Source organism: Corylus avellana, chromosome 9 (genome assembly GCF_965113065.1).
Source record: "Corylus avellana chromosome 9, dhCorAvel1.hap1.2, whole genome shotgun sequence".
NCBI lineage: Eukaryota > Viridiplantae > Streptophyta > Magnoliopsida > Fagales > Betulaceae > Corylus > Corylus avellana.
Genome location: NC_142498.1, coordinates 15,576,599 through 15,648,405, shown reverse-complemented (window position 1 = coordinate 15,648,405; position 71,807 = coordinate 15,576,599). Strand labels below are relative to the sequence as shown.

The 71,807-nt window shown below is 35.6% G+C and overlaps 4 protein-coding genes and 1 non-coding gene across 8 annotated transcripts; 3 read left to right on the top strand and 2 right to left on the bottom strand.

Annotated features, from left to right (window-relative positions):
• Window positions 1–6,853: 6,853 nt before the first annotated feature.
• Window positions 6,854–6,960, bottom strand: LOC132191200 (small nucleolar RNA R71). The gene has a single exon (XR_009441228.2). It is a non-coding gene; the product is annotated as a small nucleolar RNA R71 (small nucleolar RNA).
• A 21,592-nt stretch (window positions 6,961–28,552) lies between these two features.
• On the top strand, window positions 28,553–38,828 carry VIN3 (Fibronectin type III domain-containing protein). 3 transcript variants are annotated; one of them, XM_088510371.1, is made up of 5 exons: window positions 28,553–28,860; window positions 29,041–29,125; window positions 30,385–31,063; window positions 36,850–37,169; window positions 37,433–38,828. In XM_088510371.1, exons 2-5 carry the CDS (start codon window positions 29,107–29,109, stop codon window positions 38,629–38,631), a joined length of 2,217 nt encoding a protein of 738 aa, XP_088366497.1. In that variant the 5' UTR covers window positions 28,553–28,860; window positions 29,041–29,106; the 3' UTR covers window positions 38,632–38,828. The 3 variants fall into 3 exon arrangements, with proteins under 3 accessions (XP_088366497.1, XP_088366496.1, XP_059459657.2); XM_088510370.1 differs by having other exon boundaries at window positions 29,035–29,125; XM_059603674.2 differs by lacking the exon at window positions 28,553–28,860 and having other exon boundaries at window positions 28,937–29,125.
• Window positions 38,829–40,816: 1,988 nt separating this feature from the next.
• On the top strand, window positions 40,817–42,849 carry LOC132189721 (ribulose bisphosphate carboxylase small subunit, chloroplastic). The gene is made up of 3 exons (XM_059604499.2): window positions 40,817–41,099; window positions 41,182–41,313; window positions 42,310–42,849. Exons 1-3 carry the CDS (start codon window positions 40,956–40,958, stop codon window positions 42,559–42,561), a joined length of 528 nt encoding a protein of 175 aa, XP_059460482.1. The 5' UTR covers window positions 40,817–40,955; the 3' UTR covers window positions 42,562–42,849.
• Window positions 42,850–54,570: 11,721 nt separating this feature from the next.
• On the bottom strand, window positions 54,571–59,921 carry LOC132189846 (U4/U6.U5 small nuclear ribonucleoprotein). Of its 2 annotated transcripts, XR_009441071.2 has the most exons (3): window positions 59,295–59,921; window positions 54,972–55,057; window positions 54,571–54,859 (listed from the first exon to the last, which is right to left on the bottom strand). XR_009441071.2 is itself a non-coding variant. In XM_059604660.2 (2 exons), exon 1 carries the CDS (start codon window positions 59,900–59,902, stop codon window positions 59,303–59,305), a length of 600 nt encoding a protein of 199 aa, XP_059460643.2. In that variant the 5' UTR covers window positions 59,903–59,921; the 3' UTR covers window positions 54,571–55,057; window positions 59,295–59,302. The 2 variants fall into 2 exon arrangements, 1 of the variants encoding a protein (XP_059460643.2); XM_059604660.2 differs by having other exon boundaries at window positions 54,571–55,057.
• A 5,281-nt stretch (window positions 59,922–65,202) lies between these two features.
• Window positions 65,203–68,463, top strand: LOC132189567 (Protein kinase superfamily protein). The gene is made up of 7 exons (XM_059604310.2): window positions 65,203–65,807; window positions 65,897–66,151; window positions 66,242–66,399; window positions 66,481–66,560; window positions 66,638–66,773; window positions 66,986–67,135; window positions 68,118–68,463. Exons 1-7 carry the CDS (start codon window positions 65,603–65,605, stop codon window positions 68,304–68,306), a joined length of 1,173 nt encoding a protein of 390 aa, XP_059460293.2. The 5' UTR covers window positions 65,203–65,602; the 3' UTR covers window positions 68,307–68,463.
• Window positions 68,464–71,807: the final 3,344 nt, after the last annotated feature.

Below are 71,807 nucleotides of genomic sequence, written 5' to 3'. Positions count from 1 at the left end.
TTGGAATTAAGGGAAAATTTGAAATTTTATAAAAAAAAAAAATTAGGGGTATAAATGTCATTATTTTACTTTTAACTTTTAAAATCTGACGGAGAGGTTCAAATTGATTGTAATTGAAAGTTAAAGGGTCTAAATTGATATGTTTTGAAGTTTGGGGGAAGCTTCTCAAATCGCTTGATAATTCACGAGTCTAAAATGAAGTTACCCCTAAAAAATATTATTTGTGTTGAGTTTCACTATTAAAATAAAGTTTAAGTTCACACGTAAGGAGTCTTGAATAAATAAGTAAATGATTAAATTTATTTCTTCTTATTAGTTAGAACATTTTTTTTTTAAAAAAAAAAATGATGATTTAATTGCATTGACATATCCGTCTTTAAACGTATAATGTGTCATTTTTTTTTAATAACATAAATAAATGTACTTTTCACAATTAAGGGACGTACGTAGGTCTAGATGAAGGTCAATTATAGGATGCTAATTACTCAAAATGCATAATGATAGTATGAGCTAAATATTAATTAAATAATTAAAAGTAACTTTTTTCTACGAGTTTTAACTTTTTAAAGTGAGTAGTGCCCCCTATCTGAAGGCAACAATGAATAGCAAAACAAGGCCATCTTCTTAATTAATTAGACAAAATGGCTTATTAGATCTGTTAGTTCTCAACAAGGTTTTTTTACGGCACTTAAGCCAAATTCTGTATACAAAACCCGGAACAAAAGAAAAATCAGCATGGACCTAAAAATTTTAAAATGCTATTCAATTGAAGTATGATTGAATCGAGCTTAAGAGAGCTTCTCATTGTCTAACTCTCGCGGGTCATTGTTTACAAACAGGTTGATAAACACAGGTTGATATTATTTTAATTAATTGCCCCCTCCGACCCTTTGTGAATGGAATAAAAAGAAAGGAGTATGAATCTGGATTTGAGGTTGTGTGAAATTCTCCGGTGCCCCCACACAAAAAGGCATTTTATTAGATATTTAATGGAGAGGGCCATAACCTTGACCAAAAAAGTGAAAAAAATAGACCAACTGGATAATAATATAGAATAGGACAGAAACAAAAACCCACCATGGCAGTATTTTTGTGAGCTTTTACGGACTTGAAAGAGGTTCGATTCAAATACCCTGTCCTTTCTTGTCCCTTCTAGCCCTATTAGATCATGACTGTCCTTCGCAACTTTCGGCGCTTATAAGATCTTCACCCCACCAACGTGCCCTCTTCTTTGACCAGTGTTTTGACAGTTTTATTCCGTCATCGGAATAATGTTTGGAGCCCTAGAATAAGGGTAATACCTCGTTAAATAATGTCAAAAATTATATTTTTATTTTAAAATTGTCTTATAATGTTGATGTTATAGTTTTAATCAACCCTTAGATCATGTTATTGTTAAAAAATAAATAATTCAAGGTTAATTGATTATTCGTGTGACCATTATAAGATAAAAATATGATTTTTAGCATTAAGCTTCTCATACCAACATATTTATACGCCTCCGTCCTCAAAACGGAAACATGGTGAAAAGGAATGTCAGGAAAAAATTTTGGCTCAGCCAAATTTAAAATATTAATTATAGTTTTATTTACTAAGATTATATGGCCCTCTTCTTCGACTATCATATTCTGTTATATTTTAAGTGTATATATATACAGGACAAAAATTTCCTCTAAACTGGTTTGGAGAAAATATATATATATATAATCCAACTTACATTTTCTGAGTTTGAAATGATCAATTTTTATTAAGTTGGATTAACATTATTCTCTACGAGTTCGTTCTTCTCCATTGTGTATGGGCTGCATACTTCTCGATAAGTATGGAATGCCTTCGCATGCAAATTGTTTTGCCTCCCAATCTTGATCAAAGCAACAACTTCACCAAGAATCCAAATTATGTTTTGAATATTTGCATAGTGTTAAAACTTGGGCTAATCAACTTTGTGCCGTAGGAAAACATGTTGATGATGTAGCACTTCGGTCTAAACCAGGGTTAATAAGGAACAAGGTTCGGCCTAAAAATAATAAAAATTGGCTTGATTTGACACTTGAGAGCCAATTTTGGGCCTGAATGAGATATCGATCACCAAGTGCTAGGAAACCATAGTGATTGATTACTCCTCTTTTAGTGATCAATCAAGGTCAACAAGTATGTGATTTGAATACGTCAAAGACTAGTAGACACAGTGGTTAGGCTATAAGGCCAACCGTAGCGACCATTTGGTCTGCTAGGGCGTCCAGAGTGCGAGAGAGAGAGAGAGAGAGAGGTGATAGCTTTGAGGTGGATTTTGGGAGATCAAGGCCCCATGAGGTGAGAACCGTATTTCTAATCTTGTAGTCTCTAGTTATTCTCTGTCTTTCCCGTGGGGCTTTGGAAGTACATTAGAAGGGGGTGGAGGCTTTTTTTCAAGTCATACCAGATTTGATCCAGGTGATGGGTCTAAGATCAGATTTTGGGACGATGTGTGGTGTGGTGAGGTATGTCTCAAGGAAGCATTTTTAGTGTTATATAACATCGCTAGTGCGAAGGATGCACCTATCGCTGTTAACATGGATCACTCGAGTGGCTCCCTTTAGTGGAATGTTAGGTTTATTCGTTTGGCCCACAATTGGGAAGTGGACGTTCTAGCCTCCTTCTATTCCCTCTTGTACTCCTTTAGAGGGAAGAGAGTAAGGGCACACAAACTACGGTGGATCCCGTCTCGCAAAGGTGAATTCAATGTTAGATCCTTTTACCAAATTCTAGTTCACAAAGATAATCCTCATTTCCCTTGGAAGAGTATTTGGCGGACCAAGACCCCTTCGAAGGTGACTTTCTTTGCTTGGTGGGCAACACTAGGTAAGATTCTCACCATGGACAATCTCAGGATTAGACATCTTATCGTGATCAACATGTGATGCATATGTAAACTGAACGGGGAGTTCAATCATCTCTTCCTCCACTATGAGACCGCCAGGGCCCTATGTAACGCCTAATAGCGTAGCAGACTTGCTCACCTTCGGGTGGTTTGGGGGTTGCTCTCGGAACGCGATAGTGTGGAAGATGGTTCTCCTTTGCCTTATGTGGAGCCTTTGGATGGAAAGAAATTACAAAATCTTCAATGACCTATAAAGGACTTTGGAGGAACTCTTATCCTTCCTTTTTTTTTTTTTTTCTCTCCCTTTACTTGGACAACTGCTTATTCAGTTCCTCTAGTTAGACATTCTCTTGTGTTCTAGGATTGCGTCTCTTTGCGCTTTTTGGTATATACAACATTTCTTATCAAAAGAAAAAAATGTGTGAAGAAAGGTTTAGTCATTCTAAAGAAACCCCCTAAATTTAGGTTGTTTGTTGTTTTAATAAAGCGAATAGGTTTTAATTTGAGTGTAGGCTTTATAAGAGGTGGATAATGATTGTTCAGCAGAGCTCTTGAAGGGTTGTTAATGGAAAGTTCATAACCTTCGTATTCTTATGTGTAAATGTTCAAACTTTAGGTGTTTAAAGATGTTAGATGAGTAAAAGAGGTAATTGAGTCTTAGGGCCTCTAAAAGCCTCACCGAAACTAAAAAATGAGTTTTATTTTTTGAAAATGAACACTATCCTAATTGATCGCTATTTGAGCTAGGATCAAGCATTGAGAAGTGCTGATCAATCACCCATGAACTTGCACTCTTGGACTAGAAGTTGTTTTTTTTTTTTTTTTTTTTTTTTTGGCTATTTTGAGAACTAGGGTTAGGTTTTTAGCCTAATAGGCCATTCTAACGTTATGGTATTTAGGTTTTTAGCCTAGTAGGCCATTCTAACGTTATGATATTTCACAAATGACGAAGTTGGTGAATTCGAGGAAGTGTAGCAAGACAGCATGTATGATTAAGTGAGTAAAACTCATGTGAAAACTGTTAGTTATTTTTGTCAAAATAAGTAATTGGCGAATTTTGGTGATCAAAACCTTGTAATTGCATCTCACTTGTATTATGGCATCTTTCAGAGAACGTTGCAGACTTGCAGCAGCTTCAGGGAAGCCCCCTCCGCACTGGAGCAAAGGCAGTCCAGACGGATACAAGGGCTGTCTGGACGTGATGCAAGATGAAGATCTCCAGTACTAAATTCTCGAGAGCTTCGTTCGCTGACCATGCGCAGGCCGTCCAGATGCGATGGTTGAATAAGAAAACCCGAGAGCCTCATCTGCAAGCCATCCAAATGCGTCGTTTCAAAGAACTAGGTTTTAGCTATTTTAACCTAGGACCGTCTGGACACCAGTGTTCTCGCCCAGACAGCTAGTGTATTTCAACTCTACTTTCACGTCGAACTTAGTTCCGCCTGGACGAGCTCACTTCCAATCCGGACGCCCCATAGCTTTTAAGTCTATTTTCAACAGAGCTTGTGCTGGATTAGACTAGGGGTCTATAGACTATATATATGAAACTATACAGAGAGTTATAGGTATGAATTCTGGATCTAGAGTTCGGTAGTTTGTACTAAGAGAGCGTTTAAGATATTGAGCGTTAGGGTTAATCTCTCTTAGAGTAAAAGATTGTGCCTTCATCACAGATCGCATACAATTGAAGTCAACTTGCTACCGTAGGAAAACATGTTGATGATGCAGCACTTCAGTCTAAACAAAGCTTAAGAAATATTTAATTAGGAATAAAGGGTTAATAAAGGAACAACGTTGGGCCTAAGTTATATATCGATCACCAAGTGCCATGAAACCATTGTGATTGATTACCCCTATTTTAGTGATCAATCAAGGCCAACAAGTATGTGATTTGAATACGTCAAAGACTTGCAGACATAGTGGTTAGGCTATAAGGTCAACCCTAGCAATCATTGGGTTTGTTAGGGCTTCTAGTGCTCAAGAGAGAGAGAGAGGTGGTAGCTTTAAGGTGAATTTTGGGAGATTAAGGTCCCACGAGGTGAGAAAAAGGAAGCACTTCTGAAATTATTGGGCTTAAAGGACAAAATTGGAAAAAGCTAGAAGTTTTGGACCAAGAGTAAGTATTCAGGTTCAGCGCTCGAGCGCCCCACACCTAGGCTCAAGCGCATCCGCGCTCGACCACCCAACAACAGAGATCGATCGCAGGTATGCGATCGAGCACACTACGCCTACTATCAAGTGTACTCGTGCGCTGGAGGAAAAACCAAAGGCGGCCAGGACTCCTTTTCCTTTCCAAACTTGGATTTCCAGGTCCTAGTTGTAATAGGATCTAGACCTCCGAATTTCCTAGGATTTCTAGGGTTTCTAGGACTCTCCTAAGCCCTATAAATATATCTCTAAGCCTCACAACTCAAGATACCATTCAATAGACAAATTTTTATATGCTTGCTTGGAGAGGAGAATTTGGAGGCTACTTACAGGAGCGGTTTTCGGTTCTTTCTTTTCCCTTTATTTTAATTATGTGTAACTAAATACTTTAGTAGGGCTAGATTGAAGCCCTAACTATGTTTCTCTAATATTTCAATATTGGCGCCTTTGTGATAATCATATTGTGATGTTTAACATGATTAATATCTATTTTATTGAATTTCTCATATGAATGTGCCTAATCAACATATGTATGTAGTATGTATTAGTTATTTAAGTCAATTTGGATAATCGAGTCTAGGGCTTAATAGAGTGACAAAAGAATCTCCTCACGGGTTCGTTGATTAATCAATTTCGAAAATTGGAAGTAGACACACATGCCTTATGTTCCATGTGTTTGTTGATTTCCACATATTTATGCTTTCTTAAAGAACAACTTAGTAGACATTCATGCTAAATTTTTTAAGAAAGAAAAGAATTAGACCCATGTCTAATTCGTTGCTTAGGGAAATTAATAGCTTAAGGAGTAGACACCCATGCCCTTAGGTTGGCAAACATTAGGTATTCTTGATATGATTGGAACATTGGCAAATTGTCATATTATTAAGCATAATAAGTGGTGGATATCAAAGCCCTACCTTTTCATTTATTTTCATAATATCAATTTCGTGATAATTTTGGTATTTTAATTTAGAAAATTAATTCTAAGCAAAATCAACAATCCTTGTCGGAATGATCTTGTATTTGCCACACTAAATTATCGTTTGATTTTGTGCACTTGTAAGTAAGACGTACCGAATATTGTCTATTAATTTAGGTGGTATTCGGCACAACAAGTTTTTGGCACCGTTTTCAGGGATTGTTTAAATTTGTTTAGAATTTTTTTTTCCTTAGTTCATTTTATTTTTAATTTTCTTGTTACTTGGTTTCTAGAATTTTAATTTCGTCTTGCAATGGTGTGATCGAGCGCACTGTTGCAGGGCAATCAAGCGCAAAGTCAGACTGCTGCGCTGAAGACGCTGTGTTTTCTTTTCTGTTTTGCAGTTTTTTTGAGTGCGATCGAGCGGCCCACCTTGTACGATCGAGCGCACTACCAGACCGTAGCTACTTGCTAGCACTTCGGGCCATTTGTGAGTTCTCACTTTTATTTTTGTTAGTTAATTTTCTTTTTGTTTTTTTCATGTTGAGAGACAATACACCTCCGGTGCAAAGACCTATGAGCAGTTCATTCAATCTCCAGATCCTCGACTAGCCATCATGCATTAATTTCCAGACCATTGTGCAGAGCAGTAACAATTTATCTCCGCAGCTGCTCAATTGGGGTCCACACTATAAGGACACTCCTACAGACAACCCATATTAGCATATTCGAGAATTCTTTGATCTTTGCAGGACCCAGAATGTGCAGGGTTTAACTCGAGAAGAAATCAGTTAATCCTCTTTCCTTTTTCTTTAAAATATAATGCTAAGATATGGTACAATTCTTTGGCCGCATGTTCTATTCATAACTGGGATGTGATGGCCACAAAGTTCTTAAAGAAGTTTTTCCCAACCCAAAAGACAAGGCAATTGAGATGGAAAATTTTTACTTTCCAACAAAAAGACGGAGTCCTTTTCTTCGGGGCATGGGAGTACTTCAATGAGCTACTTCTCAGATGCCCTCATCACAATTTATCTCAAGACGATCAGGTACTAGCATTCTATGAGGGTTTAATAGATCCTAAAAAGAGTCTTGTAGATTTAGCTGGTGGTGGCATGTTGATGGAGAAAAGCAGCAAGGAAGCCATAGAACTCTTTGAGACTATAAGTGAAAACTCCCAACAATTACCATCTAAAGGGAGACAAGGACTCGAAGGAAAAGGCATACATGAAGAAAGCACCAATGGTGGAGTTCAAGCTCGAATGGCTGTCATAGAGAAAAAGCTAGACATGCTCGTGAAGGTGATGACTAATTATAACATTGCTCCTCTTCAACAAGTTACACAAGTCGAGGTATGTGCGATATGTTCCCATATTGACCACACCACTGAGACTTGTCACATGTCTTCAATTGTAGACCAGAAGTCATCTCCCATCAATTTGTTCCAACACTATCATGAAGAAGAGTCATCTCCCATCAATTGGCCTCAACAATACCAAGAGAAGCCATCTCTGCAGTTCTATGGTCAATCATACTCCCTTCTTAGCCACAATGAAGCCAATATGCAACTGCTAGAATACACTGCCAAGTTAGAAGCATAGCAAGAAGAGGAGTCATCTCTCATCAATTGGTCTCAACACTACCAAGAAGAAGAGTCACCTCCCATCTATTGGCATCAACAATACCAAAAAGAAGAGTGTCAAAGTCAGTTTGTTGTCAACCCTAATGGACACTACATGGAGGATGAGTGTACTTACTATCATGAGCAAGAGATCACCACATTGAGGAATGAATAAGTATTTGAAAGTCAAGTGGAAGAGAGGAAGGAGGAGCAAACTGGGGTTCCACAAGAACCACATCGGGAAAAAGAAGAAAGTACTGAGGCTTCTTCAACATCAGCTCCTATTCCCGAATTACCAAGAGTCCAAAAGAGAAGTCTGATGGGGTTATGTGATGAGCAAATTGAGGACATCAAGATAAAAAAGCTCCCTGAGTATTCTTCTTATTTTATTCGAGTTCATCATTCCCTTCCAAATGAGAAACTGTTCGAGAAGACTCAGAATGGTCTACCCCAATCTATAGACATTTGGAATCACACTGCAATAGGAAGAATTCATTTTCTTTAGTGCAAGAGAAGAAAAGACCGGTGCTTCAAGTTTAAAAGGGGACAGCATTCTATCTGAAGACATTAAAATTAGCGTTCATGGGAGGCACCTCATAGCTTATCCTTTTTATGTATTTGTTTGTTTGTTTTATTTTTATATTATTTTTATTTTGTTTTTGTTTTCCATGGTTACTTTAGTGTTTTGTTTTTCAGGGACAAGTGTGTTTGCATTCAAGTTTGTGGGTGTGCTATGACCCATGTGATTTCAGACAGTTTTTCATCTCCTGGGTAAGATCTTTCTATGTTACACACACATTGGGGACAATGTGTAATTTAAGTTTGGGTGTATTGGAGACACTTTACACACACTTTTTGCCCTTTTTGAAAAAATACATGTTCATGTTTATCTTAAAATTTTGGTTGATCTGAAAAAATTGTGATTTGATTTTGCCTTAGTGAGCTTAAAATTTTGAACACATGATCTAATAATAGAATTTTTAAGTTTGGTCACTTACTTTAGGCATCCTGAGAATTCACTTGTATGATTTGATTTGACACAAGAACATTAGCACATAATTTGTGGAGAATGACATGAGAGATTGATGTGTATGTTTTGATGTCTTGGGTGAAACTAGGAGACTTGTTAGATGGATACTTTGGCATAAAATAACTAAATAAATAAATAAAAAATGATGATCATTGATAAACTTCTCACTAAGTAACTCGACCTCTTGCCTCAGTAAGCAATGAATGTTCACGTCAAAAGGTGAAGAATTTTGATTTGGTTAATGTCATAGTTGGTTTGGTTTCATAGCCTTTTTAACTCGAGTTAGTAAGTCCTAAGGGGTGTCTTTACATCTAATGCCCTAAAACCATTTGATTTGGGAGTCATTCGCTTAACACTCTCTACATGGGTAAATTAGAAAGCTTAAGGGAACCAAACATTGCACAGCCTAACCCAAAAAAAAAAAAAAAAAAAAAAAAAAAAAAGAGAAGAAAAAGAAAATTATGCCATAGTTATTCATTCTGATGGAAATTTTAGTGAACTTTGAGACATTGAGACATTGCACATTGGAAATACTTAGAAACTTCATGTTTATGTGTTAGTTCACTTTACACTGTTTTAAACTTGTGATGCCTTAGCCTATCTTTTGTAAGTAGTTAGACTTTAAAATTCTAATTCATTGAGAATATGGAGTTTATCTTTTGAAGCTTGCTAATGAATAAAAATCATGGTTTTGAGTGATACTTCAATTTTTGGATAACATAAACTTTGCATAATGTTTGTGGGTAACATTTCTATTAAACCTTAATGAGGCTTCACTCGTCCTACTAGGAATGCCTAGGGGTTTAAAAGGCTTGTTGCATACGCTAAATGCAATCGTACATCCCACGAAAGATGGATTTATCAATTTCTTTTATGTTTTTCATTTTATTTTTAGTTTCGTATTGCTAAGGGACTAACAATATGTAAGTTTGGGGGTGTGATAAGTGCCAAAATATACATATTTTAGCCCTTAATTTACATGTTGTTAATTTCTTAGTCTTGATATTTTATGCTATTTTATTTCATTTTTGTGTTTTTTGTGTTTTTCTAGGTTTTTGAGGAAAATGAAGCAATTTGGAAGTATCGGGCTTAAATGACAAAATTGGGAAAAGGTAGAAGTTTTGGACCAAGAGCAAGTATTTAGGTTCAGTGCTCGAGCGCACCACACCTAGGTTCAAGCGCAACCGCGCTCGAGCACCCAACAACAGAGATTGATCGCAGGTGTGCGATTGAGCGCACTACGCCTGCAATCGAGCGCACCCGTGTGCTGGAGGAAAAATCAATGGCGGCCAGGACTCCTTTTCCTTTCCAAACTTGGATTTTCATGTCCTAGTTGTAATAGCACCTAGACCTCCGAATTTCCTAGGATTACTAGGACTTCGAGGACTCTTCTAAGCTCTAAAAATAGACCTCTAAGCCTCACAACTCAAGACACCATTCAATAGACAAATGTTTATATGCTTGCTTGGATAGGAGAATTTGGAGGCTACTTCTAGGAGTGGTTTTCGGTTCTTTCTTTTTCCTTTATTTTAATTATGTGTAAGTTTAGTAGGGTTAGATTGAAGCCCTAATTATGTTTCTCTAATATTTCAATATTAGCGCCTTTGTGATAATCATATTGTGATGCTTAACTTAATTAATTCATGTTTTATCGAATTCCACATATGAATGTGTCTGATCAACATATGCATGTGGTATGGATTAGTTATTTAAGTCAATTTGGATGATCGAGTCCAAAGCTTAATAGAGTGATAAAAGAATTTCCTTACAGGTTCGTGGATTAATCAACGTGGAAAACCGGGAGTAGACACATATGCCTTAGGTTCCATGTGTTTGTCGATTTCCACAGATTTATGCTTTCTTAAAGAACAACTTAGTAGACACCCATGCTAAATCCTTTAAAAAAGAAAAGAATTAGAGTAGACACCCATGTCTAATTCGTTGCTTATGAAAATCAATAGCTGAAGGAGTAGACACCCATGCCTTTAGGTTGGCAAACATTAGGTATTCTTGATATGATTGGAACATTGGTATATTATTATATTATTGAGCATGATTAGTAGTGGATATCAAAGCCCTACCTTTTCATTTATTTTCATAATATCAATTTCGTGACAATTTTGGTATTTTAATTTAGAAAATTAATTATAAGCAAAATCAACAATCCTCGTAGGAATGATCTCGTATTTGCCACACTATACTATCGTTTGATCTTGTGCACTTACGAGTAAAACATACCGAATATTGTCTATTAATTTAGGTGGTATTCGGCACTACATCTCCTTTACAACTTCCCAAACATGTTTGGAACACATGGATTCCAACTTTGATTTCATACCCTTGAATCCTTGACCCAACGTCTGTATCCACATTATTAATCGCTTCCTCATAGGTCCTGGGATCTGATTCTAGTCCTTTTGGGATAGTTTCATAAGCTTTTCTCATAAGCATGAATCCTCCTACAACCACTAGATACTAAAGTGCTAGGAGTCTCATGAATAGTAACATGGGGTATATCTAATACAACCACCTTATTCCTAAGTATATCCAAAGAATGTCATATGTGCTTATTTGAAATTTCCTCAAGAAGCACTTTACTCTTTGACTTGAAGTTATTCACATAGTTATTCTTCACGAACTTAACATTTATGCTCACAAACATCTTCTTATCCCCTAGACTATAAAGCAACCCATCCTAATTAGTTCCTATCAAATATCCAACATGCAAACATGCTTCTATCTTTGGTTTCAATGTGTCATACTTCCCTTTTAGAACATGTGCTTGACAACCCTAAATGTGAAGTTATCTCAACCTAGCCCTAACTACAACTCAACAAGTGTCTTGGGAACAGATTTGGAAGGATCCAACAAGTACATTTTTTTTAGGGCATATACCAAAAAATAAATTAAGTAGAGTAGCAAAATCCATCATAACTCTTACCATTTCCAAAAGAGTTCTTTTTACTCTCACTACCACACCATTTCACTAGGGTATCTCTAGTGCAATCAATTGAGATATAATCTTATAAGGACTCTACCCGTGTGACTAGGAATCCAAATCCTAAGTACTATGAGAAATCCTATCATAGGGAGAAGAATAAAAGATAAGGAGAGGTTATTTATCGAGGAGATGTTACCTTAGCCTTTATTTAGGAGATATTATATTATTTTTATCTAGGGCTATATTCATCTCATTAGAGATGTTATTATTCTCTTAAGATGATGGGAGGTTAGTAGGAGTGTTATAACTTATGTTTATCATGTTGTTAGTAGCATGGCTATTTATGTAAGTCAGTAGCTAGGGGAAGAGCATTGAAGTATTTGAACAACACCTTGTGTGTAAACGGTAATTCCTACCTTAAGTGGAATATCTATAATATCATTCACATCCCATTACTACATTCTTCCATCAAATCCATCGATCCCATCAGAAATACCCTATCGCAATCCCGGTAGCCAACAAGTAGTCATTGAAGTACCCAAAGAGGTATTTGCCACCTCGATCTGATTGAATGACCGTATTTACCTTATTGCTTCCCGGCTTCTGTCCAAAACTCTTTAATCTTTTTCAAAGACTTTAGACTTTCGATGCATTAGGTATAAACAACCATAGAGTAATCGTTGGTGAAAGTGATGAAATACTCATAGTCTTCTTGTCTAGATGCTCATAGGACTATACACATTGGCTCTATATTTCTTTGCCAAAGAGAGCCTCTTGGTTATTTTACCCTTCAAGCAAAATTTACATAGCCTCTTCAAATTAAGAGTCAATGCTATAAGCAGTCGTAGGTTTAAGTTATTTAGTTGATAATAGTTTATAAAATAATAACTCATTGTGATCCAATTTAGTGTATTCCAAATACACCAACATATCAATCAAAAGTCTCTACTTCCATGATCAAGATAAATCATCACTATGGATATATTATATATTCTTATAAGATAAATCATCATTGTGGATAAAGCTATATACATTTGACTAAATCTTCGGGACACCGTGCAAAGCGCCTCCTCCACATAGATCACTCGAACTTTCGCCCGCAGTCATGGCCCCATAAAATTGTTTATATTCAAGGAGCTTGTAATGCCCCCAAAAAATTGGCCTTGACCAGCCTGGCAAGGTTACTGGCAATTACCCCAGTTTAACCAACTGGTGGCTAAATAGGGAACCACCTCTCTAAGCATTATTAGAGTTAATGCATAGGAAGATAAAATAAATCTGAAAAATCTATATATCATTACGGTACAAGTATAATCCTCAATAATTAAAGACTTGGAGCAACTATCAATAATATAAGGCAAACCTGATAACAATATGAAGATCTTAAAGCAAAGTTTATAGTGACAACTGCACCACTCTTGAGTTCTAGAAACATGCTCCCTATAAGAATAATAACCGTGTAAGTCTAACGACTTAGTAAGCAAACCTCACAATTGGGTATGACATAATATCATTATTATTAAGCAGAAGTAAATGTGCAGTTTTGATAAACATTGAAAAGAATGTATTTTCTCCGTTAATACACCATAAAAGTGTTGGTGTACTACCGGCGACAATCGCCTAAGTATTTTAATACAACAAAACTAATATTTTATAGGTCGTAACTATTATATATGTTCTACCCGAGATATTATCCCTTCTCAGCAGGGTTGGCGCTGTCCCGAAGGACCTGTAATACAATGCCAGTGCCTCGACCATTGTACGCTACCGTCCATAACACTAGCAGCTCAACCGAGTCCGACCTCGGGTAGCCTATGCTACTAATGATGTACATCTTGTAGTGACCACCCGTTAAGGCTGCCCCAATCACAAAACAATCATTGGATCCAAAGCCCATATAACAACACATAATATTTGACCATCGAATAAAGTCTATATAATAAGCCTAGAGGTGGCAAAACGGGTAGGCGGATCGACCCGTTTACGACTCGTAATGACCCACGACCCGTTTAGCTAAGGGGTCGGCCCCACCAAACTTGAACACGACACGACAATTTCACGGGTCACCCGACACGACCCACTTAACCCGTTTATCAAAATAAACAGGTCATAAATGGGTCAATTGACCCATTTATGACCCAAACCCGTTAAGGGTAAACAAAAAAAAAAAACATGTCGGGTAGGTCACCCGGGTTGACCTGCCAAGAGCAAAATAAAGTGGTCAACTCATTTATGACCGAAACCCGTTAAGGGTAAACCCAAACCCGGTAATTTCGTGTCGTGTTTGTGTTGGGTTCGCGAGTCATGTCAAAATTGCCGACCCTAAGTAAGCCCATGGCCATTATACCGCATGTACCGGTATACCATGTCATACGATGCATCTTATTAATCAGTTATTAAAGTAGTTATAAAGTAGTTATCATGTTATTACAAAAGTGTAAACATGCTCATATCATAGGCATGGTCAGTCAGCTGACATATCTCACGTTTTTAAAGAAATTGTTCGTAAGTGTTTACTTACCTCGTACGCTCGCTTGAGTTCTCCAACATCACGAATTCCTCCTATAACGAAACACGACTTATCAATATAAGCAACACTAGAAAACTCTACGAGGTTCCATCTAACAAAAATAGATTGCTAAAACCTTTTACACACTTACGGGGCTACGGGGCATGTAACCTGCTCAAAATAAACACATATGCCACGATAAAACACAACACGAAGAATAAAAAATGTGTTTAAAAGCCTTTTGAGAGCATTCTTGGTTTTATTAAGAAATAGGTACATCCAAGTGCAAAACATATTATCATGCAACTTTTATAGAGAACAAGGGTGGCTTGAAAACCTTTCGAAATCGTTCTTTGCTTTTATAAGAAATGGATACAAGAACTTGTCATGGTATCTTTAAAACTTGTAACACTAGGAGAATAATCAACAAATAGAAAAGCATGAAGGAAGAGTTAAGAAGTTACCTTAGAAGATAGCTAGAGTTCCACACCTCCTCCTTCTCCAAGAACACTCACAAACCTCACAAACTTTCAAAACCAACCAAGCAGGGTTTCTCTAGGGCAACAGAGGTTAAAATGAGGGTTAAGGGTCGTGTGGGGGGTGGGTTTATTTAGGAGAAAAAGCTGAGAGCACTGCAAAAAAAATACTGAAAAGGTGCGAGTGCTCGTGTACTATGGTGCAAGCGCTCATGTACTGTTCACAACGGGTTAAAAATGCTTTTCAAGCATGCGATTTGAGTATTGTCCAAGGGTCTAAAATTTGGTCAACGAGTGCTTGTGTACTGTAGCAGCGAGCCCTTTTGTACTGTAGCAACGAGCGCTCGTGTACTGTTCACAAAAGGTAAAAAAATGCTTAGAGGTACTATTGGGTATTGCACAAGGGATATTGCACTGTTCATGCGAGCGCTCGTGTGGTCCCCTGGGCGAGCGCTAGCCTAATTAAGGTACTTTGGGTTTTTGCTTGCAAAAAGGCCGTAAGGGCTTGGGTTAATCAAAGAAGGTTTATGCCACGTGTTTTAAGAAATTATCAACCTATTAAGAAACCTATAACTCTTTTAAAAAGTGATAAATTATCGGGGTATTAGTTTACAGGGGTCAATCCTTAAACTTGATGTATTATGAGGCACCAAAACCAATTAACTTATCACTCCAGCCAACTCATTGGGGGTTACAATGTACTCTTATAGTCTTGATTAATTTACAATATAAATAACCCCAATTAATAAAGAAAACGCGGTACGGGAGGAGAATACAAAATGACAATCAAATCTCCATACTTAATTACAAACAAACCTCAATGAAAAAGATTCTTACAAAGACGTCAGCTTGGTGTTAAACTAGTGGAAGTGTTCCAAACACTTTGTACGACCATGTCTACCATTAAAAATTTGTCTTCAAAACAAGGTTACTAGCAATCACATGCCATTTCCTGAAAAGGCTACGTTTTAAAATGCAGCAAGTATGGTCAAATGTATACTGCAAAAGATCATCCCTTTCCCTTTTCTTTATCCCCCTTTAAACCTTGTTGGGGACCCTTCTTTATCTTTTTAGTTTTGTCTCAATCCATGTTTCCCTTTTGTTTTGCCTACAAACAAGTAATGTCGGCCACCCTTCTCTTAGCTTTTTTCACTTGATGTTTTTGCCTTTGACCGAAGCCCTATATAAAAAATAAAAAATAAATTAAAAAAATAAATGGGTATCTTAGCAACAAAACCACTTTATGTTTTTGTTATTTAATGATGAGGGATTTGGGTTTTGCCTTGTTGAATGTAAACAAGAAGTCGTGGATCAGGACATATTCTTACTTATCTTTACCTTGGCCCTTTATTCTATTTTATGCCTTGTTGGTAATTATTATAATCATTGGGGCACATAGTTGCAATTACAATAATCATTTAGTAATGAGGCCACACGTGCTGGCTGACCAGGGCGCTCAGCGACACATGCGGATGAAAGTTGGAGCTTCCTTTGATAGGACTGGTGCTCATTAGTTTTGCCGTAGAGATGATTATCACCTTAATTTAATAGTGCTACTTCTTTAAATAGTAATTTATTTAATAATGCTACTTCTTTCCGGGTTGTAATTTTTTTTTTCTCATACACTTATTAAATGATTGGTCAGTATGTGAATAATTGAAACAAACTTTCACTGAATTACAATCTTTTCTTTTCCCTTTTTTTTTTTAAAAAAAAAAAGAGTACATAGACAACAACAAATACCAAATATCACTCAACCAGAACACCCAAAGTAGAACCATGAATGAATGAAACCATTCTCCATTTGTTTGTATTGTCTTTTTTGTTTGAACTGTAGACCGACAACCAACACCTAATTATACCAAAAAGAAATTAGGTAGGTAAAAGTTGAGTGAAAATACAACTAAGAAAATAAGAGAATCCATGTAACTTAACCCTCTGACCAATTTCCAAGGAAATTAATTATCTCCTCTTCCGGTAAGAGTAACCACGTACAAACCGCCAAAATACAACTTACCCAATTCCACTACTACACCACTTACAAATACAATGCACGTTAGAAACTTTTTTTTTTTTTTTTTTCATAATATTCACTTGACATTTTCAATCAATTAATGATTAATTGAGGCTACCATATCATTGTAAATAATTGTAAGAAAAAAATATAATATATAACATTTTGGGAAAACTTGACATAGGCTCCATCAATTTCTACACGTTTTGAGAAAACTTTCCAAAGTTTAAAAACTCTCAATTTCACGATTCGAACTTTTAATTTGATGCAATCTACCCCATCCGTTAGGATTTGGTGTTAAACAGATATGAAATAGATGAAATGACCTCTATACCCCTGAAACATTTATAAAATTCCAAATTAATTTACTCTTACTGTAGATTAAAAAAAATAAATAAAAAGGAAAAAATTAAGGGTATTTTGGTATTTTTCATAACCTCCGTTAAGAAGGTAGATGATTACATCAAATTAAAAATTTGAATGGTGAAATTGAGAGTTTTTAAACTTTGAAAGAGTTTTTTCAAAACACTTAAAAGTTCAAGAGAGGCATTTGTAAAGTTAAACCTAACATTTTTCATACACGTAAAATGTTGTCACAACTTGGTAGACAACACTATACGATTAAGAGTCTGTTTAGGATTGCGTTAGAAAACTTAAAAAATACTTTTAGTATCTAAAAAGTCAAGCCAAACAAAAACTAACTTGTTTGGTAAAAAAATTCAAAATTACTTGTTAAACTTTTTTACTCTGAAAATGGCTAAAACATACTTTTAACAAAGGTTAAAAAATGAACTGTTGCAAAAAAAAAAAAAAAAAAAAAAATTCTTTTTACTTAAAAGCTCTATTTCTCCAACACAATCACAAATACGCTATAAAACAACCAACAAGTGCCACCTGCAGACGTAGAATTGAAAAACTAACGCCACTTGTTCATCTGCATATCCTTGAGCCACGACACGGTTTGCATGCATCACAAATTAGCTCCATGCTCCACTTGGCCCTTGCGCAAACATCCTCATCTGGAATCCCTTGTGTGTTTCGGTTAGAGCTGCTTGTCTCTCATTCGTGTTGCACGCCCAAAGCTGAGATTTTTATATTTTCTCAATTTCATTACCAAGATTTATAAGTCACAAGGAATTATAACTTTGGATTTTTTTTGTATGATATTTATATTAACTCACATTGGGCTAAAGAAATGCCCATTCTTCTAATAAATCTTAAAAAAAAAAATGAAAACTTTATTAATAAAATGAAAATGCCGTACAAATCAAAATTGAGGGCATTACCCGTCTAACATTTTTTGTCTGCCTTTTATACACATCTCATAAAACAGTGGTGAAGGAGACTAACTATAACTATTTTACTTAAGCGGTGGCAATATAGTAACACCTACCCGTTGAAAACTGTACAAAAGAGACTTAGATGACGGAAACCGCATGCGCTTTTTTAAGTTCGACGGAGCCATAACTTGAAGGTGGTTTACACTGAAACTCCTTAATTTGGACTATTTTGATCTGAAATTTATGCCCAAGCAAATATGAACGCCAAGCTCGGATAGCTTCCATTAATATAGCAAACATTTCTTCGGCATACCCTTAACTGAGGGGCTTAGTGAGAGTCCCATAAATGAGCCCATAAGTTTTTAACAAACTTGCAGTAGTGGCCCGTAAGGCCCAAGAAACCTTTCAATTCAATGGTAGTGTTTTGGGCCTTCGCCCATCCTGCATGGCATCTAACAGAACATCTTGGGTTAAGCTCCGATCTCCCAAAGACCCATTAAGAAAGCTTCGATGTAAAATTTTGAAGGCCTGCTCGATGTGAGAGGGATGGAGTTCCATGTGATGTTTCACTGTAGATTAATATGTCGTCAGGAGATTAAGATTATTTGATTACCGCAAATTAAGAGATTTAATTATCTTAATTTAAAGAATTTGTTTGTAACATCTTAATTTCTCTCTCTTTCAGAACCCGAAAAATTTATGTGTCGTGTGTCTCCTAGAATCACAACCACAAACAGACCTCCTCATCCGTCATGGCCCCTCGAAACTTACCAAATACTAGCAACGTTCCGTCATACCAATGACAACAATAGTCGATGCACATCTGTGTAATTAATGATTATGTCCTTTCTCTTTACAAATAGTATTGGTACTCATAAAAACATACTGGGATTGCTCAGTTTGGTTGGCGCCATCCTATATGATGCCTTAGAATAGTGGTGAGGTGCCCAATATTTATCCAAAATGCTCTCTCGTGTGATAAACATCCTAACAAAGTCTATCACCATTTGTTTTCTTCTCATTTTCTTTGAGAGTATACAGATTGGAGTCGAATCTTTTTATTTCTAATTGTTTTAAAAAACAATTTTCGTTTTTGGTTCCATTATGGGGAGGGAAGGTAGATGTTGGAAGTATGTGCCGCCTGCATGATCGAACGCAATTATTGAGTTGCGTTTTAACAGGTGCCCTATTGAAACTTTTGACAAATTTCTACTATGTATTATATGTTCATTTTATTTCTCATGTTCCAAATCCAGGGGTGGACCCCTCCACCCAAAAAAATATATATATATTAAAAAATTTAATTTTTAAATATGTTTGAAACATATTTAGAGTTTTTCATTTTATTAATGATAGCCTTCTTAAAAAAATAAATGAAAACTTCACTTAAGGTGTATTTGGCATTGCAATTTCATAGATAAAAAGTGTAATCTTAAACCAAATTGCAGAAAATATATCATTTGAGATTGCGCTTTTACACTGCGTTTTTAAAAATCAAGTTTTCAAATCACACATTTTAAAATTGTACCTTTTTAAATCACAAACCCAAATGAATTTTTAACCTCATTAAACTTTCATTATTTTTGCAATTACTTCACAAAATTCAAAATATCTGAATTTGATATATCATACTAAATTTTTTGCAATTTCACTCCCCCTATTAAGGTTTGGGGTTAAATCAAACAATCAAAGCGTAAAATAACCCTTACATCCTTGTAAACTTTTATATGTACATTATCATACAATCAAAACGTAAAAAAACACTAAGGCCTCATTTGGTTCATGGAATGTCTAGTTCATTGGAAAATGACTAGTTATTACTGAGAATAGAAAAGTGTGGAATAAAATAGTTACTCTTATTCTTTAGTTTGGTAACAACACAAATAAAAAAATTGGAATTGAATCAACATTATGAACAACCCAATAATTTTTTTTTTCAAACTCATATTAAAAAAAAAAGGGGTGGGGGGGGGTGGTCGGCCACCCACAAAAGCGGTCGAGAGTGGCTGTGGGACCTCCGGAGGTGGCCGCTACCATCCCAAAATGCGACAGGGTGGTCGCATGTAGTGACCCAAATAATTAACTAAGCTTAGATAGCTTAGTTAGAGGGTTAATTTGGACTTTGAGTTACTAGGGACAGCTAAAAAAGCATTTTCAGACTTTTGGACTTTCTGACCGGATGTATACTTCTGTCGTTAGTAGAGGACATATGAGCGGGGGGGGACCATCGTACGTACGCCTTTGTTTTTAGTGCGGACATACGCATGGGACCACAGAGCGTATGCTGACAATAGTACACCGTACTCTGCAAATAGTACACGGACGTATGCTCCTATAATAAAGGACGTACGCTACTTTTCGAATATCCCTTGGATTAATACCTGGATCGTACACTATAGCCTTTGGACCACTATGTAAACAGTACCAGACGTACGCCCCTATAGTACCGAACGTCCGCTACTTTTTAGAAGAGTTGATAGCGCCTCCAGCTTTTCCTCACCTATAAATACCCCCTACCCTTAAGGTTTCTCATGCTTATTCTCGCCCCCAGCCCCTCTGGAACCCCTGTGTGAGTATTTAATGAGGTTTTGTGTGTCTCGTGGAGAAGGATGAGTGATTCTTAGAGGTTTCGCTTCAAGGAGGTAATATTCTAAGTCTAGCTTTTTCCTTATTGTTATGTTGTTTTTAGTGTTTTCATAGTTAGCTTAGTTGGTAGTTTGTAGCTTTTAGCTATGTTGTTGCCCTTAATCTTAGTTTAAGCTTAGGTTAGCGTTTGATTCTTGTTGGGTCTATTTCCTTTTGTGTGGAGGCCTTATTTGGAGATAGGAGGTCCTAAAAATCCTTTTAATAGCTTTAAAACCAGTTTGGGAGGATATGAGGACGATTAAACCAAATGAAGTTCTACCTGAAACTCTCTGAGCGGGCGTACGACTACGAGATTAGACATACGAGCCTTCTGGGTGGACGTACGACCACGGACTTGGACGTACGATCAAAAGTGTTCCAAGGAATGCCACTTTGGCAAATCGTCCGATAGCCTCTGTTTTTATGTTTTAAGTTCGTTTTAATTGGATTGGAACTAATGGTAGGGCTTTTCTCAGTATTCGAGGTTATGGAACCTCAAGAGAATTTTATAGAGGAGCCTTACGATCAAGGTGAGTACAAACCCACGTGGATGCTTGTTGTTACTTTTCCCGCATTGCATGTCTATTATATATATATATATATATATCAAATATGCATTCTTTGCAACTCTCATGAAATACATTTTGGAACTACTGTGAACTCTCTTTTGTGAAAACGTGTGTTGGTTAGTAAGATAACAATGAGACTTGTAAAACATTACATGTAAAAGACTGATACGACTAATTGTATCGTATGACATAGTACACCGGTACGTGTGGTATAACGGCCATGAGCTTACTATACAGGTTAAATTTATGGTCAAATTTGTGTGTGTGTGGGCTTTGGATTCAATGGTTTCCTGACCAAGGCGCAGCCATTCCCTATACATGGTCACTACAGGACATACATCATTAATGGTGTGGGCCACCCAAGGTCGGACTTGGTTGTGCCCCTAATGTTATATACGGTAGCGTGCAATATCCGGGGCACCGGTGTTGTGTTACAGGTTCCTTGGGATAGCATCAACCATGCTGAGAAGGAGTAATGTATCAGGTAGACCATACGATTGAACTATTACTATTACTCATGATTATAAGCATATATTCTATCTATATCACATCCGGGATAAATTGTCATCTCATAATGTTGCATATGCTTTATAAACAACTGAGTTTACTATTTAATGACGGGTACGTCATGTGCATTTATACTCACTAAGTCGTCGGACTTACCCTTGTATTATTTCCTTTTTTCTCCATATGTACAACTATGCTGTCATAGATAGTTTAGCAAAAGATGGATACCGCGAAACATCCGATTATTGTGGAGGATTCGATCCGGGAGATATTTGAGGTCTTATTGCATGCTTAGGTGGGTACTCATAGTAACTAGTATTTATGGGTTATGCTGTATACTTAGAGCTTTGATGCATGCTTGCATATTGAGGTATAGCGTAGATCCCTTGTAACGATAATGTGTATAGTATAATTTCAGCTATTTGATGTTCTTTGGTAGATGCTTTGGTTGTAATGATTATGTTTATAGAATTTTAATACTTTGCGCTGCTTGATATCCTCTCTTTTCGATGAATAGAGGTCTTTGAGTCTTGTTTGGAGTAGAATAAGGTTGGGAAACGAATGATGAAGTTAATTACCATTTAATTAATTTTCGAGGCATTACATCGCACCAACCCCAGACAGCTCAGGGGTGATCCCTCGAGGCGTTTGGGGATGGTGCAACCACCCCTGACCTCTTTTGTGGGCGGTCGACCACCCCAATAGGTGGTCAAGCCACCCACTTTATTTTTCATTTTTTTTATTTTTTTATATTGCCTTTTGTTTTGGTTTAAGTTTTTTTAAAAAAAAATTATAAAAAAATGTATTTTATTCTTTAATGATTAGCTAATGAGTGGCTTAGCTAATCATGTGTGTATGAGATTGGTATTCCCAAGGGAATAAACTATTCATAGGAATAGTGTGTAACCAAACAAAGGAATAGCTATACCATAGGATTAACTATTCATTTCTAGGGGTCTATTTGCGAATCGAACAAGGCCTGAGAGAGCATCTACCATTTCCCTTATAAATATGATTAGGGAAAATCTTCTATCAAGACCAACTGCAAAACATTATTTTTGCAGCATCCAATAGAATACCTACACGTCAGCTAGAATCACCTAATAGAATATGAACAAAAACATTGGATCTTTAAATCCAAAGACCAAAAAAAAAAAAAAAAAAAAAAACCTTATTTTTTATCTTATTCGTTGCCCCCTGCCCAACACCTATTCGTCGCCAACCACTGCCCAACACGCATTCTCCACCACCCTTTCACAAGGTTTGTTCCTTCAAGCAAAGTAGGTTTTCTCTTTTCTATTTGGAATGGGGGTGGTCGCCGGTTGGGTGATGGGTTTTCTCTTTTTTGTTTGGAATGGGGGTTGTCGTTGGTTGGGTGATGGGTTTTTCAATGGGGGTGAGTTTTTTTGGTCGTGAACAACGTGGGTGCTTGCAATCGGGTTGTCGGTGGTGGCTTGCAACAGGTGTGAGTTTTCTGTTTGGTAGGTTTTCTCTTTTTTGTTTGGAATGGGGGTGGTGGCTGGTTGGTTGATGGGTTTTCCGGTTGGGTTCCAATGGGGGTGGGTTTTCTGGGTTGGTTCGGTTTGGGCTTCAGTGGAGGTGAGTTTTCTTGTGGCTCTCCTCTTCCGAATGCCACCGCTGCCGAAGTTTTCCACCGATAACTGCTTGCGATTTGTTGTCCGATTGGGACCTTTGGGTCGGTTTGCTTTATTTTAGGTGAGATTATTAGGGGTTGGGGGTAGACCTTAGCTCAAATCTCACTGGTATGGAAAAATGTCAAGAAAAAATCTGAAAGAGAGGAAGAATTTGTTTTCCATTGTCATGTTCTTGTTCTTGTTCTTGTTCAGTTCAAAGTTATTCATCCCGTAAACACTTATTTCTAAAATCTGTAGATGATTTTGGTGATGGTTAGACAAACGGTTGAGGTGGGTTTTGGTGGATCGGAAGGTGCTTTTGGAGATTTCCGGCGGTGGCATTCAGTGGGGGTGGAGGTGGTTTAGGTGTTTGTTTGTTAGTTCAAGAGTTGGAATGAAGGAAAAAAGAGATGCGGTGAATTTTGTTAAAAAAATATGGTATTTCGTCCTATTTCATGTAGTGTGTCAAAATTAGATTAAAGGCTGTAAAACTCAGCATGACCGAATAGTAGGGATCCCATATGATTAACCAGGTGAAAGATTTGCTCATTATTAAAATAATATGAATAATTCAGGCTGTGCATGATAGGAAGGCACGTGGCAAGAGAACAATAATGCCACTTCCTCCACTATTTATCCATTGATGTGATGTGAAACCTTTCCCACAAAATTATTTGTCGGCGCCCAATTAGCGCACCCCCTTATCTTTAGATAATCACTTTTCGGCCTGTTAGGCATTTGTCATTTTCAAACCATATTTGAAAATTCCACTAATTTTGCGGACACCAATTAGGCTGTTCCACGTGGTTTTGCTTCAAGGTCATATGGCATGAAATATGTGTCACGTAAGCTCTAAAAGTTTGGGAAATTTGCACTTATTCCGTGAATTTTGACTTTAATTGTAATATTTTCTTAAATTAAAAATCAAAGTTGGAATTTGACTCTCCAAATTACTAAAATTAATCATTTCGATTTTGATTAACGTGATTTAAAATAACAATAATACTCTCCGTGTCATGTTTTTTCGGAAACTTTATTTATTGGAAAACTTTAGAAAACCTCAATCAACTTTCATCGGTTTGAAATTACTCATCTGAAGTTCAAAAACTTTTAATTAAAGGTATCGAGTTTTCAATTTTTTTCAATTACCCCACCTGTTGGAATTTTTCATTAAATTTTGTCAAAATTATATAATTGAAAAATAAAATAGAAAATTGTAAAGATTCATGTGCTTATTTTGTTATATAAAAAAATATTTTTGCAACATCTTTACAATATTTTATATTTTTTTTATAATAAAAAATAATGGTATTTGGAAAATTTTGACTAAATTTAATAAAAAATCGTAGCAGAATGGGGGTAATTAAAATAAATTGCAAATTCGTACCCATAATTGAGAATTTTTAAACATTTAAGTGTAATATTAAAATGAATAAAAATTCGTGAGAGGTTTATGAAGTTTTCCCTTATTTATTCTTATAAACTAATATGGATTTTGCAATGTCATCCAAAGAGTTGCAAAATATATATATATATATATATATATATATTTTTTAATCAAATGCGAGAAAAGGTCAAAGAGTTGCAATATGAATGTTAGCTCCTTTCAATTCCTTTACCATTAAGATTTTTAGTTAATTTTCACGGAGCCAAAGTTATGAATCTTAGGGGGGTGGAAAATTAAAAATATAAAAAATAAAAGAAAAGAAGAAAAGTGAAAAGCCATTTCACCCACAAAAGTTGAAATATATATACACGTGTCAAGCATCAATTTGGCACAAGAAACGACGAGAGGAGCTTATCCATAGTTGTTGAATGTCTCCAAAAAGAGGAGGCTCTCGTTACCTGTAATGTCTTGGAAACATTCATAACGCGAAAATCCCGTGTCCACGTCGTGCACATTCATATCAAAGCCTTGAGCACATGAGACACCCAAGGCACCATCCTTTTTATTTATTTATTTTAATAGGAATTTCTTATAGATCCTACCACCCAGATATTTTTTAATAATATGCTTTTAAAATAATTCTAAATACTTTTTTTTTTTTATCTCACTCCTATATTACATTGTGGCAGTATTTATCCGTCTTTAATATATATATTTTTTTTAAAGACTGATATTGTTAGACTAGTTGTCACTCATGGCGAGGCTAGAGTTAGAATTACCTTGATTCTTCCTTTCTGTGTGAGAGGGTAACTACTTTTCAATCAGGGGTGGAACCACCCCTTGGCTGGTTAGGGTGGTCCCCAAATTTTTTTTTTTTTTGCCCCATCAAGAAAACTAAACATTCTAGTTCCATCTCTATTTTCAAATATCATTTATGAGAGTTTGTTAGGTAGAAATGATAAACGTCCCTTACTCAGCTGGATTTTCCATTTTGAGTGAGAGGTTTGACATATATCTTTAAAAGATCCTGTAACTACTTTTCAAATATTATCTATCTAGAGAGTTCGTTAGCTAGGAATGATACTCATCCCTTACTTTGCAGGATTTTTAAGCCGGGAGGGATATGATGATTGTTCTTCACTATGCAGGCCTGGGTCAACTAGGGCCGGTTCGTATGGCCTTGGGCCTCTTCCTTACAGGTTAGACACCGTTTGTTGGAGTTTCTTAAGTGGGTCTTTCTACGGGCCCACTTCAGTAGCCCGTCATTTCCTTTTTGTGGCCCAATGAGAATTAGGTTCGGTGGGCCTTTCCAACGGCTCACTTCATATATAAAAGGTTTATAGATACTACTACATCAACTCAACAGCATGAGAGTGAAATAGAAGACGAATATGTAGTACTACTTGCTTTTTTAATAGCATTAATAAGAAATCATATGTTTCTCACATGCTTAAAAAATACATGTCATTTGTTAAAGACCTAAGTTGTAAAAATTCCAAACTAAGAATTTTTTTTTGTTTTTTTTTTCCCTCTTGCTTGCTTGGAAGAACATGTAATTGCTGAAATTGTCCTTTGTTTTTTTTTTTGGTCACTCTTGTCATGCTTCATTTCTTCATATTTTCTTTTTCTTTTTTGGCCTGGTTGAAGAATAAAATACTTTGCATAATTCCAAGGCCATTATCTTTAACGTGGGGATCTCTTTCCCAATTGGGAATCCAAGAAAGAAAGGAGAAAAATGCCATCTTTTACACCATAATGCTACCCCGATCACATTATGCTAATGTGGTATGGATTATCAATTTTTGGATCAACTTTTATTAAAAAAAAAAAAAAATTATAAAAGCTACTAGTTTTTGTGTGAAATAGAACATTATTCAAAAAAAAGAAAGGACATGTTTTTTTTTTTTTTTTGCTAATAAGACAAGAAAACTACCCAAAGCCGCAACCATAATTAATATAGGTCCAATAATATAACATACTTATAAGGCAATGGTTGGCGTGGGGGAACACTATCATTCTTCAAAAACAAAAAAAATTCAAGTTGTTTTTTTTTTTTTTTTTTTTTTTTTTTTTTAAATAATAATAAATAAATAAAAGTCAAGTTTTTGCATTTAGAAGGAAGACAAAAGGTCAACTTTTTCTTTTTTGTAATATATATATATATATATATATATTTCCTAAGGTCACTTTTTGCCGTCTGACAGTTAATATATAGGAGTCATAGGACAGTTATTTGCGGGGCGCAGAACGTCCTCCTTTTTTGGTGTCATTGCCTCGTTGGTGCATGCAACAAAATTACCCTGAATAATTTGAGTGCTGCTTGGGAAAAGACATATAGATCCTTCTTTCCGTTGATGTCATTGGTGCATCGAAACTATGTGCCTTTTAATTATGAGGGCCTTCCATCTAGCACATGAGCTAGCTGCCCATTTAATTATATAAAAATAGGAAAAGAGCACAGCATTTTGCTGGTTTTTTTTTTTGGGAGCAAATGAAACAAAAAAAGAAAAAGCTGAAGCAAACAAAGACAAATAGAAAGAAAAACAAATAGTCTCCGAGAGGTCGCTTAATTGACGGGAAATCACACCTTATAAAACGAAAGTCACTAGTTCAAATTTCTCCTCCCCCTCTTGTGCGGACATGTAAAAAAAAGAAAAAAAAAAAAAAAACAAATACAACAAAGGATGAACTGAGCCCTAAGGTGGGTTAAGATCACAAATAGCCTAAATAGGGATAACCACAATTGAGGACAGGGACTTTTGTTAGTAGAAGAGGTCCATCTAATGAGATAATACACATGTCAATTTGTACTACAATCAACTTTGCAAAAGAACGAGACTGGCATAAGATCTACAAATTGACGAGCTTATAAGATAAATTAGAGGGCTGAACTATTGATAGTCCCTTTAAGAAGGGTTACCCACAGAAAATCGGTAGAAAAACTAGCGTCTCACGATTAGAATCTGAAGGATTTATAGGATTACATCCCGAACGACCCAGCAAAGAACACGAGCCTATTGTTTTCCAAATGCAGCTCCCAGCCATTGATCAAAAAGCCCTGCAAGCTTAACTAACGACCCCCCTAGTGACACATGTGCCCGTCTAACAAATATAGGAGAGAATCTCCATGTCAATAACTTAGGAGAAAGGATGAGAGACAATGGCTTATAAAAGGAGTCAATGGAGTATTTACCCATGTATATCTTCTTATCTTTACATTATGCTTAAGTTTTTTCTTGTCATCGGAGGGGTTTCGTCGAGTCCGCTTGCCACCCTCTAACGTTTCTTTCTTTCTTGTAGCTTCTCCCTAAATTGGCGGCAAGCAATCATCGCGTGGACATAAACAAATCTAATTTCCAATCAATTGGAATAATTTGATTAGTGAAAGAAGAAATAAGTTGAAGTGAATCACTCAAAGAAAATGATGGCATTAAGTTTGGGTACAACACTTAAGTTTGTATTTTTTTTCTTCTCTAAAAATAAAAAATTTGAAATTATATTTAAACCATTAAAAACCCAAAACATGGGTGCCTTATTATTATTATTATTATTATTATTGCACTACCAAAGGCAAATTCATTTTACGAGGATCATTACACTAATTTAATATTTAAAAAACATGACGTGCACAAACACTCAAGGATTAGGATAAGACTAGAAACAAAAGGCCTTCATTATAGACCCCCTCTATTTTCTAAATCTAAAATATATTTGCATTTGGAAGGACGAATTAACCATTCACACGTCGAAACTCTTTGAGTAGTCTTCACCAACCATCATCAACAAAAATAACGTGCAGGAAGGTGAGGTTAGTAATTTAACACGCTGGACGATTAGCATACGGACAGAAAATAAAAAGGAAAAAGTAGCGTAAAGTCAGAAGTGGAAATAAAGAAATAAAAGAAACAATAATAATAAAAAATTGACATGCAGCCACTTTTGCATTTCCTCATTCGCAGGGCTCAAAAATAAATAAATAAATAGATAAATAAAGAAAAAGCCTCATTCATAGGTAGATAGGGTAGTAAAAGTTGTTAGTAAGCATTGATTTTGGAACCTCTCCTTCTCTCTCTCTCTCTGAAAAAGTGGGCGTTAAGAGAAGCTCTCTCTCTCTCTCTCTCTCTCTCCATACTGCTCCCATTTATCAAAGGGGGGAAGGAAGGAAGGAAGGAAGGAAGGAGTCGTCCTCGAATCTCTCTACCTTTCACGACTGCTTAGGGTCCTGAAATCCAAAGGAAAAAAACGCACCAAGAGGACCCAGAAGAAAGAGGGAGGGAGACAGTTGGTGTCACAAGTCATGGATTCCTTGGTTTTGCCAGAATTTCAACTATCCTTTCTTGGTTATGTTATTCCATTCTCTTTCTTCCTTTTATATGGGTCAATTTCCTTTTTTTTTTTTTTTTTTTTAATTGTTTTTTTTGTTTCTATATATATATATGCTTTTTTCTTTACCATATTTGGTTCTGGTTCTCTGTGGTTGTGTCCTGAGGAGGCTTTCCATCTCTCCTTTTCAGGTACAGATAAGTCGGGTTGGGGTTGGTAATGTGCTGTGCTGATTGGTTTCTTCATTTTTAACACCGTTGGCCATGGATTCTTCTTTCGAGGGTAAAATCCCTTTTTCTCTTTTATTCTCTGTTTCTAATCGTTATTTTGTTTCTGTTTCTATGCAGAAAACTTTTTTTGCAATCACTTCTGGGTTCTGATTATTGTGGATTGGTTTTTAGATTGGTCTTTTGGAAGTTATAATGTCTGGGTTCATCTTTTGCTTATTGAGGTGCTAAGAGAAAATCCTTGGAAGGGTTTCTAATCTGCATGGCATTCAGGTTGCAGAACATTGTGCTGTTTGCGATTTTTAATGTTCTGGGTGTTGATTGGAGTTTGTGGGGTTTCCATGGTTATCGGTAAATTTGGTCAAGTTTTTTTTTTTTGGGGAGATTTTGGTGTTTCTGGATCACCTTCTACAGGATGGGTTATGACTTTGTGTAATTTCTTTGGAAACTGTTTTGTGGTGGTTGAATTTTTGAGTTGGTTAGCTGTATCTTATCTGGCGATATAATGCCACTGGTGTCTTTATCTATTTATGTTATTATATCTATGCTTTATATGAGAGGCATGTCTTTATATCAAAGAAGCAAGCTTATATATTATGCTTGGGTTGGTATAAAACTAGCAAGCTACCGTATCAAAACACCCATGTGGCAGCCCCGAGGGAAGTGTAGAACCTGATGCATTTCAAAGTCAAATGAAGTTTGACTTAATCCCACAACCACTCCCGGCTTTATGGGCTCTTTACCCAATTACATGGGAGTGACCAATAAAATTCCTAGTATATTTGATGTAGTTGGGGTGTCTTTGTTAATGCGAGTCAACCATTTGTTAAATTATTGTGGCATAACTAGTAGCTGGATTTCTTTTTATTTTTAAGTTTTCAGGAGAACCAAAAGATGATTCACATTTAGCTTTTCAAGTTATTCTTGTAATTATCTAGCAATAGATTTTAGTTGACTGCAATTTGGGTGCATATGAGATTGTTGATTATGTATTCTTGCTCGTGATCTCATGATCTTTTTGGTTTCCTCTTGTGACATGTCAATTGTTTGGGTTCAAGCTCCATCAAAGGCACCATCCTAGCTAAGAGAAGGCATAGTGGGAATATTAATAATTTCGGGGTTCTGATGCAATTTTCTTCTGACTCAGATTGACTTTTCTTGTTTTACAAATAGGCTCTCTCTTTTTTCTAAGAGTGTTTTACTCTTGAATTTTTTCATTTTAGGACCTTGTTCAAGTACCTACCTTTTTTGATTTGTTTGACTCTTCTTTCTATTTGCTATACTGATATATGTTTTCCTTTTCCTCAATGCTAGGAGTTACACTTGATCCATCGAAATGCAGTAAGTTGAGTATGGAGGAAAAGAGAGAACTAGTCTATGAAATATCAAAGTGGTCACATGGTGCCTCCGAGATGCTTCAGTCATGGAGCCGTCAGGAGATTTTACAAATCCTGTGTGCAGAGATGGGAAAAGAAAGGAAATATACTGGCTTGACGAAGTTGAAAATTATAGAGAATCTTTTGAAAATTGTATCTGAAAAGAAATCAGGGGGGCATGAGGCCGTAATTGACCTTGAACAACCGTCTTCCCCTGCACTTGCCCAAAGAGCTACCAAAAGGCAGAGGAAAACTGATCACCCATCTCGACTAACTGCTCCAACAAACAATCTTTCAAACAGTAATGGTGGCAGTGAATTAGGTAACACTATATACTGCAAAAACTCAGCTTGCAGAGCTATCTTAACTCGAGTAGATGCATTTTGCAAAAGATGTTCATGTTGCATCTGTTATCGGTATGATGACAACAAGGATCCTAGCCTGTGGTTGATTTGCAGCTCGGAGCCTCCATATCAAGGTAATTCATGTGGCATGTCCTGCCATCTGGAGTGTGCTCTAAAACATGAAACTTCTGGAATTTCCAAAGATGGACGATGTGCTGGACTTGATGGGAGCTTTAATTGTGTATCTTGTGGGAAACTGAATGATTTGCTTGGGTAAATATTCCCACTTGATATTTCTATTCTTATACTCATGTTTGTTGAGCTATATAAAGTTGTGCCTTAGTATAGGACGTTCGTTTTTATTTGTTCAAGTTTCCCCTATGCAGATTAAGTCCATCTTTAACAATATTTACTTATCAAAAAAAATAAAAAAAAGTCCATCTTTAACAATATTGACCATGGACATGGTAAAAAATTTCTAAGCATAGTTATTAGCAAGTGATACAACCAAAGTTAAAAGTTTTACTGTGAGTAACTTGGTATATAGGTGTTGTTGTGGTCTTATGAACATTTAGTGGCTGAAAATGTACAAGTAAATTTTGTTGGTCCAGGTCCTATTTGTTATGGTCTTTATGTAGTGGGATATAGACACTGTTTTTGTTGTTGTAATTTACGCAGTTTGTTGAGTTAACTGCATAACATTGTGCTTTAGTTCTGTTCTGCTCTTTGTACCCTCCATTGTCAAGGAATGATTTTTTAATAATCTTTTTGTTTTGTTTTGTTTTTGTTTTTTTTTTCCTGAGCTCTCAATATAACTCTTTTGGTTATAACGTAGACTTTGATTTGTTATTGATTAGAGGATTGCATTGTCTCTGTGTGCACCATCGTCAAATTATTTTAGATTATGTGATTGGATGATAGGCTTAAGAATCATTTGGTTAAGTGAGATCATGTTAGATTACCATTGGCAGAAAAGGAGAGTGTTTAAATTGGGGATGTTTAATTGGGTGTTGAAGGATAAATGGTTGTGGATGTTTGCGGATGAGAGAGACAATCTTTGGAGGAAGGTGATTGGGATGAAGTATGGGCAGGGGAGAGGGGAGGATTGGGTGCAGTACTAACTTCTTGAGTGGGTTTGCAGAAAGTTATTAGAAGTGGATGGGTTTGGTCTCATACTGTTATCAAGGTGGGTGATGGGAGGAAGGTACTCTTCTGGAGGGACATTTCATACGGCAAGGAGCCTGTGGAGAATCTATTTCTGGATCTATTTTGCATAGCTATGAATAAGAGAGCTACTGTGGCAGATTATATGGATTGTCAGTGGGGATGTTACATTGGATTCAAAGATTTAGGAGGCTAATTAATGTTAGAAATTGGATTCAATCAATGGTTTATTTTCAATGCTTTAATCAATAAAGGTGTAGGAGTGGGTGATAATGCACTGTGTTGGCAGGCAAGTAGGTTCAGTCGTACTTTAAGGTGTTGAGGGAGATTTCAAGGGAACCATTCCTCCATAACAGCGTGTGGAAAGTGGGTTTTCTTTCTTCTTCTTTTTATTTTTTGGGGTTAAGTCTAGTTAAGGTTACCTTTTCTGTGTGCACTGCTGCCTTAAGTCATATCCTATATTTGGAGAACCTTCATGAGAGTAAGCATTTTGTTGTTAGCAGCTGTTATATGTCAAAGCATGACGCTGAAACTGTCGACCACTTGCTTTGGCATTGACCTATATAGCATGAAATTGATGGTCCTTTGTTTTCTTTTCTCATTTGTTTTTGGGGTCACTGGGGTTAGGGATTATTTCCTAGTCTATTTACACCTATTTCTGTAGTGTGGTTATCAGCTTTTGATGAATAAACAATGAATTGACGCCTATTCTCCTCTACCTTCTTCCTCCTTGTCTTCTTCTCTCTCTTCCCTCGTTTGCTCTTATTATATTTCTTCTCTTTCTCTCTCGTCTCTTCTTCTTCCTCTTACTTTCTGCTCAGCCTGTCACTGTTGTGCTGCATCAAATTTGGTATGAGAGCGTTTGCAATTGTTTTCTACCAACAGTCGTGTGATCCTATACACCACCCTGCACATGCCCCTCACACCACCGAAGCCCATTGTTTCTATCTCCCGTTTCAATATTCGATCCATAATCTGTTTCTATCCCAGTGTCTCCATCAGTCCTAAACAACCCATATCAATATTCTATTTTGCCGCCCAAACAGCCAACCACACAAACACCCCACCGTAAGCGTACTGCATTTCCTTCTCACGGCATATCTGCACTGTTACCCACAACCAAACGCCACCGCACCATCAGGGATGGAGGAGTTCAATGCTTCCTAGTTTGTTGGAGGGGCTGACCAGACTTAGAATGCAACGGATAACCAGGTACACGTTGCAACAGCTTGATTCTGATCTGTTGGAGTACTACCAAAGCTGCCAGGAGCTACACTTGATGGGGTTGAGTTCTTCTCACCCCAGGAGAGCCGGTGCAGACACCAGATACAGGCTAGTGGTTACACGTGAGTTTTGATGCTGACAATGGAGGATGACCCAACCTAAGACTTTGTGGCTGGGTGATTTGAGAGCTGGAGACACTTTTGTTATTGGTATTTTTTTCCTTTCTATTGTTATGCTGTTTATTTATTAGACTTGGGGTTTATGTTATTTTTAGTGGGCTGTCAGTCCAAGTGTCACTAGGGTTAGGGTTTATTTCCTACTCTAGTTAAATCTAATTTTATATTGTGGTTGTCAACTATTGATGAATAAACAATGAATTGACACCTATTCTCCTCTTTGGCTTCTCCTCTCTCTCTCGCCCGTTTCTTCTTCCTCCTCCTTTCTTCTCGGTCTTTTACTGTTGTGCTGCATCACATGGTGTTCACAAGGGTGGAGAAACAGATCTCCAAGCTTGTTTTATTGGATTTTCATCTTCTTTCTTTTGCTTGGTTGAATTTGTGAGCTTCACTGATTTTATATATCTACAGACATAAGTTTTGGTGTTTTTTCTTTGTTTTGATGTCCGTTCTTGTGTGCTTCTTGTACTTGGGTGGTGCCGCTTTCTGTCTAGAGTCTCTGATAAACTCCTTTTACTTTCTAGAAAAGGAATAGAACTTAAAAGTGCATAAATCATTGCCATAAAATGCCATCTGATAGCAATAATTATGAGAACAACAATGAGGCCATTCAAGGATTGCATGTAGAGCCAAAAATGAGCTCCTTCTAGGGCACTGGGTTTTACTGATAACCAGATTTTGACAGCGGATTGCTCTGGAATTTTCTAATGCTCAAGTAGTTTTACAATATTCATGTGATAAGACAGGGCATCCACATGGCTCAGATTTGGTTTCAAATGGGTTTATAGTTCTCTTCTTGACCCCCAATGCTGAGTTCTCTTCAATGCCAATTCCTAATCAGCTAAATGTCTTTTTATCTATTTTTCTTTCTTGCCTGACTCGTGGTCGTAGTTCTGAAGTTTTCGATGAATTAGACAGCTTGGTATAATTAATGGGAACCTACACTGTTTAGGTTCTTCTCTCTTTACATTGTTTGGGCCCCTTTGAAAGGGAAGAATTTTGAGGATTTTTGAAGTAGAGAGTGATATAGACACTGTTAGATTGTCCATCTAGTGGCTTTTAGGCTTTCATGCACATACATCTCATTCTGTACTTTTGTGAACTATGGTCTTATGTTCTTTTGTAAGTCTTGGCACTTTTTAGGCCTCTAAGTTGTTGTTTTGTATACCTTGTTCTAATGAATCCGCATATACTAATTTCCTATTAACCTTGAAATTTAATTTAGTTTGGATGTTTTCTCACGTGATCCCATCTATCCTTTGGGTTGGAGTGATTGAGGTTCATTTCTTCAATAGGATTATAATGGGAGATTTTTAGTTTAGATGTTTGATAGCAAATATCAGTGTCTAGACGTGAATGACTGAATGGTGCATCCCTAACATAAAACATTAATCCTCTTGAATGGTCCATAAGACCAGCTTTACTGGATGGATTGTTATTGAAGAATGAATGAATTGTAATATGTGTATGTAAAAAAGTGGAAACACTAAGGAAATGGATAATTGTGTGGTAGACAAGTCATTGGATTTCTTTTATGCCCATTGAGATAATATGAAATCAGAAATTTATGAGTGGGAACCTTTCATTAGGTGGACCTTCCTTTGGATCTTAAATGGCTCAAGAGTCAGGACCTACTAGATTTAAAGTGCAGGGATATGGGATAGGATTGTAGTGCAACTTGATGAGAAATGCTATACTTCCCAATTTTTTCCCTAAGTGATGTGTTACTATCCCATGAGATTTTGACACATTTTCCAAAATAATAGATCTCATTTATGATGACACATCATTTGTAAACTAACTTTTGAGGGAAAAATTTAGTAAGTGTAGCACTTCTCCAACTTGATTAGTTTTAGTTTATTTAGTTTTTCATATACGAGGTTTCCTTTAATTAAATATCTCCTTGTTTAAGAGTTCAACAGTATTTCTAAGAAACTTCAGGGGATGGTCAACAATCAAATCTTTTATGCAACTTACCTTACTAAATGACTTATTATCACCGATGGAATCTTTTCGTGCAATATTAAAGCCATTGAGCCTTCCTTCAATCTTCTTCTCAAGTGATTCTTATTTCTTGCATGTGATTGAGTAGCATTTGCACGCTATTTTATCAAAAGTTTTCAACAGAAAGTTATATTAATCTCTGCCTGCAACTCCAAATTGTAGTGTCTGCACTTTTATGTGTTTTTTTTTTCTTAAATGCAATACTTCTGGAACTTGGCTAATAAAGATAGAACTCAGATGGCTATATATTGATAATGTAGATTTGCTGCATTGTTGGGCATATGCTTTAATGTGACATTCCATATTGGTTGCACCATATGTTTACTCTCTCTCTGCCTCTCTCTCATGATAAAACTGATCATTATATAATGATGAGTAGTTTAAGTACTTGAGTCTGTTTTCCAGTTTTGTTTATTTGTTCATCGACTTGAGGGTCAAGCATATGTTGTTGGGTTCTTATTTTCTTTCTCTTTTTTTCTTTTTTGGAGGGACATATTATATATTGGAATAATGGGATAGTCTATGATGCGGAAATGTTCTATCAATCTTGATGGTCTCACCCATTCTTACCCATATTTTATAATAATTCAATATATTCAGTAAGGGTTCTCATACAAGAGATAACAGAGAAAAAATTTAATGATTTTTTTTAAAAAAATAAAAATAAAAGGTAGATGCTTTATTTTTCCCTCATCCAAATTCTGGTAAAAATGTATATCATTTGGCTCCAATAATTCAAACCAAAATTAGAACAAGTCTACCTTTATGGTTTATGGATTTATTTGAATTATTCAATCTATAAGTAATCTAACTAATGTCGGGTGAGGCCATATACATGTTGAATTATACCCCTTTCTTATTTTTGTTCTTTTCTCCTTTCTTTCTTCTTCTTCCTCTCTTTCTTTCTTTTATTTTTTATTTTTTATTTAAAATTTTTTTTTTGGACTTTCTTACCCTGTCTTGGGAAGTAAAAATGCACTTTTAGGTTAGAAATGTATTCCTGCAGCCCTTAGCTACAATAGGCTAATTTTTAATGAGAAATGTTGCACACTCTCACTCCCTTACTCTCTGACATGGCTTTGAAAATCACTATTTGATTAAAATTCAATGGTAATTCATTCCAAATCTAATGGTGATTTTAAAAGCCATGTCTGGGAGCATGAGAGTGGGAGTGTGTTTAGCATTACTCATTTTTAATAGCCGTATTTGTTTTCATTCTGAATTGGAGTTGAGCCATTCACTGTTTCCTGAACTGGGTTTATGGAAAGTAACTGTCTAATGTCATATTAACATATGATGATAATAACCTTTCCTATATAAATTCAATATGGATTTCTCACCTTGTGCCTGGATTAAACATTTAAAAGTAAGCATATTATTTGAAATTACACTAATCTTCAATATTGATTGTGTGACCTGATACTTTTATTCAAAAAATAAAGCAGACTTAAAATATTGTCTGATTGAGATTGATTTTGCAAATGTATGTAGATGCTGGAGAAAACAACTGATGACCGCAAAGGATACCAGACGAGTTGACATACTGTGCTATCGCGTGTCCTTGAGCCAAAAGCTCTTAAATGGGACTGAGAAGTATCAAAAGCTTTATGAGATCATTGTTGAAGCTGTTAAGAAGCTTGAAGCTGAAGTGGGTCCTTTAACTGGTTTACCTGTAAAGATGGGTAGGGGTATAGTGAACAGGCTTTCTTCAGGACCAGAGGTTCAGAGACTCTGTGCCTTGGCTGTGGAGTCACTGGACTCGATGCATTCCAATACGTTTTTGCATCCATTGCCTGATCTTGTGATTCAAGGTAGTCTTTTGTTACAAGTTGGTTTTTGTGATCTAGCAACATGCGGATAATTACATTGTCCTAGTAAATTAAATTTGAGTTTATCTAGTTTTTTATTTATTGAAAATTTGAGTTAAGGTTGTTTAGTTTCCTTGTTGCACGCGTTGCAACTTCACTACCTGAAATATTATTATCTTTTATGATGTGTTTTGGGGTCTTGAATTATCGAGAATTGGGAAAAAGTAATAACGGTTCTTCTGTTTTTTGCCCTTCAACATTTACAGATTCAAACATGATTGCTCCCAATATTGTCAGATTTGTAGATGTCCATGCAACATCTGTCACTGTGATTTTGGGTTCAGAAGATTCTTCACCGGAAGATACTGTTGGTTATACCTTATGGCATCGTAAGGCTCATGATATGGATTATCCAGCAGAACCTACTTGTAAACTTGTTGCGCCAAATACAAGGTTTGTTGTTACTGGACTAACTCCAGCTACAGAGTATAGATTTAAAGTCGTTTCGGTTAATGGTACAAGAGATTTGGGCATGTGTGAAGTTTGTCTCTCAACAGGCAGTGCTGATGATGAAGTCTTAAACAGCTTCATAACTGAAAGAAGTGAAAGCCCAGCTACCAACTGTAGTAGCCTTTCTAATCCTTCCTCAGTGGAGGATGAAACTAATAACATTACTCCATACAATGACCAAGCTTATAACCGAGCAGACAATTATCTTAATTATAGCAAGGACACTGATAAATTTAAATCTGCGAAATTATGTGCTGATGATACTTTGAACTGCCCTGAGGGTGAAGAGGGAACCGCATGTGCAGCAGATGTTATTTCATTGTTGGATGAGGAACGTGCCATGGGGACAGTTGGTGCTGAGCCCAATTCTGATGTCATAAAGCTCAAGAACAAGAGCTCTCAAGATGGGCAAATTATTGAGGACATGAGCACTGATGATGGGTCAAATTCCCCGGTTCGGACAGGAATGGAATGTGTGCCGTTTGTCAGTAATTCTGAAGCTGGCTTGCCCATCACTCCATGCAAGTTGGAAGTAAAGGATGGGTTAGGAAGGAACGTGAGATCCAAATCATGCAGCCAGGATCTGGAAAATGGGATTGGGAAAGGAGAGGAACCCCAAGATGGCAGCACATCGAAAAAGAGAATGCTAGAAAGGCGGGACGAGGGAGGTGCGGCAAACGGTACTTCAGATAGGGATTTTGAGTATTATGTGAAGATAATCAGATGGTTAGAGTGTGAGGGACATATAGAGAAGAATTTCAGGCAGAAATTCCTGACTTGGTATAGCTTGAGGGCGACCCCACAAGAAGTAAGGATTGTGAAGGTTTTTGTGGATACTTTTATTGAAGATCCAGCATGTCTTGCTGAGCAGCTTGTGGACACCTTTTCAGAAAGTATTTCAAGCAAGAGATCATCTGTGGTGCCTGCTGGATTTTGCATGAAGCTTTGGCATTGATCATCTTGTAAGCTTTTGAATGCAGTTGATTTTTAAACCCCCTTTTTAACATTATTCGTCTAGTAGACTCATGATTCATATTTATCATCCACCATTATGCCAATTCTTATTATCATGTACAAGAAGAATCTTAGAGCTCATTTCATTTTATAGTACGGTTTCTCTTATGTATCCATGTATTCCCATTTTGTCATTTATTTGGCTAATTGCTTAATTATTCATGTGGAGTTTCTTCCTAATCCTACATGTTTTGTTGGTTGAATGACTTGGACAACAATAGAGTGGGAAACTAAATCATGTGTAAAAGAATTATTCTGACCCTGGATCTATCTATCTGTGTCATATGTGAAACAATTCAGCGGTTCGATCGGTTCATCATCTTCAACTTCACTGTTCCACTCTCTTTTCATTTATTTTTTATTTTTATTTTTATTTTTTATAAATAAATGAAAAAAGTATAGTAGAGCGACCAAAAAGTAATTTTGCATTTAATATTTATTTTTTTTATATTATCATTTTGCCATCCCACTTCACTTTTTCCGTCCCAAGCCTCCTTTGTACTTGGGCATTTTTTTATTTATGGTCCTATCTCTCCTTTTCTTTCTAAGCAAACCGTGAGCTACCTCACCCAAGCTCCCGATCCCGGTCATCGGTGGCAAACTCGGCCGTAACCTTCGATGCCCACGTTGAAGGATTCAAATTGGCTTTTGGGAAAAATGAAGAAGATGCAGATTTTGTTGTCTGGTGAGGCACGCGGGTCCCCATCCGCCCATTATTATATTTTGAAGCATCAAGCAACCCCAAAAGCCATTACTAGTGGCTACGTTTTTGTTTTATTCAAACGTTTATGCTGACGTCTACAACTTTATACTAGAAAACTCTTCAAACTTTATTACAACCAAAAAAAAAAAAAAAAAACTCTTCATTGTCATCATGGATCGGAGATATAAATTTCATACAAATTATTGCAATCTAGCTTGTGTCATATATTTCTTGAGCATCTAAGAGCGGATTGCGTTTGAGGGTCTTAAAAGTACTTTTAACATTCAAAAAATCCGTTTGAAGGAAAAAGTACTCGTTTGGTAAAAAAATTAAAAGCGCTTTTAAGGGTCCAAAAAGCCTAAAAATGGCAAAAACACACTTTTGACAAAAGCTTAAAAATAAAGCTTTTACCCAAAAACTCTTTGACTTAAAAGCTTTATTTCTCAAACAGGCTCTAAGAAGCAAATTATTATTATTATTTTTTATAAATAAAAATTTTCTACAAATTGGGTTGAGTATTTAGAAGTGTCATGTGTCTTTTAGCATGTGAAAAACACATGTTTTTAATATATTATGTACTTCTTACACTTTTTATTAATAGCATCAATAACAACCACATGCTTAGCACTTTTAGAGTATGGGTTGGAAGAATTCTTATAGCCTAATTTGTAGGAAATTTATATTATTATTTTTTATCAATGTTATTTAAAAAGTTATGTGCTTCTCACCTAACATTTTTTAAAACTTAATTGAAAGACATTTTCTACAATCCAATTTGTAAGAAATTGGAAAAAATACACGTACTTCTCAAACTATGACTTTATGATCTCTTTTTTTTTTTTCTTCGAAGAATATGACTTTATGATCAATGTCTCCCTAAACTACCAAAAAAAAAAAAAAAAAAGTTTCAATGACAAAAATATCCTTCATAAAATAAAATGACAAATTCTTTAAATTATATAGAAAAATACTTTTTTTAATTTTTTTTTATTATTCTAGTTTTTATTTTTTTGAATTATGCTCGTGCCATATTTTTATTCCATAATTAGCACAGAATAATTACGTAACAATCTCAACCAACTCTAGGATTTTTTTTTTTTAACAAATGACATATTCATGAGTTGGTTGGATTTGCCACGTCAACATTGTGTAATAATTATAAGATAAAAATATAGTAATAATTCTTATACGCTAAAAAACACATTACATTTTTAGATATCGGAATAAAAAGAATTTTTTTTTTTTTAAATCCAATTGGTAAAGAAAGTTATTTTCTGAAGTAGAATTGTGGGGTCTCTCAGCCCTAGTTTCGCGTGCCACATGCAGCGCAAGCTGATCTGGTAATTAATAAATAAAAAATATATTTAAAAAAGAAAAAAAAGGAGGAGTTGGTGATACACTCCACTCTATGCTTAGTAAAACTCTCCACCACATCGATCGTACCCCCCGTCTTTCTAACAAAAACCCCCCAAAGCCGACTCTTTGTCCTTTACTCCAACCAATTCCACCTCCAAACGACACACTTTCACTCACCGCTCTCTCTGCTTTTCATTTCTTTCAATATGTCCGCAGGAATCTTCTCCGCTCCGGTTGCCGGATCGCCCTTTGTCGGCCTGAAACCCAACTCCAAGAAGCTTCCGCTAAAAGACTCTGTTGGATGGAGACACAAAACTGTCTCCAATGGCTCCAAAACCTTCTGTATGAAGGTAATTAACCTTCTTCTATATATATATATAGTATTACTCATGATGACATGATCACTCTTTTTTGTGTTGATTTAATTAACAGACATGGAATCCCATTAACAACAAGAAGTATGAGGCACTCTCATACCTCCCTCCTCTCTCGGATGATTCAATTGCAAAGGAGATTGATTACATGATCAAGAAGGGATGGATCCCTTGCCTTGAGTTTGACGAGGTAATACTGAATAGTCATACTCAAAATGCAAATTTAGTCCTTATAGTTTACCTTATTTGCAATTAATTCACCGTGGTATCAAAATGAACTCAAAGATTCCTGACATATGCCAAAAAAAAAAAAAAAATATAATCCCTATAGTCAAATTTTCATAATTCATATAGCTCAATTCAATATATATGTCAAAATAACAGCTATATTGAGGATTTTGGCCTTTGATTAATACGTTTTACTTTCCAAGAAATATTTAATAAACGTCATTTTTTAGCTTGCTTCATTCGCTGGCTAAATTATGTTTAAGCAGAAAATATATTTAGCCCCCTCAATTGCACCCTATTTGCATCTTACATCCCAAAATACTAGGGGTATCAACCCGGTTCGGTTCCGATTTTTGGCCAAAACCGGAGACTGGAACCGGGGTACCCCAGTTCTTGGTTTCGGGCAACCGGAACCCGGTTCCGGTTCCAATTAACTGGGGTCCGGGTTACCAGCCGGCTTCAGTTTGTACCAGGTCCGGTAACCCCTTTTTTTAAGAAAATTGTTTTTTTTTTTTTTTTAAAAAAAAAAAACCGGTTTATATATATATATACACCCGGTTCCTGTTTCCCGGTTATAACCAAGTGCAAAAAATTGAGACCGGAACCGGAGTCTCCAGTTTTTAGTTTTTTGCAACCGGAACCGAACCGGCTCCCAGTTTCCTAGTTTTCCGGTTTCGGTTCTGGTTCCCCGATAATTTTTAACACCCCTACAAAATACCATCATTTGAATGCAAAGAGCCCTAGGTGATTGAAGAGAACCCCAAGTATAATTTCCCGAAGTTTTAATGAACATCATTTTTGTGAGCAATTTAGCCCGTCTTCTCATATTATATAGAATTTACATCCTCTCATAGCATACATGAAATCTTAATTTGTTTCATCTTTCTAGAGCGTTGATCCCTGAATCCCTTATATAATTTTGAATTCATATAATTTGATCCTTTTATTTTCTGCGAAGTTGGGGAGTGTTCGTAGAGAGAACAGCAGAATGCCAGGATATTATGATGGGAGGTATTGGACGCTGTGGAAGCTGCCAATGTTTGGCTGCAATGACTCCTCTCAAGTCATCCGCGAAATCGACGAGTGCAAAAAGACGTACCCAAATGCTTATATCCGTTGCTTAGGATTTGACAACAAGCAGCAGGTGCAGTGCATGGCCTTTGTCATCCAGAAACCTACCGCCGACGCCGGCGGGAGCACCGCCGCTTAAGGTGGTGTGTCGGTTTTTTTGTTTATGTCTCTTCAACGAGTTTCAAAGGTTTTCTCCTACCTAAAGTTTGTTGTTGTTCCCTTTCTGCGGTGTACCAATAAGAAATCTGGGGGCTTGTGAGGAGGATTTCCTCTGCATGTTGTCCTCTTACCAGTAAGATGGCTGGTATAACTTGTAATGTGTATTAGGATCTTTGGGGAAGATGCTTAATAAGCTTTTAATTAGTTGAAATTATATATACTCTCTTCTATAATCTGTTTAATGCAATTAGCTCATGGTTTTGGCATCTTTCTGATAATTCCCTTTTTTATAATCTGTGTGACATAAATTAGCACATAATTTTTGGCTTCTTTTTGGTTGGGGGAGGGGGGGGGGGGGGGGGGGGGGGGTGGGGCATGCTGGTATAAATCCCATTAGGGCGCCGTGGCACACCCTTTGTTTTCAACATGTGGTGGGCACCAGAACAATTATGAGTTTGGGATGTTTGGGAAGACACTTAATAATAGGTTGGTAATTTTTGATACGATATTTGAAGTCAATATGAACCATGAAATTAACAGGTTAAGATTAAGAGGTCTGAATGAGTAGGTTAAGATTGATCTGACATGCGACATTTAGAGCTGACAATTTTGATACAATTCACAAACCTCGCAAACCTTACACAAGACCACTACAAAATTAGGGTTGAGAAGTGATAGATGGGTGGGGGGTCCTTGGCAACCACAAGGTTGTATAAAAAATCCAAAACAGCAGTGTAAAAATCTTTTTAAGAAGCACTGGACCCCCCAAACATAACATCTTTCCTCCTCATGTCAAATCCTTCTTGAAATTGGCTTTTTTCTTCTCAAAAGTAGCATGTAAAGACGATTTTGTTCCTCCCCTTATAAATCTAATACTATTAAAAAGTGGACTACATATGTAATTTTGCTCACTTTTACTGTTTTAACACTGCACAAATTCATACTTGCAACTTACCATCTTCTTTACGCAATCTCACCATTGGCTAAGCTTGCTATTTTCCTTGGTTGCTTTTTCCTTTCTTTAGCAATCATATCTCATCCAAAACTCTAGAACTAGAAGAAATCTCTCAGATATGATGAGTGATGGACGATGGTCCTTGTGAATCCTCATGGATTAAAAGTGTAGTATATAGATAAAAGCCAACGGCCTAGCTGGGTGCTACTCAAGAAGCTTCATGTCAGTTGCATTTAAATGGATTCTTAAAGATTTTTTTTTCTCTGGATATTTTGATTTTTTTTGAGTTTTGGTTTTGTTTTGGATTGGATTTTGATTTATGTCAAGTATCTGTAATCTGTGTATGGGGGCCTTGTATGCATAATGTATTGGTTTGTATTTTGTTTTTTCATTCATTTTTTCTGAGGTTAAAGTTGAAACTCTGTGTGATTGTGAGTGGTTTTGTTGGGTGGTGTTGGGTGACAAGGTGCTTGGTGGGCTCACTTTTTGGTGTGAAGGCGGGACATGGCCAGTAAAACCCATAAGCTTACATTATAAATAAAGTCATGAATTTTAGTACATTATGCTAAATAAACATGGACTTAAGAAGGACATTGAAATCTCAAGTTACACCTTTTATATATATATATATATATATATATATATATATATATGGGAAATGCTAGGTATTTTTCTAGTATTTTCCTGATGTCCTTCCAACTGTAATGTGACTTTTAAAATTACCAATAGATTGAAAGTCAATAATGATAATTTCAAATTCAACGATAATTTTAAAAGCCATATTACAGTTGGGAGGACACTAGGAGAACATTAGAAGAACACCTATCATTTTCCTATGTATATATAGAAATTATGGTCTTATAAAAAGAGCATCCAAAGGCAGACTGGTCTATTTTTATTTTACATAAATGCTTGTTTACACATACATAAAAGAATTATATGTATTTATGTGTTTATTTATTTAAGTAGATTCAAACCTCTTATCAAAAATTCTAATTCCATTCCTGTCTAAATCTAATATGTGAACAGGAATTATCACCTTTCGTACTTAATAAGCTTTTTGTTAAAATACTCTCTTCTATAATCTGTGCGATGAAATTAGCTCATAGTTTCACCTATTAAAAAAAAAAAAAAAAAATTAGCTCAAAGTTTCTGGCATATTTTTGATAATCCTTTTGATAATCTGTTTGACATAAACTAGCCCATAGTTTTCGGCTCCTTTTTGGTGGGGCAAGGTGTTCCAAATTCCATTACAGCGTGGCACGCCCCTTGTTTCCAAGATGTGGTGGGCCGTGGGCCGCAGAATAACTATAAGTTAAGCACCCCCCGGCCCTTTTTAAGTATACAGACAGTTAATTTCTTGACGAGGTATGTTACAGTGCAATAAAATGCTTACATTTGACCCATATTTAGTGAGAGTGAGATAATTGAAATTGAAATTTTAAATTTCAATCGTCCCTTTCATATGATTGTTCATCTGTCACGTCACTAAAAATAGGCTAAATGTAGGCATTATATTGCACTGAAGCATTTCTCCTTTTTGACAGAAGTTGCCGACATGAAGATGACATGGCTCAACTCAACTGTTTAGGTAGCTGCCGTTCGGTCAGTGCAGATTAGACTAACTCCAAAATGGTTGAACAAAAATGTAAAACACACCGTCGTTCGAACCAAACACAGCAGTGAATGCTTCCAGTTCTAAAAGCCTCTTTTCGTGTCTAACATTGAAAGTTACCGAAATCGAAAATATCTATGCTACATCTTCTTTTCAATTATGTTATATCACATCACTTTATGAGAGATTTTTTTTGTAAATAATTTTTTAAGCCTAACATTCTTCTTTCTTTAATAGGTCTGATGGTAATGGCGTGTTTAGTAGGTGTGAGTTTTGTAATTGAGTTGTATGTGTTGTAAATGGGCCGATATGAGTAGTGGGTTGTAACCTATCTTAGTTGTTAGACTAATTGTAGGATCGGCCCATATGTGTATTTGTGGGACCGGTTGTACCTTTCTTGGAGGTTAAGCTTTCCTCGAAATTCTAACCCAATTTTTCATCAATACAATTCACTAAAGTTTTCATCCAATTTCCCATTACAATTTACATCTCAAGAATCATTTCCATTCAATTAGAGTATAGAAACCTAAAACACTGTTATAATTGGTATCGATGCCCTTCAATCCTTCGATGGATGGCAACGAGAGTTATTTCTAAAAATGAATGAAATGGTAAAAACCAAGGCCGGCTCAATGTATTTTGAGGTTTTAGGCAAAATTTAAAACTGAGCCTAACTTTTTTTTTTTTAAAGTAATATATATATATTCTTGCTTTTTGAGATGCAAAATTTTTGATTAAGTTTTTATATTCAATATTTTTTTAACATCTTTTTTTTTCAATTGATAATAAGCTAATCCATTTAATATCTCTTGTGACATTGTTGATCTTAGGTAGGATTTTATCAATTTTAATTTTGAAAAACTTTTTTTCTGCACAAGCAAATGTAACAGGTATTGTCAATAAAATTCTATAAGCGATACATGCATTTGGAAAAGAATCAAATCTTTTCATATAATTTAATATGTCAATTGGAGCACTTTCTTCTATTTGTAAAATTTATTTTAAAACTTTTAGTTCTAAAAATAAATCTAAACCATCAAGATCATGTTTTAGGAAACCTTCTAGATTAAGACATTTATTTTGCAAACCATCATCATCTAGTGATTTTAATTTCTTAAAATTAAATAAAAAACCAAAAATATTATCATATATTTGAAATTGTTCAAACCTACTTTGAATTGAAGAAATAGCTTGATCTACTATATATAAGAAGTAATCAATTCTAAAAGATTCTTCAGCAGATGGTATTGTCTCGTCATTAACATTCTCATCAAACTGTTTCTTTCCACGAATTACACGTTTTTCACGAAAAACATATTCTATTTCTATTATGGTTGCAATTTCTTTAAATGAAATCATAGCCGATGTAAATCCAGTTTCTCGATAAGTTTTAAAATAGGAAATAAGACCTTCTAATTGATCTATAGCAACATCAATATGTATATCTTTCGATTGTAAATTTTCACTAACAGTATTAACAGCAAATAAAATATCATACCAAATAGTCATACTCAATAAGAATTCAAAACTTTCAATCCCATAGGTTTTTAAACAATTAGCTTCACTTTTTGTTTTAGGATCTTCACTTAATTTTGCTAATTGTAGCAGAGCCTCTCTCATTTGTGGAGTTTGAAATTTTATTGCTTTTATACTTTCAATCCAATTTTCCCAACGTGTTTGTGATAATGGCTTAAGAGTTAAAAGCTTGGCACATTATCTAGTAATATTTTCCATCGTTTTGTAGATGACGAAAACAAAGTATATATATGTTGTACAATTCCAAAAAAAGATATAGCTTTAAGACATGAATTAGCAATATCACATAGTACAAGATTAAGACTCACATAGTACAAGGTATGTAAAATGCTTTAGAATTTATATCTAGTAGTCTTTTCTGCACCCCTCGTTCTTTTCCCTTCATATTAGATCCATTATCATAGCTTTGTCCTCGTATATCACTAGTGTTAAGTTCAATTTTTTGATTAACCCAATCATTTCAATAAAAAGACCTTCTCCAATAGTATCATTTACTGTTATAAATTCTACAAAATGTTCTTCTACTTTTATTGGATTTTCTGAAATATTAACACATCTTAGAATGAGAGACATTTGTTCTTGATGACTTGCATATCAAATATAATTGAAAAATATTTTGCTTCTCTAACTTTTTTCAATATTACTCCCTTTTACTTCTGTTGCTAACAAATGTATCAATTCATTTTGTATATTATGTCAAAGATAATGATTATGAATTTCCCTCTCTTTAATACGACGAATATGCTCTTGCATTACTAGGTCAAATTCTGCAATCATTTCAATTAGACTTAAAAAAATTTCCATTATTTTCTTGGTAAATCTTTTCATTTTGTCCTCTAAATGCCAAATTATTCTTACCAAGATTCTTTACTACAGCAATAATTCTCAATAATACTCTTGTCCAATGATCTTTCTCTTTGTTAATTTGTTCTTAGACATTTTTATCAATTGTTTTATTTTTTAACAATCTCTTTTCTAAATCAATCCAGTCATTCATGTTAGTAATATGTTCATTGGTTGTTTCATGACTTTCTAGTTTAGCACTATTTTTTCCAGTTATTAGTTCCTTCATTAGCTAGCTGCATTATATTAGGTTTTGAATTAAACAACTTGTAACTTGCAACAAAATACTATATCTATATCTTTTGAATAGACTAGCCATTTTCTATTATGTTGCTCCCCATTTGATAATTTTTGTATATAATATGTATTAGAAAAATGCCTAGAGTTCTCATCTTTAGGAAAATCTATAGTATTGTATCTTATTGGACCATTTTCTACTAACAAATCCCTTAATTTTGCATCAATATTTTTTCATTGGCTTGGGTTATAAATATTTCTAGCAATAGAGTTAAATACATCAATAATATTTTCATTATCTTTTAATTCTTTTTGATGAGTTTCTTGTTCATTTATGAGTTTTTCAGCTAAATTATCCTCAATATTTTGTTTATTGCTAATAACAAATTTATTTAGAGCTCCTCTTTGAAATTCAATCAATTTGTCTACTTTTCTCTCTCTCTCTCTCTCTCTCTTTCTCTCTCTCGTTTTTTTTCAAGTTTTTCAAATCCATATGCATATTTTATAGTAGACATTTAATTAAAAATACTAACAAATTAAACAAACATGATTTATCCAAAAAAAATTATGACTATAATAAAATAAATCACAAAAATAGAACAATAAAACCTAATTTGGCAAAGAAATTATGAAGCAGTTCTTGGAGACAGGATATGAGACTCGGAGAGGAAGAAAAAATTAGCACTTAGCAGATGAGATAAACAGAGAAGAGAAACTCAGAAAAGGGCAAGCAAAGAGGAGAGATAAAGTGGCAGATAGAGAGACTCTGGTATTTAAAATACCCATGGTAGACTTACTAGGCTGGCAGCTAGCATTATACTCGAGTCTATATTTTTTGCTGTTGGCTTTCCCTAGATAATAAATAGGAAATAAATCAATAATATTTTATTTGTAATGATTAGATTTTTCTCACAAAAAACAGAGAAATTCCAGAAAGTGCATGATGTAAGCGTGTAAGGCTTTAGGCATGTAAGGCCTTTAAGGCTTTGTCCCTTTTTTTTTTTTCTTGAATTATTTTTAGAATTTATAATGGGCTTTTTAATTGGGCCTTATTAAATTGAGGTCTTAAATTTTGATGAAAATTTTTTTTGGGCCTTCAATTTTTTTTTTGGGTCCAAAATAAAAATTTTTTTTTCCAAATTTTTTTGGCTCAATTTTTTTTTTTTTTTTTTTTTTAAATTTTTTTATTTTGGGCCTTATTAAATTGGGTGCCCTAAGCGAGGGCCTATCTCGCCTAGGGCTTGAGCCAGCCCTGACCAGAAAGTATACAGGTTTTAATAGATCATTAAAGAGGGAATTTGAGGAAATAAGGAGAAATTTTGACCCAATTGCACAAAAAAATTATAGAAATTGAGAGCCAAGAATGTGTAGATATGATAGAAGAACTAGAGCCAGTGCAACAACAAACGGAAGCAATTGAAGAGTTAAGAGACAGTTTTTGCATCAGGATAAAAAAAAAAAAAAAAAATAACAAAACAAAAGACAAGCAAATCCATATTGTCTTTTGTTTATTTATTTATTTTAACTTATAAATAAGCCCCTATACAGAGCCGGCTCAAGCCCTAGGCAAGTTAGGCCCTCGCTTAGGGTCCTCAATTTAATAAGGCCCAAAAAAAAAAAAAAATTTGAGCCCAAAAAAAAAAAATTTTTTTAGCCTGAATGCCCAATTTTTTTTTAATAGGGCCCAAAAAAAATTTTCATTAAAATTTAAGGCCTCAATTAATAAGCTCATTATAAATTCTAAAAATAATTCAAGAAAAAAATAATAATAAATAGAAAAGGGACAAAGCCTTAAAGGCTTACATGCCTAAAGCCTTAGGCACCTAACGCCCACACGCCTACATTATGCTCTTTATGGAATTTCTTTGTTTTTGGTGAGAAAATCTAATCATTACAAATAAAATATTATTGATTTATTTCCTATTTATTATCTAGGGAAAGCCAACAACCAAAAATATAGACTCGAGTATAATGCTGGCTGCCAGCCTAGTAAGCGTACCATAGGCATTTTAAATACCAGAATTTCTCTATCTGCTACTCTACCTCTCATTTTTGCTTGCCCTTTCTTGAGTTTCTCTTCCCTGCCTATCTCATCTGCTAAGTGCTAATTTTCTCTTCTTCTCCGAGTCGCTTGTCCTGTCTCCAAGAACTGCTTCATAATTCCTTTGCCAAATCAGGTTTTATTGTTTTATTTTTGTGATTTATTTTATTATAGTCATAATTTTTTTTTTTGATAAATCATATTTGTTTAATTTGTTAGTATTTTTAATTAAACATGTCTACTAGAAAATATGCATTTGGATATGAAAAACTTAAAAAATTAAAAAAATAAATAAAGATGAGAAAAGTAGACAAATTGACTGAATCACAAATAGGAGCTCTAAATAAATTTGTTATTAGCAATAAACAAAATATTGAGGATAATTTAGGTGAAAAACTCATAAATGAAAGAAACTCATCAAAAAGAATTAGAAGATAATGAAAATATTATTGATGTATCTAACTCTATTGCTACAAATATTTATGACCCAAGCCAATGGAAAAATATTGATGCAAAATTAAGGGATTTGTTAGTAAAAAAATGGTCCAATAAGATACAATACTATAGATTTTCCTAAAGATGAGAACTCTAGGCATTTTTCTAATACATATTATAAACAAAAATTATCAAATGGAGAGCAACATAATAGAAAATGGCTAGTCTATTCAAAAGATGTAGATAGAGTATTTTGTTTTTGTTGCAAGTTGTTTAATTCAAAACCTAATAGAATGCAACTAGCTAATGAATGAATTAATGACTGGAAAAATCTTAGTGCTAAACTAAAAAGTCATTAAACAACCAATGAACATATTACTAACATGAATGACTGGATTGATTTAGAAATGAGATTGCTAAAAAATAAAACAATTGATAAAAATGTCCAAGAACAACTTAACAAAGAAAAAGATCATTGGAAAAGAGTATTATTGAGAATTATTGCTGTAGTAAAGAATCTTGGTAAGAATAATTTGGCATTTTAGAGGACAAAATGAAAAGATTTACCAAGCAAATAATGGAAATTTTTTAAGTTTAATTGAAATGATTGCAAAATTTGACACAGTAATGCAAAAGCATATTCGTCGTATTAAAGATGGAAAAATTCATAATCATTATCTTGGACATAATATACGAAATGAATTGATACATTTGTTAGCAACATAAGTAAAAGGGAGTATTATTAAAAAAGTAAGAGAAGCAAAATATTTTTCAATTATACTTTATTGTACCCCGGATGCAAGTCATCAAGAACAAATGTTTCTCATTCTAAGATGTGTTAATATTTTAGAAAATCCAATAAAAATAGAAGAACATTTTGTAGAATTTATAACAATAGATGATACTACTGGAGAAGGTCTTTTTATTGAAATGATTGGGTTAATCAAAAAATTGATCTTAACATTAGTGATATACGAGGACAAGGCTATGATAATCGATCTAATATGAAGGGAAAAGAACGATGGGTGCAAAAAAGACTATTATATATAAATCCTAAAGCATTTTACATACCTTGTGGTTGTCATAGTCTTAATCTTGTACTATGTGATATTGCTAATTCATGTCCTAAAGTTATACTTTTTTTGGAATTGCAAAACGTATATATACTTTGTTTTCATCATCTACAAAACGATGGAAAATATTACTAAATAATGTGTCAAGTTTAACTCTTAAGCCATTATCACAAACACGTTGAGAAAGTCGGATTGAAAGTATAAAAGCAATAAAATTTCAAACTCCACAAATAAGAGAGGCTCTACTACAATTAGCAAAAACAAGTGAAGATCCTAAAACAAAAAGTGAAGCTAATTGTTTAACAACCTATGAGATTAAAAGTTTTTAATTCTTATTGAGTATGACTATTTGGTATGATATTTTATTTGCTGTTAATACTGTTAGTAAAACTTTACAATTGAAAGATATGCATATTGATGTTGCTATAGATCAATAAAATCTTATTTCCTATTTTAAAACTTATAGAGAAACTGGATTTGCATCGGCTATGATTTCATCTAAAGAAATTGCAACCATAATGGAAATAGAAACTGTTTTTTTGTGAAAAACGTGTAATTCGTAGAAAGAAACAGTTTGATGAGAATACTAATGACGAGACAACACAAGCTGCTGAAGAATTTTTTTAGAATTGATTACTTCTTATATATAGTAGATCAAGCTATTTTTTCGATTCAAAGTAGCTTTTAAAAATTTCAAATATACGAAAATATTTTTGATTTTTGATTTAATTTTAAGAAATTAAAATCACTAGATGATGATGGTTTGCAAAATAAATGTCTTAATCTAGAAGGTTTCCTAAAACATGATCTTGATGGTTTAGATTTATTTTCAGAACTAAAAGTTTTAAAAGAAATTTTACAAATAGAAGAAAGTGCTCAAATTGACATTAAATTATATAAAAAGACTTGATTTTTTTCCAAATGCATGTATTACTTATAGAATTTTATTGACAATACCTGCTATAGTTGCTTGTGCAGAAAGAAGTTTTTCAAAATTAAAATTGATAAAATCCTACCTAAGATCAACAATGTCACAAGAGAGATTGAATGGATTAGCCATATTATCAATTTAAAAAAAGATGTTAGAAAATCTTGAATATAAAAACTTAATCAGAAATTTTGCATCTCAAAAAGCGAGAAGAAGAATTTTTAACTATATATATATACTTTTTTTAAAAAAAAAAAAAAAATTGACCCAAAAAAATCAAAAAATTTGTTACTTTAAAAAAAAAGAAAAAATAAATAAATTTAGGCCCAATTTCAAAGTTTTGTCTAAGGCCCCAAAATACATTGAGCCAGCCTTGCCCCTATTCCTGGTATAAACCCTAGACTGAAATATTGTGCAATGAGCATGCTCTTCTTGAAAGACTGACTTAGACATCGGAGTGAAACCGGCCGATGAATTCTCTTAATTGGTTATTGTCTTGTAGTAGCGCAAAGATTAAAAATCAAGGACGTTTCAAAGAACACTAAGCATGTGCAAATCACACCAATCGAAAACTGTTAAACTGAAAAATGTCCTAACATAATGAAACTTTTCAAACCAAAATTCACATTTCTTAGCTTTGCCTATAAGCTCTTCTCCTAGAGCACTTACAACACCATTCACACTAGGTTGTCATTGATGAACACCACCACAAACCAATACAAATAATTTTGGAACACTTTGTTCATATGTCCATAAAGATAGTAGGTGCATTGGCCAACCTAAAAGGCATGACTAGGAGGGAAAAGGCGGTTAGTAAAATTTACTAATCGCCTCCATTAACCGCCTGGTTAGCGGTTAATTAAACTGGTTAAAGGTTAACCGGTTTTTTTTTTTTTTAAAAAAAAAAAAAAAAAATTGGGCTTCGCTAAACTCATCAAGGGAAGTTCCTTGTGCAAGCATGAACTCACAAGTAGCCAGCTAGCTTGCACATGGGCCAAAAAGCTTGCTTAGATAAATTTTAAACTTTAATAAACTAACACATCTAAAAAGCCAGCTAGATTGGACATGAGCTTGCACCAAGTTGTGTGTTTGCTTCTGGCTAACCCATCCTATTTATAGATAATAAATGTTGAGAGTTTGCTTTAACTGAGCAATGTGCGACAACTAGTTTTGTAGAAAAACTAGGGAGAATTCTACTCTGCAGATTGCAGAGAGGACGAGCCACTGGCTTAAACAAATTCTTGATTCTTTCCACCTAAATGAACAAGCTTTTTTTCCCAAACAAATCAAATGCTTTGTTTAAAACCTCCACAGTTCTCGCTAGTAGCCACCACCAAGAACTCTGTACTGTAAACTTCCATACTTCCTTCTAAGATGTTCTTGCTAAATGGAGACCCAAACGATCGTAAGTTCTTTTCTTCCAAAGAGAAGCATAACAATCTTCTCTTTCAAAAATCACGTAGGAAATGGAGTGTAGATTATGCAAATATTCTATGCGCTCTCACCCCTTTCTGTCTCGCCCAGCCCCTCCCTCTCGTCAATCACTCACGCTCTCCCTCAATCTCTCGAAATCCCCCCCTCTTTCTCCCTGCCTCTCTCTTTCTCACTCTGTTTTTGTCTCTGTAAAGGGGATTAAATAGAGAAAGAGAAGAAGATGGAAGAAGGAGAAGAAAAGGGGAGTGGGTAGCATCAGCAGGGGAGGGGAAAAAGAAGGAAGAAAAGAAGTGGGCAATGGGCTGGCGGTTGCTTCCCCAGATTCTATGCGCCCCCCCAAAAAAGAAGTACCAAATTTGTACTTTTTTTTTTTAAAAAAAAAAAAAAAAAAAAAAAAGCATCATTCGCGGGGATCAAACCCGGGTCACAGAATACTTCCTTTTTTTAATTTTTTTTTTTTTTTTTTATAAATTCTTTACTTTATTTTTTTATTTATTTATTTTTAATTTTTAATTTTGGAAATTTTCCTTTATTTATTTTTAAACTCTAAGAGTATTCAAGTAAATTTAGTTTTTGAACTTAGGAATGATAATTTAAAGCGGTTGAGTGTGATATGTAGTAACTCGTTTAGACCATGTGTAAATGAGTGGTAATAGTTGAGGAGGAGAAAAGGTAATTAACCCAATAACATAAATAAACAAACATATGGCTCTGGAACATTCCCACATGCATGGTAAGTAACCAACCCCACCATCGGTGTACCACAACCACCTCAATCCCACTCTGCTATGTCTGAACTGTAAAGCAAGTCGGCTCCCTCTTCTATCAAACATCAAAATTAATGCCCAAAAGAAACACACGCAAAAATGCATACTTGACCGGAGAACAGAAATACAAGCAAAACAAACACATTTACACATGATATCCATCTGTGTGTGTTCTCATCCATTTGTGATAAAAGAAAGCATAGCTGTCTTGACAAAAAAAAACATATTGGGTCCTCGAAACATTGCACTCTCACAAGATATGGCCAAGTAGCCAAGGACTTGAATAAATTGACTAGTCAAGAAGTCCACAGATTAGATGCTAGGATCATCTCATTGCATACAGCACACGACATCTCAGAGGGACCATACGAGTAATCCCCGATATAATAATATATGAGGCCAGCCATTTAATCACTACCAACAATATATAGAAAAATAAAATACAATAATCAGAGTCTCAAGAAAGCAGTCACCAGATGCTCAATACCAAAAAAAAAAAAAAAAAAAAAAAAATGAAAAGTCTTACATGGCCTCAGTCGCTTCAGTCCTAACCGTGGGCTCCAAGAATCCAAGTTGGCACCTGATCAATTCTTGCAAGACTAAACTACCCATCTGGAAAGAGAACAAAAGTGATGTTTAATTGAAGACCCATAAATGTTTCTCAGCTTGTCTCAATTCCAGAAACAAGAATTTTGAAGAACACAAATCAACCTAAAAACTTTTTAGAAACACAGTAAACATACACCCCACACCAAAGCTTCTACAAACATATGACATAAAAAAAATTGTATGAACAGCAGAAGATACACAGCATCGCTTTTGAAGAGTCTACCCACTTCCAAAGATACTCGATTTTACTAATTTTAGCTCGACCATGATAACATTCCACACTTTCATGCCCTTAATGACTCCACATCCTTAACATGTAATACCAAAATATACTAAAAACGGAAATAGGCAAAGTCATTACATGTCAAATTTGGGCAAACACCACACTCTTCCATACTCGGTGACTTTTTACAGATTTGATAACCTACTCATGCATTCCTAAATGTTGGGCTAAGGTCAGGAAATCTGGCGGTTAAAGGGCCTGGAGTTCTATAAGAATGTATATTATGGTTTCTAGACCGCAGCCTATTTGAAGGGTTTCAGGTTAGATTTAATGGGTTACTTGCTGGCTACAGGTTAAGGAAAGTTTTAAGGGTTTTAAAGATCTAGGAAGAGGGTTGTGGAATTTAGGTCTAGGATTAATAAAAAGACATCTTGGAAGATGTGTATAGCGCAGAGAATAGTGATATACAGCCAGAAAAGAAGAAGAAAGAGAAGGGGGAGGAAGAGAGAGAAAGATAGAATCAAACAAGAGAGAGCATGCCTTCGATAATAAAGTACTTGATATTAATGAATCATCTTCACTTTCCTGTGGGTTCAATGGTACATATAATGACATATATATCAAGACTTGTTTTAACTCTACCTTGTCCCACTAGGATAGCCTCCACTGAAAACCAAAGGAATAATACAATCATCCAGAATATACCAAGCCTCTAGTCTTGAGATTCACAAAGGAAACAGCAAGAGAATAATGAAACATCAAGAACCAAGCCAAACTTCTAGTCCAGCGATTGACAAATAGAACAAATAGGTTGGTGAACAAGAAGCACCAATAGGGTTAATTTTCCATAGCTCCACCTTGAGCAAGGCCTGAGATATAGGAGTCAATGCATAGCAGGGCATAGTTCCCTCCCATCTGCAAATTAGCGAGTTCAAAGTGAATTCTTTGCAAAAGTTGGCCTTCATACACAAGATTTCTGATGCCTGGAAACCAAGTGGATTTTACCGTCGGTCAATCTTTCCTTTTGTTCTATTACCATACTTGAATATTTGTGATACGAACAAGATTATGGTGATATCTATAATGACTAGAAATGCAGGTAGCACACCACTTGATGACAATTGCAACAGGGAAGATTATGGTGATATCTATATATTAAGGTTGCTAAGTGAGATGTGTTGAAATTCTTGAAGCTAAGAACGAGGTAATTATATAAGATAGTGCATTACTTTCTTCACAATGTCGATGCAATGTTTTTCTTAAAATTGTCTTCAAGCTATACGATATAATGTTGGCTTCTTTTTTTTTTTTTTTTGGTAACCCCTATTATGCATCCAATACTATATGTTAATAAAGGGTTTAAATGCAAATGATTCTATGCGCATGCTTCCGCTATGTTATGATACTTGATAAAAAGTGAATGAAAGGAAAGAAAAAAGAAAACAATTGTATGAATACATGAAAGGTTTTAAATTGTTTTTCGGCTATATGAAATGATGTGCGATGTTATCAAAGCAAATGGGCATGGACAACCATCTCACATGGTCTACCGAGAAAGGCTCACTCGAGTGCCTCGTTTATCGAGTTATGTCCATATATTAGGCGTGGCTTCACTTGTGGCCACGAGAGTGGAGTTGAGATCTTTGTCATCGCCAACCCTTATACACAAGACATAATTGTGTGTCGGCCATTCAAGAAATTAAAGAAAAATAATGTTTATAATATGTGTGAATGTTTTACTTGTGCCTTATGATGTTTTCATAATGAAAAATGTTTCCAACTTCAATTACTATATAATGTATCTACTTATTGAGTATTCGACTCGCCCTTTGTTTTTTATGTTTTAAAAACAACTCAGATGATGGCTGGGGAATCTAGAGTCAGAAGCTTTCACCTAGAAGAGGATTAATAAGTGCTTGTAGCATATTAGTTCTTTTATGTTTCAGAACGCTTTCTTATGTTAAGGCTAATGTTAATTGTTTAAGTTTTAATGGGATGAGATGTAGTAATAGTGATACAATGGTTTAAGTTTTGATTTTTTTTCTTTTTTTTAATGAATAGTAATTTTATTGAAAGAAAAGGGCAAAACCCTCGTACACGAAAAGTATACAAAAGAGACAATCGCCTTATATATCTAAAAATTAAACAAATCTCCAGGATCCAATAAGGAGAAGTTAGGAACATATACTACAGCCTAACTAGATCGAAGAAAAAGCAATAGTGAAGTTGTCAGGACTCGGTGCTTTGTCGCCATCCATACTAACTGATGCCTGAAGAACTTCCTCCTCTTGAAATGGTCTCTCCAACCAATCCGCTTTTGCAGAATCTAAACAAGGGAACTCCAAGCCATCTAATTTGGCGCCAAGTAGCTGCTTTGGTAAAAAGATTCTTGAAGTATTGAGTGATTGTATCTTTGATCGCTTCTTGATCGAAAGTAACACTACCGTCAATGCAAAGACTAGAGATAAAGTTGTTTTAGCTGTGAGAATTGGCAAGACAATGGAAAAATCTAGTGTTATGATCCCCTTCTTTTAATCAGGTCGCCCTAGACTTCTACCTCCAGCTGACCTTGCATAAAGCAACATTCTCCAAATTTGTTTTTACCTTAGCCCTCCTGACTCTCACCTCTTCTACCATAAATCTCTCTTCTAAACAATCAAGAACCTAGATCTCCTCTAATAAGGACTTCTTACTCTCCTCTATATTTTTAAAGACTTCCTTATTCCAGTGTATCAAGTCAAACTTCAGTTGTTTTACTTTATTAGCAAAAACAAAACAGGGAGTGCCAAAGAACTGATATTAATCCCACCATTGTTTCACCATATCTACAAAAGCTTTAGCCATATGTTCTCAAATTTAAATGAGCATGATCCTCTGGACATACCTCCACTATCAAGCAATATGGGAAAATGATCTGATAAGGGGCAAAGAAGACAGCGCTAGATCAAGTATGGGAAATGCTATTCCAATGTGGAGAGACAAGGAATCTATCAATCCTGGACGTAGAAGAGGAGGGGGGGGGGGGGGGGGGGGATGTGGGGTTTGGTCTTGATTATGAGACCATGTGAAAGAACCTCCAGCCAACAGAATATCCATCAACCCCTACTCTGAAATGAAATTTAAGAATTCCCACATTTGTAGAGGTTAATGGAGACACCCCAACCCTTTCGTTTGGGAAAAAGGTAACATTGAAATCTCCTCCGATGCACTAAGGAACTTCCCACATTCTGAAGACCCCTGACAACTCCTCCCACAAATAATGCCTATCAGAATCATCATTGGAGCCATAGACTCTTGAGAAAGCCCAAACTCCTCCAACGGAACTGAGGAGATATGGACTGGACTCACACGGGGGTTGAGTTGAAAGCGGAACTCATAGAGGCGACACAGAGAGCACCCTCTTTGCTTTCAGAAGAAACCACAATCACTGGACTGATGGGCTCAGGGATGACTGTGATGCTTCCCTCAAAAAAACTTGCACACTACTCTACCAAAGCCATTCACAGAACCTTCCAGAACATCTGGTAGGCATAGACTCTCGGGTTCACAAGGGACCCCTCCAGAAATGGAAAAAGGCATGTTGTTGACATTCAAAAAATCTTAGCCAAAACTACAATGTTATGCTAATTCCAACATCATACTGCAATGTAAATGCTAAACCTAGTATATACCCTTATAAAATTACAATTTACATGTAAATTTAAACATTAGTGCGTTTGTTTGTACTGATCAATTATCTCTTAAAAACGCATGTACATTTGAAATCATACATCACAATTTATTCAAGGAGTCGAGCAATGCTTTTAAAAAGAACCAACCACTACCTCAGTCAAAGCAGCTCAAAGGAAAAAAAAAGAAGCTCAAGCTCTAATAATCACTCAATTGCGTAGGAATTCAAATAGTTACGAAACTATTAAACCCTAGGGCACAAAGTCCCACATACTCGAAAATCCAACGTACAGCAAATAAAACAAAAACAAAAAAAGAGCAAGAAATTGAAGAGTAAAAGAGGCATACTCCCAATATCAGCGGTTGCGCTCGGCCGGCAACGGACGATTAAAGCCGCCGCGGCGGTTCATATACTGCCTGGGCTGGCGCTTTGTGACGGCTCTGATGCCGCTCACGTCGGCTCCGAGCACCGGCTTGCCCTTGGTGGAATCGAATCCGGTGGGGATCCCAAACTTCTTCATCATCTCAAGCTCGTCCTCGTCCACACCCTCCTCCACCTGTCCCTCTTCTCCTCCTGCACCATTAACCCCGTCCTTGCTCTTATGCTTTTGTTGTTGCTGCTGTTGTTCTTTTGCGATTCCGTCCACAAAGTCGGCGACGGCCTTCTGGTGCTCCTTGTCGTCGGTGGAGTGGCTGCGTCGGCGGCTGCGCTTGGGCGAAGGGGAACGGTGGTGGATGTGGCGGTGGCTGCGCCTATTGGAGCGGTCGTCCGGGGTGCGTGAGCGGTACCGATCGGGGGAGCGCGTGCGGGAACGGGTGTGCCGGGAGGGTCGGCTGCGCTCGGGCGTACGAGATCTCTTGACGCGGCTGCGCTCTCGGTCCCGCTCCTCCTTGTCTCGTCGTTTCTCTCTGTCTCTGTCTCTGTCGCGGTCGCGGTCGCGGTCGCGTTCGCTCATGGTGCGTGGTGGTGGTAGGGGTTTTTGATTCCATCTTTTATAATTTAAATTTTGTTTTGTATAGATGTGTAATGTGTTTTATCAAATAAAATTAATACACCTCTAAAATTAAAATACTGTTTCGTATCTAGAAAACCCAGGATTTTTTTAAGGATGAAAGTACTTATCTTATTCTATAAATTTAATATATTAACCATTAAATTTATGGACTCTATATAAATTCAATGGTTATGAAAATGATTAAAAATAAAATAAATTTCATCATTTATCTTTTCATAATTAAAAAATTATGAAATAAGAGGCAGTTTTGTTGCCGATTTGGTCCTGAGGAGGTGTAACCCTCTCGTGTATGGATGGGCAAAAACACGCTCATCCCGCAAACCTGCTCCGATCTGCCTCGATCTAGCCTGCCCGCCTAGATTTAGATTGTTTTTTGTGGATATGGGTTGAATTGCTTTCAATCCGTGCAGGACGGAACGTATTTCGAGTAGAAAAAATTTTGGGGCGCGAGTACCTGCTCCGCCCCGCTTATCAGCAAATAAAAGAAAAAAAACCCTAGTTCTAGTTTTCTTCTCTTCTTTGAGCCGCCTCCACCCTCTCTTTTCTCTCTCTCGCCTCTTGCTCTCTCTCTCACTACTCTGCTCTGTCTTGCTCTCTCTATGTCTCTGTCTCGCACTCTCTCTTTGTCGTTGTTTCGCTCTCTCTCTTCATCTTCGGATCTCTCTCTCTCTCTCGCTCTCAAATGAAAAAAAAAAAAAAAAAAAATGAATTTTTTTAAAAAAAAACCAAGAAAAATAAGCCATGCCCAGAAATACCCGCCTCGCAAAACCCGAAACCCAGCAGATAGGATTAATTGTCTCTGGATTACAGGTAGGCTTTTTAAACTCGTAAGGCACAAATTGGGTAGCAAAAACGGTCGATATCCGACCCAATCCGATCCGTACCCACCCCTACTCTCGTGGGTCATGGGTTCACGAACTGCAACATACTACGTCTCTATATTTAAGATTTTGTATTTACTTGAAAAAGAAAAAAAGACTCCATTACTCACTATTATAAATGTGTCTAATTTTCTTTGTTTTTTATTTTCACGATAAAAAAAGCATCTAGAGAAATAAGCTCCACAAATATATCCTATTGTCTCCTTAATTACAAAAAGAAGAAGAAGTTGGCAAAATGCCAAAATGTAAGATTCGTGTGCGCGGGCCGCACCCACATAGATCTACATATTTATTTATTTACATAATTTTGGACCCTCGCACAAAATTTTTTATTCCGCCCTTAATTTGTAGTTCCATCCGGACCATCCCTACTCTCAAGTATAATTTTTCCTGTATTATTTCATCATCTTCTAATATTTGAATATCAACCTCCTCACGTTTTTCCCCTCCCCTCTCTGCTAGGGTTTCATCTCTAGTATAGAGTGTCGTCAGAGAGAAAGAACCTTTGTTCTCCCCCTCCAACCCCCCTCCCCTCCCATCACCCTCTTTCTCCTGGTGAGTTAACCTATTTATCTGATGTCCCAACCTCTTTGGGCAATTTTTTTCCTTTGCCTTCTTCTCTGCCGCTTCCCCCTCCTTTGATCCCCTTTTTTTGCTCTAGGCTTTTGGATTGGCCATTCTTTGCCGGATCTTTTGCCCTTGCCAAACCCACTTCGTCACTCACCCTTCCGCCTGTACTCTTCGGCTCCATCCGAGTTCTTCACGTTCTGGCCATTTTTCCTTGGCAACCTTCCTCCTCGACGTGGTTTCTGTTTTGTGTTTCTTGTTTCTTTGTTTTATTTTCTTGTATTCTCTCATTTTCTTGGTTTTTTTTTAGAGTTTGTGTTTGTTTCTTTCTGTTTTTGCTTTTGTTGTTTATACTTGTTTAGGTACTCTTTGTGGATGTTGCTCACGGGGTTTCACTCAAACTTCTCCCTCCGTTTGAGTGTGCCGCCGATCTCCTCCACGCCTGCATTGCCGCCCATAGTCCTTTGCTGGGCCTTTTTCTCGCGCCCCCCACCGCGATGAGCTTCCAATGCCCCTTCTGGTTTTGGTTTCTGGCGAGCGCGTGATCGACTCTTCTTTCCAATTGCTGTCATCCTCGTAGTGTGCTTTTTTTTTGTTGGTTATTTCCCTATAATTTTGTTTGACTTTCCTTTTTTTTTTTTTTTTTGTTCTTTCTGTTTTGTTTTGTTTCTTTGTATCGGTTTTGTTTTTTGCTTGTAATAATGATCGATCCTCTCTCTCGATCTGCCCACCTGATACCCTTCAAGGTAATTGATTTGTTCTAGACCTTTGGGTTGTAGATGTGAACGTTATCTTGGCTTTCGGGTCGAGGAGGATGAGTTTTGGCTTGAGATTTTCTACCCTCAATGCCGAAGAATAAGAGCTATCTATAAATTGGTTTGAGTCTATTTGACGCAGATATGTTGTTTAATTTGAAATTAGTCATAGGTTAGCAGATTTTGTATGAGTCTAGAATGTAATACGTCACCTTTAACGCTTGTAACATCATAGCTTTGGCTATGGTTGTTTTAGAGCTTTGTTCTGTGTTGTTTGAGCTTCATGCTCGTTTATCAATGAATGCGATTGAACTATTTTTTTTAAAAAAAAAAAGTATAATTTTTCCTTTGTAACTATTATAATTTTTTTTTTTAAAAAAAGCACTATCTCTAAAAAATTAAAAGGTAAAATATGCTAATTAGCCCTTTGGAGAGAACCTTGTCATTTGCTTTGTTTGAGCACCAGCAACATTTTTTCTTACTTTTTCTTTAAATTCAAGCAATTAAATTACTTTTTGTTTCTCTATTCAAATATACGTTACAATAGCTTTTCTTAATCTTTCCCTATATCATTAAAATATTAATTTTACTTATATATATAATCTCTTTAGAAATGCCAAGAGTCAATAAATTCTTCATATTTTGTCTATATTCTCCTACAAATTTAATAGATCAACCATTAGATTTGAGAGATCTACCGTTGACTTATGTGTGGTCCACATAAGTTTACAAATCTAATGGTTGATTTGTAAGGTGAGATAACCGAGATGGGCCAAATATAGGAAAAATATTAATCCAATAGCATTTCTCTTTTCATTTATGATCAACTCTCATACACTCTTTTGTCATTGTCTTTGTGCACTAAGCTCATGTTTAGGGCAGTGTTTTTCTGAATGTAATCGAGCCCGTGCGCCAAATCCATGGCGATTTGCATTATGGAGATCCATGAGGAGAGCACTGAGTAGTTGGGGTTTCTAGGTTCCGCAAACAAGCTACGAGGTTTGTGACATCAATGAACTTGTAGATGAGGAAAATGTGGTCGCCGGAGATGGGAGCACTGAGGAGCTTGACGACATTGAGGTGGTTGCCACGACAGATAATACCAAGGCATTGCTTGAGCTGAGGCCTCTGGATCTTGTGGTGGAACTTACTCTGGAAAACAATGGCTTTTTTACCTTATAGAGTGCACCACCAGAAGTGGGTGGAGGGGGTGGAGGTGTAGGTTCTGGGATGGAAGCCGTTGGTGGCAGAGCAAAGCTTGAAGTAGTTGTAGATGTGAGACTTCTCAGGGAGCGAGTGGCAGAGGTTGGAGAGTGAGGTGCAACTTGAGATTGTGCAAGCTAAGTGCACCCTCACTTTCAGCACAACAGAAAAAGGTGTGTCACTTAATAATCAAATGAGTTTCTACAGTCACAAACGGGTTTTTCATTCATGAATCAAGTTTAAACGAGCAGGTATCGAGCAAGTTGTCAAATAAACTAGTTTTCATCACCACAGATCACTTGGCTCGTGGTATTGATGTGCAACAGGTCTCCCTATTCTTAAAATTTGATTTGCTGACTCAACCAGAAAATTACCTTCATCGTATAGGACAGTTTGGGAGAAAGGGTGTAGCTATTTATTTTGTTACTAGAGATGTTGAGAGAATGCTGAATGATCCAGAGGCCCTACGATGTGGTCATCGAGGTGATACCAAATAATATTGCCGATTTCCACTCCCCCCCGCCCCCCACACACACACACACACACACATATATATATATATATATATATATATAATGTTAGGTGTTCTTCTAATGTTCTTTTGGTATCTTCTCAACTGTGATATAGCTTTTAAAATCACAAATAGATTAAAAGTTAATAATGATAATATCAAATTTAACGATAATTTTAAAAGTCACATCATAGTTGGGAGAACACCAGAAAAACACTAGAAGAACACCTAGCATTTTCCTATATATATATATATTGAAAGGTAGCCAAATTACCCTCAAGGGTTATGGAGTGGTTCTGCCACTCTCGGCTGGGCAGATGGGGTCTATAACGACCCAAGAAAAAGCGCTAGCCACATTTGTGCTATTACCCCAAAATGATGAATCAATTTGGAACTTTCTTAGAATTCATTATATAGCTCAGTTTCACCTAGTAACTAGGCAATGTGAGACTTAGCACCTATAACTATCTTTATAAACCAGACACTTTATGTGGGTTTCTTCTCATCTTTCCAATATGGGATCGGGGTGTTATAGGGTCCCTCATAGCTTTGGAGGTGGTCAAGCTACCCTTGGTCTTTTTATTTTAGAAAAACTTCACTTTAGACTCATGAACTATCGTGCATTTTGAGAAGACCTCACAAAATTTAAAAACTCTCAATTTGCACAATTGTACTTTAAACTTCAATCAATTTACCCACTTCGTCAGATTTTAAACATTAAAAATGATAAAATGACGTTTATATCCTTGACTTTTTTTTTTTTTTTTTTAATAAAATTTCAAATTTATCCATAATTTCAAATTAAAAATTTTTAAAAAATAAAGTTATTAAAAAAATTTTTGACCCACGGTAGGGTCACCTTGGACCCATTTTTTTCGTCTTTTTTGTTTTTGTTTTTTTTAAACGAAAATCAAAGGGTAATTTAATCTTTTTAGGCATTTCTGTTAGAAGTTAACGGTTAAAACTAATGGAGGGGGTAAATTCATTGAAATTGAAAGCTTTTGAATTTTGAGAGTCTTTCTTAAAATGCACGGCATTTCAAAAGTATAAAATGAAGTTTTTCCTTTTATTTTTAAAATTTTTTATTTCAAATATTTTCGTTTATTAAAAGGATATTGACAAATTTTTTTTGTTAGTTTAAAAAAAGACATTATTGGTAATTTGAGGGTGTTAGGTCAACTTTTCTTCCTAAGTTTTTAGAATTGTTCGAACTGTTGAAGTGAAGCTCCTATGGCTGAGTTCAGCCTCAGCCTTTATCATTTATGTAATCATTAGAATTGCAAAAATGTTCTCTCTCATATAACAGCCAAAGCATACCCATTTTCATTTGTTCTTTTTTTTATCACCCAAATGTATGGGACCGTTCTATTGATTGGAGAGTAGATGAATTGACCCACATTATAGACCCACCTTTTACCCCACCAGAACGCTCCCAATCTTTTCCCTCCGCTGATCTGTTTGCTCCCATGTTAATCTTTGGTTCCCTTTTTAATGAAAATCCGTGACTATATCGGAGATCTCTTTTTAGCCCCTCTATAACGGATCCGTGTGTGCAATTACAATCCCCCACTTCATTTCTCTCCGACAACATTTTACAACAAACCTTTGACTCTGCCTCTCCAGTCTCTGTGTCAGTCCGTTTCAGTTTCTGTTCTGTTTCAGATGCAGGGATCTTCGTGCTCCGCATGAAGCAGATTTTGCAGTCCAAGATTTTGTTAGTACAATGAAATATATCCGGACCGACAGCTTCAAGCGGCTCTTCTCATTGAAACGACGCAGTTTTGAAGGAGAAATTCGAAACCCAGATGGCCCTACCGTAGAAGACAACAAAAATACCTTCAAGAATGCTGCAGAGCCTGCTCAGAGACCCACTTGGAAATGCTTCTCCTATGCAGAAATTTTTGATGCCACCAATGGTTTTAGTTCAGGTTTTTCTTCATAATCTTTTAAAATTTTTGTAAAAAATTAAATTTTTGGTTCTTGTCTTGAAAATTATACTCTGTTATGTCGGCGTCAGAAAATTTGGTTGGCAGAGGAGGCTATGCAGAGGTATACAAGGGAACTCTGGGAAATGGTGAAGAAATTGCTGTGAAGAGGATGTCAAAATCTTCTGCAGATGAGAGGAAGGAGAAGGAATTCCTGACAGAAATAGGAACAATTGGTCATGTCTGCCACCCGAATGTTTTATCCCTCTTAGGTTGCTGTGTTGACAATGGCCTTTACCTCATTTTTCACTTCTTCTCAAAAGGCTCAGTGGCTTCTCTTCTACATGGTATATCGATTATTGGGTCAAGAAAAGTTTTTCTTCAATTTTTTTTTTCCTTGTTAATCTTATATTATAGTCTGGAAATCCCTGCTGTAGACGAGAATTTGCCACCGTTGGATTGGAAAACAAGGCACAAGATAGCCATTGGGACGGCTAGAGGCCTCCATTACTTGCACAGCAGCTGCCAAAGAAGGATAATTCACAGGGACATCAAGGCCTCCAACGTTTTATTGACTGCAGATTTTGAGCCACAGGTAAGAATTTAGTATTATTCTTTTCCTTGATCAAATTATGGGTTATAAAAAAGTTTTACCCTCCCTTCTTTCCTTTTACAGATATCTGATTTTGGACTTGCAAAATGGCTTCCATCTCAATGGACTCATCATTCAATAGCTCCGATTGAAGGGACATTTGGGTACTTAACCATACAAAAAAACTCCTCCAATCTAAGCTTTGATTCAGTATTTGTAAGGAATTATTTTTTACACGCAGGCACTTAGCTCCTGAGTATTATTTGCATGGGATTGTGGATGAGAAGACAGATGTGTTTGCTTTTGGAGTTTTTCTTTTGGAGATAATCTCTGGCAGGAAACCGGTGGATGGTTCTTACCAAAGCTTACACAGCTGGGTAAGCTAACTCTTACACAATTTGTCCCTACATTTTGTTTATTCACAAAATTGCCATCTTTCTTAGGGAACTCCCGGGTTTTCTTTAAAAGATAATGTTAGTTAGTAAATTGCTAAACGTTATTATTATTATTTTTTTGGAGTTGGGTAACTTAGACCAAGTACAGAGATTCATTGTTTACTTTTATTGATTGTTAATTTTGCATTGAATAGGCCAAACCAATATTGAAGCAAGGAGAGACAGAGGAGTTGATAGATCCAAGGCTGGGAGGGGCCTATGATATAACGCAGCTGAAAAGACTTGCCTTTGCAGCCTCTCTTTGCATCCGCTCATCTTCAATGTGGCGCCCATCAATGAGTGAGGTAGCTAAAAACCTTCATGCTTGTTTTTTCTGAGACATCTACAACACATAAGAGTTTTGGAACTTTCCCTTAATTTTTCTGACACATTGTGAGACTGCTGTGGGGGTCCAATACTTTGTCTATAAATTCATCAAATCCCCACTGAATAATTTCTTAATATAGAATTTATGTTACACTTCATGAGCCTAATAGTGACCTTTTAGTTGACTGGCCAAGGGGCTTATCCCTTAATTATATATTAAAAATCCTAAAATCACTCCATGTAATATCATATCCAGCTTTCATTTGTCAAATTGTGTGGCGGCTTTCCTGTCATCACCTTGCACATCCTTTTCACCAGCAGCAGTACTGCATAGTGGAAGTTAGATATGGTATTTATTTTTATTTAAAATTAATTTCTTTTCTAATTTTTATTTTGGTGTTGGTGGCTCTGCATGCAATGGATGTTTTTTTTTTTTTTTTTTACTAATTATTAATCCGATGTTGTATCGTACCTAACCTAAATTTTTATGCTAAAACCTAAAAGAAACAGTATATATTGTCCCACTCCCATGTGATTAGTGGTCTAAGATAAATTGTTATAAAAAATGACTGTGAAGGGGGTCCTATTTTGACTCATTATTGGGATAAAATGTTTTAAGATTTATAAAATATGTCGACTCAAAGGTCTTTTTCATATATAATTGTCCCAATGATTTAGTTGGAAGTGCAATGAGCCACGACAATTTCTCCATCTTCCAGCTAAAACACATTCATCCGACGACAATTGCTGAAAGAAACATAAATAGCAATAAGACAAGAAACACATTCATCATGAAAAATAGCAATAAAACCAGGAACAGAACACGTGCTGTTGCATCCGTTTTATCTTCAACGGTCCAGATTTAATTCTAATTTTTTTTTAATGAGAAAGGGTAAAATTAAGTATATATCCCTGTAATATACTGAATTCCATGCTTATGATTTTGACTCCAATTGACAGGTACTGGAGGTAATGGAGGGAGAGGTGGAGAAGGAAAGGTGGAAGATGCTAGAGGAAGAAGACCAGGAGGAGTGTTGGGGATTTGAGGATCTAGAATATGAATGTGACAGTCCCTGCTCTTCCCCGCACGACTCGATCTCGACAGGAAGTTCATGGAACTCGAGATTTAGGAATTTGATGAACGTATAGTTGTCACTTCCATTGACATGAAAACATATTTCTCATACATAAAAAGTATGAGGAAGATTTGTGGATCGATGTTGTACATATCATTACAAGACTTTGATGCAAGTAACTGCTGAATCATTTCCAACAGGGAAAGTTCAAGCAATTTGAAAAGTCAAAATTATTGTGAAAATGGTTCTCTCCATGTAGTTCACTCAAGTAACTTTTACAATTTTTTTTTTCTTCCCAATATTCAGTTTATATTCACCCAAGCAAATTCCTCCATAAAGTGGTAAAATAGTAATATTTTATTTTACCTATAGTGTGCTAGCAAAAATTGTATTTTACTTATTCCGGACGGCCTATTACGAAGGGTTAAACTAATCTGTGGAAGATTCTCTGAGGGGAAAGAAATGTTACGAGTAATTCTAGAATGACTACTTGTGTCATGCTAAGAATGTTGTGGCTATTAAAATCATAATTTGATCAAAATTCAATAATGATCAATCATAAGTTCAATGGTGATTTTAATAGCCACATCATTTTTTTTTTTTTTTTTAATTGAATAAGGGAAAAAGGCTACAAGGGAGGGTCTTTTCCAGCTCTAATCCCAATGGAAGAGAGAATGAGAGACCTTATGAGAATGCTTCCAAAAACAAGATGGGAAGCGGCCCACTTAGCTAGAGCATGTGCACGAAAGTTGGCACATCTAGACACTTTCGAAGCATTCCAACTAGGAAAGGAGGATAAAGTAACACTAATGTCAAAAATACAATTTGCAAAAGACCAAGAAGAGAAAAGGGAAGGATTATTAATAGCTCTTAGTAGGACACAAATAGGTCTCCTAGAATTATTCAAATGTTACAGAACAAGTTAAGAATTGGGATTAAAAATTGTTTTAGATTTGGATTTTAATTAATAAGGGTTAGGTAATTTTTAAAATTAAAAGTATGATTGATTTTTATCATTATTAATGAAGTTCTAATCAATTTGGGTGTTATCTCATTATCTTATTTTAGTCTATTTAAGGGCTATTTGGTGTTAAAAAAAAAATATAAGAGAAATTTATTTTCAAACATGAGTTTGAAAGAGGTTCGGGTTCTACCTAATTTATCCTGTTACCAATTAATTTCCATAACGTGACCAGTACTTTTTTAATATCAAATGGAGGGATTACCATACTATTTTGAAGTACAACCCTAATGACTTTATATATTATGCTTTAAAAGGCAGTGGCCATTTAGGATTCGTAGCTGTCTTAGGTGAAACCCACGCCATATATATGTGATTCGTGAAAATCAAACTATATATATGTATATGTATGCCATCATCATGAGTTAATTTATTTCGGGCATATAATTGGGGTCGGCAACAATATTCATGCATGCTGTCGCACAGCCAACGTTAATTTAATCAATGAATTAAATTTTAAATCTGACTTTTTTGGTCATGATGATATTAATTAACTCGGGAAGTTATGATTAATTTAAGGGTGTTATGGAGAGAGCATGCATGTGCGTGGAGAAACAGTTAGCACCTCGGTCGATGACGAGGCTAATCTCAACTAACAAGAGAATTTAAGTTTAATTATATCCATTGTGGACAAAGAATATTTCATGCATTCTAGAATTATATACTATGTACCCCCATATAATTCCCATCGAAACCCGACCGGAGTAATGCTATAACTAGAATTTTTATTGTTTTAAAAGTGGTGTGACTTTTTAAGAGTAATACTAAAAGTAAGACTTTTGTTTTTGTTTTATATATATCTCTAAGGTAATATCAATGATGATTTTAAAAACCACGTATCACTTTTAAGGCAATGATAGAACCATGATTTTTCATTTGAATGGACAGTATGAATGAAAGGTTAAACCTAATTTTGATAAGGGTCAAGTCTAGTTTTTAAGCTTATATATATAACTTAATAGAAAAAATTTAAAAACCATAGGGGCTCGGGCCATGGCCCCCCTTTGGTGATCTATATGTAGTTCCGTCGTTGTTTGGAGGGATAAAAGGGAAACAAAAGCCATATTTCTAGCATTACTCGACTAATAAAATCACTATTAAATTTTCTAATAGTAATCCGTCCCAAAGTCCATCATGAGTTTAAAACTCACATCACCCTTTAGAGGATAAGAACCTGTTTGAGATTGCGTTTTAGAATTAATAAAGCTTTTAAGTTAAAAAAATGTTTTTTTTTTTGCAAAAACTTCATTTTTAAGCCTTGCCATTTTAGTCATTTTTAGGCTTTTTGAATCCTTCAATTTTTTTTTACCAAACGAGTACTTCTTTTTTTTAAACGGACTCTTTGAGTGTTAAACTTACTTTTAGGCCTCTCAAACGTACACCCAAACATGCCCTAAAAGGGCCAAGAATAAAAGTCTTACTTGTAATATTACTTTCCGAAATCCCAACCCCAATTGTGGGACGTTTAAAACCCACATCATCACCTTTGGTAGATAAAAATAAAAATTGTAAACAATTTAAGGTGATAATAATATTGTGCATGTGTTAATTATTGACAAATCAAAAAAGGGGCAGGTTGGCAGATAGAGCTTTTTGGACGGCCAAAAAATGTATGCAACAAACACCACGATTATGAGGGCACATGGCACATAATATATATGTGTTAGTTGAGTGACAGCAGTGGAGAGAATTGTTTAGGAAGCACAGGAGTATCTATGCCTTCTTTTTTAGATGTTAATTGCTTGAAGATTTTGAAGGTTGTTTAACTTAAAAGGACTTTGAGGATAGGTGGTGCAACAACAATGGCACCAAAAAAGAATCGTGGCGTTTTAATTTGAGGAAACTAATTAGTAGGTATAAATATAAGCTAATCCAGTCTGACAAGTTTAATATATATAATTTTATATGATTAGATTGTGTAAGGGTTTTGGTGAGATGATAAAGCAGCCTTTGTTTTAGTAATTTCTTTATGTTAGGTTACTTAAAATGGCTATAAGAGGTTCAATGAATTATGCCCCTTGTCTAAAGATAGCAAGAGGGGCAGGTAGGTCATTACCAACTTCCTATATATGTGCTTTGTATTTGGCAGGCCAACTCAATAGAGCTTTGTGCATGGCTGTTTTCCAAAGGCATATAATTTGAACATATATATCTTTTTATTATTTTTATTATTATTATTATTTTTTATGTAAACGATGTGGGAACTATATTGAGGGCATGTTTGAGTGAGTGGTTTAAAAGTGCTTTTAACATTTAAAAAGTTCGTTTGAAGAAAAAATTACTTATTTGGTAAAAAAAAAGGTTTAAAAGCGTTTTTAAATGTTTAAAAAACCTAAAAATTGTCACAACGCACTTTTAATAAAAGCTTAAAAATGAAGTATTTGTCAAAAAGCTCTTTTCAACTTAAAAGATATATTTTTCAAACGCAATTCCAAACAGGTTTTAAAGCTGGTTGCTAGTTTTTTTTTTTTTTTTTTTACATGTGCGCACAAGAGGAGGGATGAAGATTGAACTAGTAACCTCCGCGTCATTAGGCGTGGTCCCAACCGATTG

Excerpts from the sequence above, each read along its gene's own strand:
- LOC132189846 (XM_059604660.2), bottom strand. The coding sequence starts at position 59,902 with ATGAGCGAACGCGACCGCGACCGCGACCGCGACAGAGACAGAGACAGA.
- LOC132189721 (XM_059604499.2), top strand. The coding sequence starts at position 40,956 with ATGTCCGCAGGAATCTTCTCCGCTCCGGTTGCCGGATCGCCCTTTGTC. Across the intron at positions 41,100-41,181 it reads CCAAAACCTTCTGTATGAAG|ACATGGAATCCCATTAACAA; the intron begins GTAATTAACCTT and ends TTTAATTAACAG. Across the intron at positions 41,314-42,309 it reads CTTGCCTTGAGTTTGACGAG|TTGGGGAGTGTTCGTAGAGA; the intron begins GTAATACTGAAT and ends TTTTCTGCGAAG.
- VIN3 (XM_088510371.1), top strand. Across the intron at positions 31,064-36,849 it reads AAACTGAATGATTTGCTTGG|ATGCTGGAGAAAACAACTGA; the intron begins GTAAATATTCCC and ends AAATGTATGTAG. Across the intron at positions 37,170-37,432 it reads GCCTGATCTTGTGATTCAAG|ATTCAAACATGATTGCTCCC; the intron begins GTAGTCTTTTGT and ends CAACATTTACAG.
- LOC132189567 (XM_059604310.2), top strand. The coding sequence starts at position 65,603 with ATGAAATATATCCGGACCGACAGCTTCAAGCGGCTCTTCTCATTGAAA. Across the intron at positions 65,808-65,896 it reads CACCAATGGTTTTAGTTCAG|AAAATTTGGTTGGCAGAGGA; the intron begins GTTTTTCTTCAT and ends TGTCGGCGTCAG. Across the intron at positions 66,400-66,480 it reads CTGCAGATTTTGAGCCACAG|ATATCTGATTTTGGACTTGC; the intron begins GTAAGAATTTAG and ends TTCCTTTTACAG.